Source organism: Euleptes europaea, chromosome 3 (assembly GCF_029931775.1).
Source record: "Euleptes europaea isolate rEulEur1 chromosome 3, rEulEur1.hap1, whole genome shotgun sequence".
Taxonomy (NCBI): Eukaryota; Metazoa; Chordata; class Lepidosauria; order Squamata; family Sphaerodactylidae; genus Euleptes; species Euleptes europaea.
In genome coordinates, this window is record NC_079314.1 from 35,475,972 (window position 1) to 35,544,486 (window position 68,515).

The window sequence follows — 68,515 nt, forward strand, 5'->3', positions numbered from 1 at the left end:
ACACTAAAATATGGAAGTAATTAAAAGAGAAGATGAACAATCCACACAACCAACGGTCATCCTGTAATCGCTCCTGACAACAGGAAGTCTTCAGATTGGTAGTGGAAAGTGTTGGCGAGTTGCAGCAGACTCATGGCGACCCCGTAGGGTTTTCAAGGAAGAAACAACAGAGGTGGTTTGCCATTGCCTCTGACAGCAATGCTGATTCTGTGAACGTAGGCAGATCATGAGAGGGAGGGCAGGAAGAGACGAGTCAGTGCTTGGCTCTTGTGGCCCTTGCTTACATGCCCAGGGAAATGCTGATCACACTTTGGGGTCAAAAAACAATTTTCCTCCAAGCCAGTTTGGCCAGGGATCCTGGAAGGTTTTTGGCTGATTGATTTTTTACCATCTTCTGGGCATGGAGCAGGGTAACTGGGGGTGTGGGGGGAAGGTAGTTGTAATTTTCCTGCATTGTGCAGGAGGTTGGACGATGACCCTGGAGGTCCCTTCCAACTCTATGATTCTGTGATTCTAGCAACCCTGGACTGCCCTGTTGGTCTCCCATCCAAGTACTGATCAAGGCCAACCCTTCTGGGATTTGATGAGATCAGGCTAGCCATTGCCTGCATCTGCGTAGCAACCCTGGACTTCCTTGGTGGCGTTCCCATCGAATTACTAACTGGGACCAATCCTTCTTAGCTTCCAAGATATGACAAGATCAGGCTAGCCTGGGTCATCCAGGTCAGGGGGGAAGCCTTCACATTAGCATTCCATAATGTGCCAGGCTACTGGGGCCCAAAGAGACATCCCAACCACTTCAGAAAGGCACACACTACATTTCATGCCTAGAAAATAAGGAGTGCTGCATTGATACCCACAATATCACCGTTAATTCCAGTCAGGGAAAACCTCACTACTATAACAATAATAATAATGAGAGCAAAAAGTCCAGTAGCACCTTAAAAACGCACAAAATTTTCCAAGGTATAAGCTTTCATGAGTCAAAGCTCACTTTGTAAGATACAACTGTGAATGAAGGCCCATCAGCCCTTACATCCAGGTCAGAAGGTAGGAGGAGTGTAGCCAGTAAGGGTCAGGTAGAGTCAGAATGCAGAGATACAATGCAAAATGCAACCAGCTTGATTAGAGCTAAAAGATATTCACAGAGGTATGAAGTCTAGAAAATTAACATCTGTAACAAGATAAGAATCCTGTGTCCCTTTTGAGCCCTAGAGGGTTCATTGTCCTGGCCTCGTTAATGAATTCTAGTTCAGCCATCTCACATTATGACCTCCCTTTGAAGCTTCACTGTTGCAGAACTGCCACTCTTAGGTCAGAAATGGAATGTCCTTGGAGATTAAAATGTTCTCTCACTGGTTCTCTCAGTACTGTGATTTTTAATCTCAGATTTATGTCCATTCCTTCTTTTGCATAGGGACTGACCTGTCTGGCTAATGTAATAATTTTAAGGAATTCAACTATTCTAAAAATATGGATTATACCTGTTTAAGATTTGATTGAGTTAGGGCAGAGATATTCACTCAGTGGCTCAGAAGCCTCGTTTGGCTCTTTGACATACTACCTGTGGTTGTCCTGGACACTGTTCTCCAAATGTGGCACCCAGAACAACTTCCATGAAAGTAAGCCAGGCCATTGCCCAGTAAGGCTTGAGGTTGGCAGATAGTTCTCACCTTGAAATAGCTGTCATCACAGGGACTGAAGGACAGGTAAGAGGCAAACCTCCTGCTGGAAGTAAAGGACTTGTACTCTCCATCAACCCCCACCCTTCTGTGCAGCCTCTCCAATCTCATCGCAACATCTGGGTGGCTGTTTGGAGGAGAGCAAGCTGGCCATAGTGGTGGTGGTTTTAACTGCTTCTTCTCCATGATCAGCTTTCTCTCTTCCAGGAGCTTTGACAAAGTCACTCTCCTGCACTAGCTGCTGTGCCTCAAGCTGGGAAGAGTGTGGGTAGGCAGAGAGGGAAGCCCTTCCCGTCACTCAAGATCAGGGGTCCCAACTTTTTAAGCCTGCGGGCACAACTAAAACCCTAGAGAGTTAGGAAATGCCAAGTGTCACTGATGCTGTGATGTCATTTCCGGGTACACAACTGGAAGTGACATGATACCATGCACCACTGGTTTCCACAATCTCCACCCTAGGAGGAGGGGCTGTGGCTCAGTGGTAGAGCCTCTGCTTGGCATGCAGAAGGTCCCAGGTTCAATCCCTGGCATCTCCAGTTAAAGGGACCAATCAAGTAGGTGATGTGAAAGACCTCTGCCTGAGACCCTGGAGAGCCGCTGCCGGTCAGAGTAGACAATACTGACTTTGATTCAGTATAAGGCAGCTTCATGTGTTCATGTGTAGGGTTCCCAGGAGCATGCTAATGATGGGCCATCTCCTGCCAATTCGTGCTGCTGCCTGCCAACACTCAGCTGTATGGCAGGCGGAAGCAGACCAACTGAAGATTGGGGACCAATCAGTGCGTAAGCAATGATGTCACTTCTGGTACAATGCCGGCGGTTTCGAATTGCACCGGAAGTGATATCACTGCAGGTGCGTGCCAATCACTGCCCCCCCTGTACCTGCCCCTCAAAACCTCCCGCCAGTTGCCAGGAGAGACCTGGCAACCATACTCCACCCCCCCACCCCACCCCGCATAGTTCTAGCTAGGACGAAACATCAGGGGAAGGCTTCTGTCTCTATGCCCTGTTGTTTGGCCATCCAGGTCAACTGGCTGTCCACTATGTGAAACCAGATGCTGGTCTAGATAAACCAGCAGGGTTGTTATGATCTAGCCCTACTGAATACCAGAGTTAGGAACCAATGCTATCAGTCTAACTTCTAGAATTTATAAGATTTTAATTTCTAATCCTAGTGTTAGCTTGACTGTTTTAGTATAATTATGGGAAATGACTTTAACATTAGAATTCATAACAATTTTATAATTGAACCCATTTTTTATAATTGAACCCTTATACTGATTCAGACCTTCGGTCCATCAAAGTCAGTATTGCCTACTCAGACCGGCAGCAGCTCTCCAGGGTCTCAGGCAGAGGCCTTTCACATCACCTACTTGCCTAGTCCCTTTAGCTGGAGATGCCGGGGATTTAAACTGGGACCTTCTGCATGCCAAATAAATGCTCCACCACTGAGCCACAGCCCCTCCCCAATTCTGTTTGGAATAAACTATAATATAAAACAATGGCTGCTAAACACAGTGAAAACTCCTTAAGAACAATACATAGCTTGTATATACTAGAAAAGGTATATTACATTTAGTTAACTCTTCCCCTTATTATTAGAGCGCTGCCAATTGCAGCGAACATATTATTATATTTGGTGGCCATGAATTATGCACAGTTTTTTTGGATCAGTATGAGGAGATCAGTAAGATAAGTAGACATAAGGTCATCTCAGATCCATGTCTATTATTATTAGGGATTAGGACAAAATAAAAACGTGTTGCATAAAAATTTGATACTTTCCTGTATCTCTGCTGCAAGATTAGAAATTGCTAGGAAATTGAAAACAACAACAAACTTTTGTGATTAATCCTGATAGAAGACAATGAGGGTGAGACGCTGTTAAAAAAAAACAAAAAACTTTTAATTGATAACATATGAAATGTTACTCACAGTCTTGATAAATTCATTGAAAAATGGTGAACGTTCTTGTTCAGTGTTAATGAAAGCCCTGATGCTTTTAAAGCTATTTCAAAGGTGAATTCCTTCGAGGCAAAGACTGCCACTAGTTAACGGGAAATGTTTAGCAGGACTCTGGAGTAGCGGCATAAAAATTTCCGAAATACAAATGAATAAGGGTTTTTTTTTGTCTTTGTTTAAATATAGGTTATGGCTATATGCTTAGAGGGGTTGTGTTATATTTTCTATTATCTATTTAGCAATGTCCAGGCTGGCCCGAACTCAGGAGCTCTCCAGGAGCAAAGCAGGGCCAGCCCTGGTTAGTACTTGGATGGGAATCTAGGACGGAAGTCCAGGGTTGCTACATAGAGGCAGGCAATAGCAAACCACCACTGAACGTCTCTTGACATTAGAGCAATACTTAAATATTTTTGTTTATTAGATTACGTGCATTTCTTGGTCAGAAACTCTTCCTTATTTATTGAACTGTTGGTTTATTTTTGTTGTTGATTTACGTGGGGAACTCCTAATTAAAACTACTTTATAAAGAAAGACCAAATTAAAGTGATTCTCAACCTCACATTGCTATGACCTTTCCAGATTGTGGATTACACATCCCTATTGCTGAGTCACTAATGTGCCCATCAGAGATGGTACACGCAGGCAGTATTTATTATATCCTCCATTTCTGCCCAATTTCTGTTTCAGGAATACTTTCAGCCCCCATTTTAAGAGCCCACTCGACGCAGCTCACTTACGCCAGTGGGATGCTGCTGTAGCATAAGGCAGCACTAGTCAGCATCCTATGAACATTGCACAGGGAGGAAAGAAATGACCATCGCCTCTCCCTAAGGTCCAGACTGCACAGTGAACATGCCGGAGTCCCTAGAATATCTGGTAAAATCCGCAGGTCAAAGAGAGGTAGGCTGCACATGTCCTGATGCAGTCACAATCCCCTGTTGTCACACGGAAACCAGAAAAAAATGCACATGGAAAAAAGCCCACACGAAAATTGCGCACAGAAAAAGCCCACTGTCATAAATGCACACAAGAAAATTGCCCACACAGAAAAATATGCATGTATAATAATTTCCATGTCAATATTATAATTGTAAATAACCAAAATTCTTCAAATACTTAACATTATGTATTTATTTCGTTATTTAAAAAATTAAAACCATAATATAACTTTTATAACCATGTCACAGAGATCAGTTCACCTGGAGAATATGGCCACTTTGGACTATATAGCATTATACCCCATTGAAGTTCCACCCCTCCCCAAACTCTGCCTTTCTCAGGCTCCACCCTCAAAATGTTTTGGTTTTTTGCCATCTTCTGGCCATGGAGTAGGGATCACTGGGGGTGTGGGGGGGAGGTAGTTGTGAATTTCCTGCATTGTGCAGGGGGTTGGACTAGATGACCCTGGTGGTCTCTTCCAACTCTGATTCTATTATTCTTTTGCAAAAACTTGCTCTCTTCACACAGACTGTGTTGCATGGAATGGGAAAGGTGTTCCCCTGAGGCACTGACTGAGCCCTTCTCCTGGGAGGCTTTTCATGCATGTTTTCTCCAAACAGAGCAATTGAACTGGCTGGGGAGTATTTATGGTAGGGTAGCAAACTCCGGGTTGAGAAATTCCTGGAGATTTGAACACATGAAGTTGCCTTATACTGAATCAGACCATCATCCATCAAAGTCAGTATTGTCTACTCAGACTGGCAGCGGCTCTCCTGGGTCTCAGGAAGAGGTCTTTCACATCACCTACTTGCCTAGTCCATTTAACTGGAGATGCCAAGGATTGAACCTGGGATGCTCTACAAACTAAGCCATAGCCCCTCCCTGGGGGTGGAGCCTCAGGAAGGTGGGGTTTGAGGAGGGGAGGGACCTTAGTGGGGTATAATGCCATAGATTCCGTCCTCCAAAGCACCCATTTTATCCAGGGGAATTGAACTCTGTAGTCTGGAGATCAGGCTTCACCTTTAGTTTGGCAATCCTATATTGTGGGAATATTGTTCTTTCTGGCCCTGTACATTTGCCTGTCAAAAGGGTGGGTGTCTGAATGCTGGATATGATTGTGTTTCAAGGAGATTCAAACCCCTGTCAGAAAGGTACACTGGAGTGTGTCCTTTTTTGTGTCTCACTGGAATGCGCTGGGAGGGCAGGGACAGTGTAGTATGTCTATATAGGCAGTGGCATTTGTTATAGGCCGTGGCGTTTGTTAAGGTGTCATCAGGGTTGAATATGGATCGGTTTCTTCAGTGCATGCCTGGCTTTGCACCTGGCTTCCTGATCTCAGCACTCGCCAATTCCTGTCATTCCGGCAAAGAAGGATGTTTGTTTGGTTTAAATAGCCTTTGGTGACTAGGATTTTTTATTTTATTTTTTGGTCGAAGGAGCTTTTATAAGATATTACAATCAATTCAATTACATTAAGGCGCCTGAACCTCTGGGTTCAACACAGTGGAAAACACAATACTCCTTCATTACATCAGCTGCCGGGATAAATCAGCTTCATCCATGGCAACTTCCCAAAAGAGTGCAAGCCCATATGCCCGGCACTTAGAGCAAAAAGGAATTATCTGACAGTACGAAAGAAAGCATTAGTGCTAAGGATGATAGTGTATTCAGAAGACAGAACCGTGAGATTAAGGAAACTGGCCAATACGAAGGAATAAATTTCTTATTCTATTACACCATTACTAATCTGACATTTTAACAAGAAATCTACCATTTGCTCTTCTTTCTATAGTTAGAGCTACCGGAAAAGACAATGTTCCTTCAGTATGCGTCAACGCATTACTGCATTTCTGTGAATGTCTGTTTCAGTACATTTTAATTTTGGAGTCTTGGAAGATAAGAACAACAACATTCTAGGCTATGACCACTGGAGAGACTCTGGCCAGAAAACAAATCCCTGGTCAGAAATAGCCCCTCATTCAAACAGCATAGTAACCCAGCAAAGGGACAATGTACAATTATGATACAAGATAAATTACAGCCATGCAGAGGGAGAAAGGAACTGAGGGGATTGCCAAGTGAACTGGAAAAGCTAGACGCTAGGCCCAAGCATATATGAAAAGCTGGGGGGCTTACCGCACTTTGTATTTCCAGCGATGTATTAAGAGTTTGGAAATGTTGTAAACAAATCTGTTCGCACTTTCAATGTTTTCCCACCGATTTATTAAGAGTTTGAAAGTGTTTTAAAAAATGGTTTTGAAAGTGTGTTTTTTTTTTAAAAAAAGCATTACTTTGGCCCCTTCAGCTGTGAAGACGTCTTCCAACAGTTTATTGGCCGTGGTATCCAAAAACCTTTTACAAGCGGTGTATTGGTTTGCTCCGTTTAAGTGACGTCACTAATAATGGGGTCTACTCCCACTTTTCCCATGTGCCCCGGGTAATGACCCAGGGTGCTTCTCAGCGAGGCAGCAGGACCCGCGAGTATGGCGAGAAGCCCTCACACACACACCCAGCCCAGCCAGCCGCCCTTCTTTGGGGCGCTTCTTGGCACGGCGGCAGTGGGCCCCGGGAGTCCAGCAAGAAGCCCTCCTGCCGCCCCCTTCTCCGGGGCGTCTGGGGGTGAGGTCGGGCAGTCTACCCCGGAGAGCATCTCCCCTTCGCCCGTTCCCCCCCCTCCCTGGGCTTCTCGGAGTGGCGGCGGGCCCCAGGAGTCCGGCGAGAAGCCCTCCCCCCCACATCCCAGCCAGCCGTGCTGGAGTAGAAGAGTGCAGTAGGGAACACATCGGAAACGATTTATTATATAACGTCGTCCAACTTTAAAAAATCCCCTAGAAGGCTGAGTGCGGTAAGGCTCAGAGTCAGACCAATGGTCCATCTAGTCCAGAATCTGGTTTCACTCAGTGGCCAACCAAATAACCTCCCAAAAGCAGAGCATAAAAACTTATGTTGTTACCCCAAACTGGGCACTGATATTCAGAGGGTTACTCGTCTCTGAACACTGAGGTTCCAGTTGTTGGAAGTGAAGGACTTGACACTGTCTCTTAATCTCAGACTTCAGAGGGGAACTAGAGAGTCAGAGAGATAGATGGGTCAAGACACTGGGCATCCTTTCCTCTGTTGCTCTGACACTATCCCTTTGATGTGTAGATTGATACTCTCAGGAAAACTTCCTTCCTTCCTGCTTTCACACCTTCTCTCCACACTAGGGTTGCCAACCTCCTGGTACTGCTGGAATTACTGAGATATAATGGACAACACGCAAGTGTGACAAAGTGTATCAAAGTATATCAAGTGTACAAATTATCATATAACAAACACACAATATAATACAAAACTCTTTCAAAGTCCAAGGTACAAAATACTAGTTTAAGAGCCAAGCATCAAGGAATTCTTCATATAGAAGTTGCTAGGAAGACGATCGTTTCTGTATTCTTCATCAGTTCCATTTCTATATAGGAAAAGATGCTTATATAATTTACATCATTTTTAAAATTTCTTACTATGATAATAACATAATGAGTGTTACTTACAGTTCAAGTTTCTCTTATATGCACATAAGGTTATCCAATTTAAATACAGTCTCTTTCTCAAACTGATAGATCAAGCTGTGTATGGTCTTTCAAATTAAGGTTCCAATACAGGATACCACATTGTCAATACACAGATTGTACAGACAAATTCAACATTTCAACTGTTCCCACCGGGATACTACAAGTCACTGCCTCAGCTGCAAAGTGTGTGGAGTTAAATTAGCCACAGGTGGCATATGCAGTCCCAGTGTCTTAAAGGTACAGGATTAAATAAAGCATGATAAATCATTGTCTAGATTCAAACCTTGTGGTTCCATAGATTGAAATAAATGAATAAAATAAGCTTCCTTTTGTCTTAGTAATCTTTCAGTGTTTCTTTTGTCAAATGGTTTCCTTTCAAGCACCAAAGAACAAAAAAAACCCGGAGCATTCTCATTATGACGTACTCTGAGAAAATGCTCCACAACAGGGGCTGAGCAAATGCCCGCCCTTATTCTAGATTTATGTTCAAGTATTCTAGTTTTAATGGGGCATATGGAGGATCCAATATAAATTTTTTGGCAAGGGCAAATTAAGCAGTAAACACAGAATTTAGTGTTACAGTTGGAAAAATCTCTGAGGTTGAAAACAAAATCACTATCTAGCTGTTTGAACTCCTTGACTTCAAGTGCCAAATTGCAGGCTAAGCATTTATGGCACCGGTAGTGCCCACTGATTTTACTATGTGTATCATTACCAATAAATGTATCAGTGTGTATTAATTTATCACGGATTGATGTGGTCCTACTGTAGCCTATTTTTGGAGTATGTTGGCACCCAGGAACGTTAGATAGCAGATGCCAGTGGCGTCGTATGATAGCCGTAATGTGGGAGGAAAGATGATTAAAGAGGAAGGCAAAGGTAAGTTGGCAATTAGCTGTACTATGTTCAGTGCTGTTATAATAAAGAAATTCGCTTCGATCTCTAGTATCTGTTCTATTTCTTGCCTTCTGAATGACAGTATTGGGATAGCCTCGGTCTCTTAATGATGACGTTAGAGTTTGTGCTCCCATTATATAGTCATTCATAGAGGAGTTATTCCTTTTTTGTCTTATGAATTGGCTATAGGGTAGATTGTCCCTAAGATGTTTAGGGTGGTATGAACTATAGTGTAGTAGAGCGTTGCGGTCTGACGGTTTTTTATAGGATCGAACGCTGAGGCTATTAGAACTACTACGTTACACCACAGTATCCAAAAAGGGCAGTTGTTGAGAGTCAAATTTCCCTGTAAAGCGTATGGAGGAGCGTGTATTAAGCCAATGGAGGAATGAGTCAAAATCAAAATCATAGGGAAAGAAATAAATCATAACATCAATATATCTCCTGTACCCCAGAATATGTTCAGAAAAGGGGTTATTGTTGTATATATCTAACCTTTCAAAATCAGCCATAAAAAAGTTTGCAACAGTGGGAGCAACAGCTGATCCCATAGCTATACCATATTTCTGCAAGTATAGGCAATCTTCAAAACAAAAAAAGTTATTATTAAACAGTAATTCAATAAGTTGAAGTAGAAATTCAGTGGGAGGCTTTTGTTCTATTCTGGAATCCAAAAGGGTATGAATAATGTTCAAAGTGTCATCTAACGGTACATTGGTATACAATGATGTTACATCAATGGTGGCAATAATGCAGTCCTGATTAATTTCTAAATTTTCAACAAATCTAATAAAGTCTCTAATATCTTGAAGATAGGATGGCGTATCAACGGCAAACTGATGTAAATGATGATCCAGGTATTTAGCTACTGGTTCTAACAATCCCTCAGAGGCAGAAACTATGGGGCAGCCAGGAGGAATACGTCCGGGCTTATGAACTTTAGGCAACATGTATAAAATGGGCATACGTGGGTGCCTATTGATAAGATACTCAGCAGTGGATGGATCAATAATATTCTTACTTTTAGCCTCACTAATGATGGTTTCAAGGGAGTGCATTACTTGACTAGTAGGATCACATAAGAGAGGTTGGTAATATCGCTCTTGATTTAATTGTCGCATGACTTCATTCACATATTGGTCCCGATCCTGGAGCACAATGGCCCCGCCCTTATCAGAGAGAGAGAGAGAGAGAGAGAGAGAGAGAGAGAGAGAGAGCAGGCGAGCGGGCGCACTGTCTCTCCCCCCGCCCCGCCCCCCGCCGTGGAGAATGGCCAGGTCCCCCTTTCCCTTGCCCTCAATGGTTGGGAGGCTAAAGCCTCCCCTCCCCTCTAGCCACGTGATTGCTGGGCGGGCGGCTTGGCGTTTCCTCCCCCCCCCGCGCCCGCCTATCAGCTGTTGGGTGGGGCTGGCTTCCTTTGGTAGACCTGGCCTCCGGCTGAGTCCCATTGGGAGGCCATGTCTACCCACTGGCTTTCTTGGCAGTAGACCTGGACTCCGAGGAGGGGAAAAAGTCCCCCTTCTGAGGCCAGGTCTACCCATTGGCTTCTATGGGCCTCCGGAGGCCAGGTCTACTGCCAAGAAAGCCAATGGGTAGACCTGGCCTCCCAATGGGTCTCAGCCGGAGGCCAGGTCTTCCAATAGGCTTTTATGGCGGTAGACCAGGCCTCCAGACGAGGACTCCGGACGTGATATCAAGTTTTATTCAGTGTACCTATAGTTTAATTAAGACTTAAAACTTTAATTAAAGTTTATTAAGTTAATAAACAGTGTACCTACCTATATAGTTTAAGTTTAAGAAATTTGGCTCTCAAAAGAAATCTCAATCGTTGTACTGTTGATATTTGGCTCTTTTGACTAATGAGTTTGCCGACCCCTGTCCTAGGGGGACTGATCTCTGTCACCTGGAGAAAATTTATAACCTCAGGAGATTTCCAGCCACTACCTGGAGGCTGGCAACCCTAGATTTCCCCTATGCCTATGTACAAAGACTGTTCAGTACCAGCACATTCAGGCAGGGAAACGTAGCCCAAAGATAAGATATTCCTCAGACCTTTAGTTTCCACTGCTGTTAGTCTAACCCTCAAAACCTGACTCTCAGCCTTCAAAAATTAACATATTCTGACTAACCACCTGTTACCTCCCTCTGTCAGATCTTCTCTTTCCCCAGTACAGCTCCCACTGACTGATGACTTAGAGCAGTTCTTCTCTGAATGGATCCTGAGTCTCTGGGATCCATTTCTGTTCTTTTCCAGTCCCAGTATCTTTCCTAATCTGCGGCATTTATTCTGTAGCAAATTGAATTACGGTGGATTTAAATAATTTCCAAGCATCCTAAGGAGATAAAAGCAGCTGAAAAGGCCAATTTATAAATTTGCTTTCAAGCTTGATTTTTAAACGCTGTTTAGACAATTTGCCATTATTTCTAGCACCTCCTTTTTTTTGCCTCTTCCAGCCTATTGCTTTTCGTGCTCGGATTCTGGCGCTTCCAGATTAATGCGGAGAGGCATGCTGATCTGTTTGAATCCAACAGTTCTAGCTGAAATCAGATTCTGGACTCTCTCTGGGCCAATTCACACAATACAAAGCCCCCGTGGCTGCCACAAGGACTTCGTATCACAAACAGTGCCATGCTTCCCAGTTGCTCGGAGGCCCGTTTCTGAACAGGACCATAGCATTAGGGTTGCCAGGTCCCTCTTTGCCAGCGGCGGGAGGTTATTGGGGTGGAGCCTGAGGAGGGCAGGGTTTGGAGAGGGGAGGGACTTCAATGCCATAGAGTCCAATTGCCAAAGCAGCCATTTTCTCCAGGGCAACTGATCTCTATCGGCTGGAGACCAGTTGTAATAGCAGGAGATTTCCAGCTAGTGCCTGGAGGTTGGAAACCCTACATAGCATGGATGGAAAAGTGCATTTAGCCTTCCTCCCCCTACCCCCCATCCTGTTCACCTGACCTGAAATTGCCCAGCTGTTTGCTCTGCTGGAAAATCTGCATGCAGTGGTGGTGACACAGTAGTTTCCCAACAAAGGAAATAGCAGTGCCCAGGCTAGGGTTGCCACGTCCCTCTTCGCCATCGGTGGGAGGTTTTTGGGGCAGAGCCTGAGGAGGGCGAGGTTTGGGGAGGGGAGGGACTTCAGTGCCATAGAGTTCAATTGCCAAAGCTGCCATTGTCTCCAGGTGAACTGATCTCTATCGGCTGGAGGTCAGTTGTAATAGCAGGAGATCTCCAGCTAGTAGCTGGAGGTTGGCAACCCTAGCCCAGGCAGTGTTCCAGGTAGGGAAAATGGCAACTGGGGGAGGGCTGCAAAGTAGGGTTGCCAGCCTCCAGGTGGGGCCTGGCGATCTCCCAGAATTACGACTGCACTCCAGAGTACAGAAATCAGCTCCCCTGCTTTGGAGGGTGGACTCTATGGCGTTATGCCCCACTGATGTCCTTCCCCTTCCCTCTTCATGTTTCACCCCTAAATCTCCAGGAATTTCCTGACCCAGAGTTGGCAACCCTACCTGCAAGCTAGGGTTTCATTCAAAATCAGGCCCCCAGGGGAAAAAAGATCTCCTGTCACATGTGTGATCTATAGGGTTGCCAGGTCCCTCTTTGCCACCGGTGGGAGGTTTTTGGGGTGGAGCCTGAGGAGGGCGGGGTTTGGGGAGGGGAGGTACTTCATGCCATAGAGTCCAATGTGGCCATTTTCTCCAGGTGAACTGATCTCTAATAGCTGGAGATCAGTTGTAATAGCAGGAGATCTCCAGCTAGTACCTGGAGGTTGGCAACCCTAGTGATCTACAGCGCATCTTTGTGGCCGCCATGAGGACTTTGTATCATGTGACTCTGAGTTGAGTAGGGCGTGCCTCTGAAGGTCTGTCATTGCGCCAGAGTTTAAGATGTACTTTTTAACCATTCCAATTTCATCATTTCACAGAAGAACAGATCGATATTTCTCAAGTTAACAGTTTTGTTTAAAGCCTTGCTGTGAAATGAAATAATGCGTCTTCTGTTGGCTTGGGACAGCTGTGATGTTAATGCCTCGGTTGTGTGTCAGTTGAGGGCAAATTACCCTTCCAGTTCTAGTCATGAGTCATCCTGTCATTACGTGTTAGGCACTTACTGTACCTCCACTACAATGCAATTTAGATCCAATAAAAGTTGTGACAGCGTTTTTATCCACTTCATTAAGCTACTAATTTCTTGTAAAAAATGTACATTAATCTTTTTATAGCTTCATGTGGAGTGACATATTTTGAGTCCATAACATTGATTAGGTTCTGCCTGAGAATAATTTTCATGGGGACCCTTAAAATGTAAAGTTACTATAATTTAATTTTCCAATATAGTTATGGCAGTATTGATCTTGGAAAGAAAACAGTGGCTCTGTTTAAAACGCCAGCATATTAATAATAATTGTAAGTGGTTAGGCACATAGCATGTTGGAAATGGCTTTCTTAGAAGTTCGTTATGAACATATGAAGCTGTCTTATACTGAATTAGGCTAATGGCCATCAAAATCAGTCCTGTCTGCTCTGACTGGCAGGATTTTAATGGCCATCAAAATCACTCCAGGATTTCAGACAGAGGTCTTTCACATCACCTCCTACCTGATGGTTTTAAATAGAAATGCCAGGTATTGAATCTGGGACCTTCTCCACATCAAGCAGATGTTCAACCACTGAACCACTGCCCTTCTCCCTACCAAGAAGCTGTCTTACTCTGAGGAAGCCCACTGGGTCCCTAAAGGCCAGTATCTCCTACACTGACCGGCAGCAGCTCTCCAAAGTCTTAGTTCAAGATCTTTCACATCACCTCCTACCCGATCCTTTTAACTGGAGATGCTGGGGATTGAACCTGGGACCTCTTCCATGCCAAGCAGATGCTCTGCCAGTGAGCCACAGCTCCCCTGCCCGTTATAAATATGGCTGAACATATCTACAGCAACTTACAACTTTGGCTGTGTTTGTTTCTTTAAACTCCAATATTACTCTGCTCTGTAAATCACACCCAGAAAGAAAATATAGATCTGCCTTTCGCACTGCATCACACAATCATTCCAGCTCTTCTTGCATTTACTTCCACTTCTTTTAGTGATTTCCCCCTCCACACACACATACTTCCTTTCTGTTGGTGGAAATGCTGTTGTGGTGGAGCAGTTTCAACAAACACCCACCCCCTAATGAAGACAAATGGATCCAAGCTGCGAGTTCAAGCACCAATTCCCCTAAGCTGCAGCCAGGGCTGCCAAGGGCCTCTATGAGCCCCCGGGCATAGATCCCATCTGCCCCCTCCCTGTACAACTCAGATGCAAACCAAACATCATAAGTAAACAAACTAAATGTGTTATCGGCACTGTATATTCAGCCCGATTTCAGAAATTACGGTAAGAGAGACAGAAAGAAACAAAGACATGTCATCTTGTGGCATTTAGCTAGCTTAAAATCCTATGAATACTAACTAAAATAGCAAGTACCAGTATTCTTTTTTAATAGCAACAATGGTGTATGTTGTTGTGGCTTTTATTAAGTGAAATTAGGGTTAGAACTCTACAAAAGAGACTTCAGGTGGCACTAGGGGAGTGACAGAAACTGGCTAGAGCTTTGAATATATGAGTCTCAACAATCTGCATCTGCCTCTGCCTCTTACCTAGTAATTAGAGGACATGCAGCCCTTCCCCCCAAAACAGGGGGGGTTACCAAACTTTGTATTCCCAGCAATGTATTAAGAGTTTGAAAATGTTATTAAAAACATTGCTTTAAAAGGGTTTTTGGATACCACGGCTTATAAATGGTTGGAAGACGTCTTCACAGCTAAAGGGGCCAAAGAAAGTGCGAACAGTATTTTTTATAATGTTTTCAAACTCTTAATACATCGCTGGGAATACAAGTGTGGTAACCCCTAGAGTCTCATCTGGAGATATAAGTAAAAGAGTGCATCTCTGCAAGGGAAGGGGCTAACGAGTTATTTTTTTAAAAATGGAAGCTGAGAATTCAGAGAAACTGCTACACTTATCAGTACAACAGTATATAGACCAGAGTATCTGTAGGACTGTCTTCTCCCATATATTCCTGCCCAGGAAATAAGATCACCCTGACCCAGATAGCCCTAGGCTAGCCTGATCTCATCAGATCTGGGAAGCTAAGCAGGATCGGCCCTGGTCAGTATTTGGATGGGAGATCACCAAGTAATATCATGGATGTGATGTGGAGGCAGGCAATGGCAAAACTACCTCTGAATATCTCTTGCCTTTAAAATCCTACAGGGTTGCTGTAAGTCTTGACAGTGAAAGAAAGATCTCAGAAAGGAGCCCTCTTGACTGTCTCATCAACCAAAGAAGATCATCTGGTGGGTACACAGGAGAGGGCTTTTTCAGAGGCAGCCCCACAATTATGGAACAACCTCCCAAGGGAGGTGCACCTGGCCCCCATTCTGTATCTTTAAGAGGCAGCTGAAGTAGGTTTTGTTCAGGACGGCATTCAATTAGTTTAGTTTTTCTGCCTACCGGTATCTGCCTTTCAAAACTGTGATTTGAATTCATGGCCTTTTATGTGCTGTATGTATTTTAATGTTTTATGTTCTTTCCTTCCCTTTTCATTGGATACATACATTCAGTTTTTCTAAGGGAAGGGGGAAACAAAGTCAATTTTAACCTTGGGCCTGTAGCAACATCCTGTACACCTTGCAAAATGGAAAAAGCTATTTGGCCCACAGAATAGAGAACCCAAAATAGGATCCAGAGCTTAAAAGCATCTGCTATGTTAAATCAGAGACTGGTCACCTAGATTTATCAGCTGATTGTTTAGAAGGAATGTCCAATTCAGAATCCATATGAGTGGAATGTTCACTTTCTTTCAGAGCTGACGTCTGTAAAGGGATCGTCAGCATTTCAGGATCCTTTGGTGGCGCAGAGTGGTAAGCTGCAGTACTGCAGTCCAAGCTCTGCTCACGAAATGAGTTCAATCCCAATAGAAGTTGGTTTCAGGTAGCCGGCTCAAGGTTGACTCAGCCTTCCATCCTTCCGAGGTTGGTAAAATGAGTACCCAGCTTGCTAGGGGTAAAGGGTATGACTAGGGAAGGCAATGGCAAACCACCCTGTAAACATAGTCTGCCTAGTAAATGTTGTGATGTGACATCACCCCATGGGTCAGTATTGCCGGTGTTTGCACAAGGGACTACCTTGACCTTTAAGGTAGTCAGGGTGATGTAATGGTTAGACTGTTAGGTTAAGACTGGGGAAAGTCAGGGTCAAATCCTTAGCTATGAAGCTCAATAGACCTGGGACAGTAATACTTTCTCAGTTTAGCCTCTCTCACAGGGTTTTTATGAGGGTAAGATTGGAGCCCCATGGCGCAGAGTGGTAAGCTGCAGTACTGCAGTCCAAGCTCTGCTTTTGACCCGAGTTCAATCCCAATGGAAGTTGGTTTCAGGTAGCCGGCTCAAGATTGACTCAGCCTTCCATCCTTCCGAGGTCGGTAAAATGAGTATCCAGCTTGCTGGGGGTAAAGGGAAGATGACTGGGGAAGGCACTGGCAAACCACCCCGTAAACAAAGTCTGCCTAGAAAACGTCGGGATGCGACATCACCCCATGGGTCAGGAATGACCCAGTGCTTGCACAGGGGACCTTTACCTTTTTGGTGGTCTCAGTTCCTTCAACGTTTCTAGAGGAGAAACTGCATCATGACTTCCATAACTTCCCTAACACTGTCCACATGATGATGAGGTATGGGGCATGGACACTTGCAACAAGATGTCTCTATGTAACCGACAACGGATTGACAGTCCTAATCTTACCTACAGACAGAAGAACAGGAAAGGCATCGAGAAGGCAGTTCCACGTTCCCAAGGATATGTCTGTGCATAACATGACAACATTCTGAATAAAATCTGCTGTCCAGGGAGGGGATGGTGCTCTTCTGCTCATTGCTACAATAGGGTTGGAAGTAAAGTGTGGTGCTACATCTATCTAAAGATGTCCCCTGGTTCAGTCCCTCCCTCTGAAATGGAGAAGGCAGCTACCTGACTGAGGAGAGGACATCTTCAGAACAGGAAGCAAGTCTCTGGGTTTTTTTTTTTTTTTTTTTTTTTTGTTTTCTAGCATTTATTGTACCAGGGATGAAGGTTTAACGTGAAGGTCAGAAGAGTGGCATAGCGATTTCCCCCTTAGATTTGTCGTAGGAAGACTTAACTCTGTGTCAGATTACATTTTCTCTTTCTTAGCTGCAGGTTCAGATTGGCTCCATTAAGTCTCTTTGCGACTGTGAACCTGCTGTGAGAAACCGGCCGCTGGAGAGTTGAGATTCATCCATCTAGCTTCCAGTCTTGGAACCAACAGGACTAAAGCAGAAGAGAAGGACCTGTAGGAGTTCCGTACCACACAAGACAAGAGCAGGGCAGGCCTTGTTTTGGCCACAAGGAGGTCTATATTCCACAGAAGTGCCGTGATTCAAAAATGAGACAGAAGAAAAACATGTCACTCTTGCAAGATTAAGTGGTAGAGAGCATCCCAATTTTCACTCGGGGTTGGAGCACTAGCAACTGAGCAAAGGATGCAAATTCGATTAAACCCAGCCACAACAAGTTCCTCTGAGAATTACACTGAACATCTTGGCTCAAGGCTTTCACAACTGATGCATTCTTAGAGCTGCACTGCCATCTTGTGGAATGAACACACAACACAAAAATTGGAGTCATTAGATTGGCGAACACCAACTGGGAGTGAAATATAAATATGGGAGTCTCAGAAAGTGAAAGGGGTGGCTATTTCAGACATGGCTGATTCCACCACTGCCGGAAAGACTCCTTCCGCCTGGCAGACAGGCTCTCCATGTCCTGGCAGAACTGGAATCCCCGGGGAAAGCAAGACAGCAACCATGCTGCCTAAAGGGGTAGGGGTTAAGAGCAGCAGACTGTAACCTGGAGAACTGAACATAAGAACATAAGAAAAGCCCTGCTAGATCAGACCAAGGCCCATCAAGTCCAGCAGTCTGTTCCCACAGTGGCCAATCAGGTGCCTCTAGGAAGCTCACAAACAAGACAGCTACAGCAGCACCATCCTGCCTGTGTTCCACAGCTCCTAATATAATAGGCCTGCTCCTCTGCTCCTGGAGAGAATAGGTATGCATCATGACTAGTATCCATTTTAACTAGTAGCCATGAATCGAACTGGGTTCGATTCCCCACTCCTCATGAAGCCTGCTGGGTGACCTTGGCCTAGTCACAGTTCTCTCAGAACTCTCTCAGCCCATGCAGAGGCAGGCAATAGCAAACCATTTCTGAACATCTCTAGCCTTGAAAACCCTACGGGGTCGCCATAATTCGGCTGCGAGTTGAGACCTGAGGGCACTTTCCACCACCAATGTTAGGACCTGCAACTTTATTCAGAAAGGGTGTGTGTTTGCCCTGTGCCGCCTTACCATTGCAGAGCCCTTCCTCTCTGGGGAACAGGCACCTTGTTCTGCAGTGAGGGTAAAGGAAATGGAGAACCCCCTTCAGTTTGTGTTGGGGGTGGAACCCCTTCCTACTCTTACCAGGGACAGGAGTCCCTGGTATACGAAGAAGTGAGCTGTGGCTCACGAAACCTCGCACCCTGCCAGAATTTAGTCTTTAAGGCGCTCCTGGACTCTTGCTCTTTTCTACTGCCAGGAACAGGAGTGAGGTCCTGTCAGGAGCAGGCCATGAAGACAGTTCATGGTTGTGCTCCCAGGTGTTGTTTTGCAGTTCTCTCCAAGGCCAATCCGTGCCCCGTGTTTAGACTTCATAGAGTCCTTTAGTGTGGGAATTGCCAAATACTCCTTCCTGCCTCCTGGAGGGGGGGTTGCCTGGGTTACTGGTTATCTCCTTTTGCTTTTCCATATATGCCACGTGCCTTGCCTTAGCCCCTTACTAGTGTCCTTCTGAATATGGCTTCTGTAACCTGTCGAGTCTAATCAATAAAACTGCTTTCGTGGACTTGCCGTCTGCTGGAATCGGTTTGTGGCAGGGATGGGAAACCTTTTTTCTGCCAAGGACCATTTGGACATTTATAACATCGTACGCGGGCCATAAAAAATTATCAACTTAAAAATTAGCCTGCTATATTTGGTCAAACATTTAGCCAAGAGGCAGGACCGGAGACGGCTCTGAGTGTCTGCTACCTAGAACGACTCGCTTTTGAGCTCTGCTGTCCCCAGCTGTGCCCAAGAGATTCAGGCAGGGCAGCATCCTTCTCAGCTAGAGATCTGCCCGGACCCATGAAGGGCCAGACCAAATGATTACACGGGCCTTATACGGCCTCCGGGCCTGACGTTCCCCACCCCTGGTTTATGGGTTTCCTTCAGGGCTAGAGCTCACAGGTCCAGAGGGATGTCCAGCCACGAAGCTGGGCATAGCTGAATTCTGGCTGAGGCGGGATTCATACAGGCAGGGACATACACGCTGCTTAGCTGGGTACCAACAGCAGAGACATCACTCGGGATGATTGACCAGACTATTCTGGCCTCCTCTGCGTCAGCCAGGAGAGCAGTTACAGGGTTAAAAGCGGGAAGGACGAGGGCAGGTGTATCGGCCAATCAGCGCTCTGATTGTTGAGGGAAAGGCCTGCCCTCCCACGAGGGCCAGGAAGCTGGGGGGGGGACCTGGCCCCTCCCTCGGACACCTGGAAGCGCGAGGAGGGTCATAGAGACCGGCTGGTCTTCGCTGCCGGCAGTGGAGGAACAGGCGGGGGGCGGGGCCGTGGGAGCTTCGAATCTCTTCCCTCCGCCTGGGTGGAGGCTTCGAGGGAGCGGGCAAGCGGATTGGTGGAGACGAGGCAGCGCCGCCAGAAATAAGACTTCCGGATAGCACGTGGCAGGCCCGTTATCTGGATCCGTCGTGGGGGGGGGGGTGAGCTCATGCTTCCCGCACAAACTCTTCCACGTGCTGATTGTTGCCTACCTCAAACCAGGTGGAAGTCGTGTAAGGCTGAGGTCCTGCAAACACATCCGCCGCAAACCTCCTTCGGCATCATGCTGGAGGCACCCAGGAGAGTCTCTAAGGTCAACCTCCAGGAGGGACCTGGCGCTCTCCCAGAGTTACAACTAATCTCCAAACCACAGAGATAGCGCCCCAGGAGAAAATGGCTACTTTGGCGATAAAACTGCGCCACTGGCATTCCCTACTGCTGAGGTCCCTTCCCAGGCTGTGCCCCCAAATTTCCAGGAATTTCCCAACTGACAGTAGGCAGCCCTAAAAATCCTTATTCTCAACCCGAGCTGCAACAGCTCCTTCTTTGTTTCCAACTGACCCACGAGATTCAGAAGTGCAAGAATCATCAAAGGGGGGGGGCACAAGTAGTGCATAAGCAGGACCTAGCACGTGAGCCTTTTCAGGGCTGCATTTGTTCTCCCCTCTTTCTCCCTGAATAATTTGCTTAACAGTAATAATTTGGACTGTAGTACTGTAGTACTCTTCCTCCCAAGGCAGTAGAAGAGAACACAAGTGAAGGGCTGACTCGAGAAATTGAGTTATTCACCTTCAGTTCAGAATAAGCAGGAAATAGTGTGGCCCCGTCTGTAAAGAGGACTTGATTGCACCAAGGGTCCATCCAGCCTTGCATCTGGTAGTCAAGATTCCCAGAGAAGGGTTACTGCGATAAGCATTCCCTGCCTGCCCTGAGAATCTACATTCCCTTTCACTTTCATGGCCAATGGCAACTACCCCAATCTTATAAAAATTTACACAGCAGCCATCAGGATCTTGGCACAGGCAAGAGTTTTGTTTTGTTTAAGAAAAAAGGCAACAGAAGGCTCACGTGACAGCAGACTACAAAATTATGCAGTGTGTGGAGAAAGTGGACAAACTTTTCTCTTGCTGGTCCTAGTGGAACTCAGGATAATTCTATCAAACTGCCTGGAAGTAGATTCAAGACAAAACATAAGGCCATGCTACTTCTTACAGCAGGTAATTGACTTGTCGAACTCACTGTCACACAAGGTGGAGATAGTGATTTGGATAGATTTAAGTGGAAGTTGGACACGTTGAACAGATTTATAGAAGACAGGTCTATTGGTATTAACTACAACCAAATGGGACTTCCAGGTGATAGCCCTTCTTATCGGCTTCCGTGTGCCACTGTATATGTCCCTTCTGAGGGAATGCAGACCAGTGGAAGCGAAGACCCTATGCCAAAGAAGCACAGTTAGCTGCATCTGCTTAAACATGAAAAGTAGAAGGAGAATCATTGCATGTTGAATATTTTTTCCCAACATTATAAAGTTTGGGGCCCAGACAGGCGTGTTTAACTTATTTATTTACAAAAATGTGAGCACTTGCGTACAGCTTTTGAGTGTTAGCATTACCCCCGCCCCAAGCTTTCTTCAGGCTTCTCTGTTCATATCTCCACTCTGTACACAATGTTCACTCCAGCGCTTTACCCCAGATTCCATAGTAATGTGCTCTTGATTCTCAGCAGAGTGGGCTTGCTTTAGACATAACAGAAAGATGGCACGCTAAACAATCAGCAAAGAGTGAAAACAACCTAGACATTCCTCACCAACCACACCATCTATCAATCATTGGTTTAGCTTGTATCCATGGCAATCTGATCGAGTGCTGGTTGAAACAGGATATTGAACTAGATGCAAAATTGGTCTGATGAAGCATGGTTAACTTTTATGTTCTCATGATACATTAGAGAAAGAAAAATATACAGGTGTCTTATGGCACCTTAATGACTAGCAAATTTTTATTCCTGTATAAGCTTTTTATGCATACAAGTATTCAGTTCTGGTTAAAAGCTTATGAAGGAAAAAACACATTAGTCTATAAGGTGCCATTAGATTCCTGTTCATCAAGGACAGTCAGAAACACTGGCAAGACAGGCATTAAGTGGCAGACAGTGGTCAACTGTGACAAAGGATGAGGATAGAGGACCTTTGCCTAGCTCCTGATGGCTACATACAAAGTATGCATGTTACGTCAACTCTGCAGTCACACCATTGGCTACCCATCAGTTAGTTACCAGGTTAAATTTCAGGTACTGGTTATTATTTACAAAGCCCTTCATGGCCTTGGACCCTCACATCTGCAGGATGGCCCCTCCTGCTTTGTTCCATCATGACAGTTTTGCTCCATCATGACGGCTTGGCTCATCTGAGCAAAACCGTCTGAAGGTTCCATCTTGCAAATGAGTAAGATCAACAGCCACCGTAGTGTAGTGGTTAACAGTGGTAGACTCTTAATCTAGGGAGAACCAGATTTGATTCCCCATTTCTCCATATGAGCAGCAGATTTTAATCTGGTGAACCGGGTTTGTTTCCCCACTCCTTCACATGAAGACTGCTGGGTGACCTTGGGTAGTCACAGTTCTCTCTGAACTCTCTCACCTTCACCTACCTCACAAGGTGTCCATTGGGGGAAAGGGAAGGTGATTGTAAGCAGCTTTGAGGCTCCTTAAAGGTGGAGAAAGGCGGGGTATAAAAACCAACTCTTCTTCTTCAACTACCCAGACACATGCTTTCTCTGCAATGGCAACCACTTTGTGGAATAGCCTGCACGAGGAAGCCAAGAAGGCCCCCATACTTCTGTCACTCCACAAACTGGATTCTGTCATTCCACAAATTGTGAAACAGAATTGTTTCACAGGTTATTTTACATGAAAGGAATAAGGCTGTGGTACAGTGACATTTCTACAAAGGAAATAAAGCTGTATAATGCAGTGGGGTCTATAAAGGGAATCGTCTATCCCACATTGTTTTCTACTTTTGTGATCCCATTTTTGTACTGCTTCTAATTTTTATAAAGCCTAGTCCTAGCACATTGTTGGAATGTCTCATACTATTTCTTCGAATTGTCTTACCCTGTCTAATCCCACTTTGAGTCTCAGTGAGAAAGGTGGACTATAAAGTAAATAAAAGTGGATAAGGGCAGTTTGTGTGGAGTGAAAAAGCACAAGCCAGATTGCGTGGGCTCATGAAGAAACAGAGGGAAAACTGTGACAGTAAGCAGCATATTCTAGGTATCTGGAGGGAAACTGAGCAGTATTTGGGCAGGGAGGATGGTCTGAGGGATGGCTTTGGGGAAACGGGGGGGACAGTGGTATGACTGAATGTTATAGGGCCGGATCAGGCAAAGCAGCTGGAGAATGGCAGAGGAAAGCGCTGTCAGAAGGACGTAGGATCACAAGGGCACGTGGGTGGGGGGTTGGATGAGGTCAACATCATGGCTGATTGAGTGAGATAGGGAAAGTGATTAGGAAGTAGAAAAGGTGCCAAAGGAGAAAGAGGGTGAGAAACGTAGAGATCAGAGCAGACCCTGTCCATTTTAATCACTGAAGGAGGCAAGCTTTTGTGTCGAGAGTGAAGAGGCAGGAGGTGGTGGAGTAGGCCTTAAAGATGGGAAATAGGCGCTGAGGATTCTTACCTAGATTTGAAGGGGATCAAGAAGCTGTAGCTCTGTTAGCTATGGAGATGGAGATGAGGAGGATGGATTTATAGTGTTCATTGGGCCGCCATGAGTCAAAAGTGACTTAACAGCACTTAACACACACAAACCAGTTTTTAGCTGATTGAGATCATGAACAAAAATAGGAAATGAGCCAGGTGGAAAAATGATTTGTTGGAGAACTGAGTCTAGCGTTAAAGGGCAGGGATGAGTTGCAGGCACAAACTAAAGAATCTAAAGAGTGAGCAGAGGTGATAGGGCTTCCATGAAGACCACTGAGGCAATGGAAGGAGCAGGAGGAGAGTATGGATAGAATGTGCAATGCTGAAGCAGATAAGAGTAGTGGTCAGGCAGAAGGTCTCCCATAGCAGAGAAGTCAGAAAGAGAAAGAATTTACTAAGAGCAGCTTGCGTCACGTTTATGCTATCTAGGAGGTAGAGGTCGATGAATGGAGATAAACAGCTGGGTCAGAGGGATTATCAAGACAGGGGTGTTTTTAGGTGGGAATGTGAACCAACCATCAAGGTCTGATATGAAGACAAAGCGGTGTGGGGAGAAGAGAGGACGCTAGCGCTGAGTTGTCGAGAACTGCACACAATGAAATGAACTTGAAAGGTTAAGGAACAGCGAGGGGGAGCAGGGACTGGCAAAAGGCAACAAATAGAACCTCTGCAGCCTTCAGGGCTAGGTAGGTTAGAGAAGACGAGGATACCAAGAGAAAGGGCAACAACAGTGTCAAGGACAGAGGAGAAAAGCCAGGTTTTGGTAAGGGTGGGTAGCTGTAGGCTCTGAGGAAGGAAAAGAACATGGAGGGTGACAGAGGAGCAATGCCACAAGGAGAAGCATACTGGGGAGCAACAACTGGAAGTGGTTACATTCAGAGACACAGTCTGTATGCTAGCAATAAGGCCGAGAACAAGGAAAAGAAAGAGAAATATGGGAAAGATTACTTGTTAACTAAATGGAACTTCCATATAGACCTTCAAATACCAGATGCCGGGAACAAATGACAAGGAATACTTCTCAGCTTCAGGCTTCCCAGAATGGTAGACTAAACCACAGATCTCCAATATTTCCATATCTGGGACAGAAATTTAATCCACAGGCAGCTGCGTGCCATCCACTGAGCATGCAGCAGCTAGTCACGTGACATCAAAGTCATGTGATGGAAATAAGAGCCAGAATGTCTGAATCTGCCCGTGCTGAAAAGGAATTCTACCATCATTGACTGACCTCACTCTCTACACATGAGCATTAGAGAAGCCTACCAAAAGTGGCAAAAAAGGCAGCTGTATATAAGCAGATCCATGGTTTGAACACCACTGGATTAGATGGCCCAGGGTCTAACACAGCAAGGCAATTCTTAAGTGGGCTTCATTGCTCAGGGAGCCAAGTAACCTCCCCTTTCTCTTGATCATATACTGCCCTATTTCCGCTGTTGCTTGAATAAAGACTCTACGTACATGCCATGCTGCAGATCTGAGGATTAGAACAATCAAAAGAAAGTCACACATTGTACTTCCAACAAAGAGCACAGTTTTTAAAATGTGTAGTTGGGCCAAAGACCAGTCCTGTTTTAGAAGAAGGCAGGCTCAATATGCTCTAAAAATAAATAAAAATGGCACACAGTACTGTTAAATTGAACATGACCAACTGTCACACGGTTTTGGCATTGAATGCCTGAATGACAGGAACAGCTGGAAGTCAGAAACAGCAGCTGTTGCAAGACAATTAGCAGCCTCTGCAACTTAAACCATCCCCGGGAATAACGAAGCTCAGAACCCCCAGCCCCTGGTCAGGAACAGAAACTGGTGAACATTCAGAAGGGACCAACTGGAAGAAATGCACTCTGTTGATGCATCCCAGTGGGAGGGTAAGTCACATGAAAGCCTTCTCTTCTGAATTAGGTCCTCAAACCCCAGACAGCACCATCTTCACCATTTTCACACAGACATCTGTCCTGAGACTTTGGAACAGAGAAACATTATGAACCACAGGAAAAAGGACCAACAACTTTTTACAAATCAAGGACACAAAGACAGATCATGTACTCAGATGCAAGTTTTCATCCTAGGAAAACTGGCACCAAGGAATCAAGGGAACGTTTTGGGACTTGCTAACCACGAAGGCAAAGAACCTTTCTTGTCTGGTGACCAACCGTGGCAAAGTCATGCACCAGAACCTAAGGCCAGGCCGGTCTATGCTTGGCCAGAACCATGTACCAGAACTTAACCCTTGAATTTGTACAATTTGTGCCTTCGAAAGCTAAAATGGAACAAGTACTGAAACTCCAGAGAAGTCAAATCATGACTGAGCAAAATGCAAGTTGTTTTAGTAAAGAAGCAGGAACAGGAACTGTTGCCAGCAACATTCACCAGCTCGTCACCAAGCTTGAGAATCCAAGACAAACATTCTAACCCCGTTCCAAGCAACAGAATTAAGATGACCAATTCTTGTCTTTATCATATTCTCAAAGAGCAAATTATAACAGGTCCAGGCTTCTCAGCACCATCGCTCTATGGGTTTTGCTGGACTTAAACCGAGGAGGGGGCTGGAGCAACTTGGGATGGCAATTTCAAGCTCACAGAATGAGGAATAATTTTTAAGATGTTACAGCAAAAATATGATTAAACAAAAAAGAACCACGTGGAATGTTTCAGACTGTGCTAAACACTAAGCCATGAGCTGTAATGTTTCAGCTTCTGAACTTCTGTAATAAAGTCCCAAACTTTTTTTGAAAGGGCAAATGATCTAACACTACTTAGGCTTAAACATATAAGAATCCTGAGCACGTGTCAATTCAGCTCAGCTCTGGAATATTCCATGCTTATCAAGGGAGATGGTCCAGGTGAAGGAGACTTTTTTACTCCCAAGAGCCACCACATGAAGACAGAAGCAGCCACTCTCGGTCCCAAGGGCTTAGCAGCCTTCTGCTTGTGCCACACCCAGCTCTGTAAGGCAAGTTTTCTCTTCTCTTCCAGAACGCACACAGGAATGTACGCAGCCAGTCCCTCTTTGCCACTCACCCCCTATAGACACACTCCAGGGGTAGGCAAGCACTTGGCCGTCCAAGGTTTGGTATCCCCTAGACTGCGTTTCTAGGGGTGCCGTTATGAGTCACTGCTTTTAGACTGGGCATGTTTGCTTGATGGTTGCAGAAGCGATGGGAGGAAACGCCCACTTCGAAGACCTCGTGGATGGCCTTGCGGAAGCAGTGGAAATTGTAGTCTATTAAACCTACGGGGAAGAAAAGGAACAACCACAGATTTCAGTGAAGAGAAGAAGAGCACAATTCTTTTGAATCCTGACTCAGCTCTTGATTTACTAGGCAATTCCCTATAATTATATCTGGATGATCAAAGGGACAGAAAGTAATTTTGGACAGCAGCAGTTACAAGCCCCAGAACTGAATGACTTGTCAGAGATTCCAAAGACAGCTAAGCTTCTTGTAACATGTACAGTTAACCTCATCAGGCTCAGGGATGCCTTGGAAATACCACACAGTAACAAAACAACCTCATTTTTCCTGCAGCTCAGGCTGACAATCTGAGGCAGCCACAAATAGTTTACAGCAGCAAAAGTCAAACCTTAACAGGACAGCCAAAGGATGAAAAGGAATACATTAAATTCCACCACATGCTGCAATTCAACATTCCTGTGAAATTCTCAAGATACAACTGGGCTTACATTTGAAATGGGGCTGCTTTAATAAAGCCAACGCAGATAGGATCTGTAGAGCAGCAAGGGCCTGTTTTGTATGTAGGCAAGCTAACCAGAATGGTTTGGAAGTGCTGAGACAGGACTGTGAATTCTTTGCCACGTTTAGATCATGAGAGTCCTTAAAAACTTCCAAAACACACTGAGCCAAGCCAAGAGTGAATCAGAAGGCATTTTGGAGTGTTCACACCACTGCTCATCATCAGCTTTCTTGAAATGTTATACTTCTGATGAAGAATGAAAAGGTACTTGAAATGTGCTGGGTATAACATTTTCTGGAGCACCTTGATAAAGAATTTCTTCTTAAGAACTGCCTTACTTTGACTTGCTGCAGTTCATTCATCTGCCCTGTTTTTTTTTCTTCTTCTCACTCTGAAAACTGTGTTGTAGAAATATGAGCCTGCTCAGGCTTATACTATGACTCAGAAACACTGGTTTCCAGTACAATTAACAGAGACACTGGTTAAAAAATGAAGAGTATAGTTCGATCCATTCTTCATAAAGAGATGGAGGAAGCAGTGACCTGAGGAAACCCCACACACACACAACCTGCAAGTGCAACTGAACCAAGTAACACAGAAATCTCTTTCCTCACCTTTGCGTTCAAAGCTTTCTTCTCTGAGGATGCACACCAAGGCCAGAAACTTTGTTACTTCTTTCAAATACAGAACGGTCGTGTTATTTAGTTTGATAATTGCCATAGACTCCTTGTCGTAAGCACTTCCACTCCCGTCCTCCTTTAGCCTAAAGCGGTTGGGGGGGGGGGAGAAGAAGCTATTCACATATGTTCAACTCTAGGATTTGGTCGCAACATTTTTTGTAGATTGATCAGTCTGACCACAATAAAGAGTGAAAGTCACTTCATGGGTCAAGGGATTGCCAGTTAACTGAGCAAAGTCTGAAGAAGCAATTCAATTCAAATTACTATAACAACGTATGAGTTACATTTTGATAGGAAAGATAATTTTATGACTATAAAGTCAAATGAAGACTTCTGGGGAATGCGAAAGCTTGCGCACTGTCGTGTGTCATTGGATTAGTCCTAATAAAAGTATTACGTGGATAGTGTCTTTGGCATCTACTTTTAGACAAACATGGCAGTAAACAGCAGGACCATAAAGGCCTTATCAAAGGAATATAAACAAAAGATTATGGACAAGCCACACTATCTAATGTGCAGAACAGAATCCCACCGCCACCCCAAGCCATAAAATATTTTAAACAGAAAAAAAAATTGCTGACTGCAAATTGTTACAACAGAAACACACACACGAAAAAGACATGAAATTACCATCATCCTTAAGGTGAACCTATTTTCCATCCAATTGCAAGACAACACCCCAAAGACGGTTTCAGGTGGGTAGCCTTGTTGGTCTGCAGTAGAAGAGCAAGATCCGAGTCCAGAAGCACCTTAAAGGCCAACAAGATTTCCAGGGTATAAGTTTTTGAGCGGCAAAGCTCCTGACAGATATCTGATGAAGGGAACTCTGACTCCCAAAAGCTTATACCTTAGAAATCTTGTTGGTTTTTAAGGTGCTACTGGAATCTTGATATTCCAGCACCCAACCCAGTCATCAGTTTTCAGTGACTAAAATATGCACTGCCCACCTTGAGGATGCTCTGAAAAAGACAGCAATGCGAACAGGCAAGATGTAGTTTGCATTAAGCTCCTCTCTTGCCATCAAGGCTGGTCAGTGACTTCCCCACAGGTGAAGCCTGAGTGGTTCTGCTGCAGCCAAGTTTTCTGTGGTTCTCACTCATTTATGAGCTATCTGAACCCAGTCCCTTATGCTACAGTAAGAGAAGCTGAGTTTTCATTACAACAGCTCACCTAGGAAATCCAACTTGTCAGCATCTGGACCAGAGGCCCAGGATTCATTAAACCAAGCAAAAAAGTTCACATCACCTGTTATCCCAACCCCTGAAGTGATGATGGAGCTACAATTTCTGGCAGTGCAGGAGAGCAAAGACTCTTCCATAAGTGTTTCTGGACTACCCTTAAGTGGTTTTGAAAATGTGGTGTCGTCACTTACCCATATATACAAGAGACATCAATGACCACATCAATCATGTCGCAGCAGAGCTCATACGACTGCATGTCAACGGGGGAACTGTCAGTTGCTATATAAATCTTGCTGACGACATCAAAGAGGAAAGCTTTCTCAATCCCTGAATTCTTCAAAGAAAGGACACCCAGATTCAGTACTGTGAACATTCAGATCTCAAACATAAAACAGCTTGACAGTAACATTCAAAGTAGCAAAGATGATAGAAATGGGGTTATAGTTTCACTCACTGAAAGAACAAGGTAGGTGCAGAGAGTGTCTTTCCGCCACTGCCCTAAAGAGGGCAGATTCACATCCTCCTTGCACTGGGCATGTATAGATGAGATGAGAGCCCAGGAAAAAACATGAATGGGGAGGGTCCTCCCCCCCCCAACTATTTTTCAATGTTTTTCCAATGGAAAAATTAGACATTTGAATAATATGCAGAAGATTCCTATTAAATATTTTCTCTTTTTGAATTAGTGGGTTATATTTATATATTTAGCATATATTTATAGTCTTGGATCCCCAAGAGCATTTCTATGACTTTGTCACCTCCACGCTCCCACTACAGGCCAAAATGCCCGCAGATATGCTGCTCTTGGAGGGCATTTTGAACTGCACTGGGGGGACGGGGAGGACAAGGTCTCTGAAGGCAGAAATACTTCGGCCACGGAAACATTGCCATAGATCCAAGCCATTGTTTATATGTGATTAATTCTGTCCACAATAAGCTGTAATATGTATGGTAATACTATTCACTGTTTTCAACATTATAAAGTTTAACCTGATATCCAAACAAGCTGCTTAGCTGTATTATGACTGTATGAGACTGTTTATGTCCAAGTAATGCAATCTTTTCCTTACTTCACCAGACTTATACTTTTTATTTTCAACATTATATTTCTCTCTCTCTCAAATTGTAAAAGTTAAAGTATATGCTAAAGTAGCATGGAGTGTGGCAATTTAAAGCTCTTTCCTTTTCTCTATTACTCGATGCTTTTGCAATTCTGCTTGAAGAAAACAATGGTATTTATAGTTTTAAATTTAATTATAATGCCCTAAAGTACAATTTTATACACTAACTATAAGTGATACATTTTGTGTTACAGTTGTACAACATATTTAGGCTTGGTAAGTATTGCATATATTTCAATTTCCCCCCACTTTTCCATTCTTTCCATATCTGGTTTCCCCACACACACACACGTTTTCCTTTCTCCTGGCAATTGCTTTTATGGATTATTGCTTAGTTCACTTGTCCAATCACACACTTGGACTGCCATATCTCATATTAACATATGAAACTGCCTTACACCAAATTACAACTTCTGCCCATCTCAATACAATATGGATTATTCTGGTGGGCAGAAATACCAGGGTCTCAGACAGAGAATGTTCTCTCTCCAATCAAGCTAACTGTGATCTCTGAACCGAAGATACCAGGGACCTTCTGTATCCAAAATATGTACTCTACCACTGGGCAACAGCCTGCACCCTACCGGGATGTTGTGAGGTTAAAGGGAGTGGGGCACAGAGCATGTCACCCAAAGAATCCTGAAGGAAGGGTGGGACAAAAAATCTCCATTTGAAGTAGCAATGGTGTCTGACCTCTTGTGAGAAGGACTCTCATAAGAGTTCAGGAAATGGTAGCTGCCACTTGCCACTCTATTTTTAAAGAGTCCTGAAGTGAGGAGATAAAGAGAACTATTTCCTCCGCATCTGGCTGTTACATTTTTCAGACTTTGTAGCTAGTCAAAAATAAGTGTAAAACCCTCTGAAGCAGACACTTGAGATTCTAACCAAAAATATATCAGCTATTTAGTTTTCGTCATCAGGATGTTGACTGATTAATCATATGTCATCGATGGCAATTGTTGCCATCTTCACTGAATGCTTGTGTTCCTATTTGCAGTACAATTTCAGTTTTATAGCAACATTTAATAAACCACTGCTTACCGATATAAAGATATTTAGCAGGTTTTCCAGAGTTGGCAACTGGGGTATAAGCTTCTGCACCACCTTACTGAAGGCTTCAAATATTGAATGGTCGTAGATGCTAGTCAAATAGAAGCTACAAAAGAGAATACTGCAATTAACTGTTCAAATAGTTCCAACTTGTACTTGCTGCTTTGGTCAAAACCGAAAGCAGAGCTGCAGGAATTACTAAAGAAAAAAGGATGCACTGACCAATTAGAAACTTTAGTGAAGTATTTAAAGCGAAAAATCCACACAGTTACTCTAAAACTGTGAAAATGGTTCCAGAGTCCATGAGAAGGATTAAAGCGGTCACTTCCTTATTGTCGTGGCTAAGGAAACAAGATGGGATCTGGGAGCTCCTCCATTCAAATTTCACCTCTGCCACTGACACACTGACTGGCCTTAGGCAAGTCCTGTCTCAGCCTCCCTGCCTTCCCAGCTGTGATATGGAAATAACTCATATTTTTAATCTTATTCTTCTATATGTGTGTTACCATGTGACCCACACTTCTTTAGTGTATGCAGTATTAAACAATTAAAACAAATAAAACTTCTGATCTGTTCTTGAACACCGAAAGAAATATTACAATGGGTCAAGGGCTGAATAGACCAAACAATGTTTTCTAATAAACTGGGATGAAGATTGGGGTTGGTCACTCTCCGGGAGGACCTCGGGGACTTTTGTTATACTGGAGGGCTGCAAAGGCCACTAGCAAGTCAATCTGAACCTAGAACTGTAGGCAGCAGTGTGGGAAGCCAGCGCTGTTTCCCCACTTGAACCCAGCCTGTGGCACTGCAGAGGGAGTTGTCCAGCACCCCTTCTCAGTGTGCTTACTGGAGCTCAGCTGAACAAGCCTCCCAACCATCTCCAAAGGGGCTACTTGGCTCTGGCCAAAAGCAGTGCAAATAAAATGCTATTCTACTAATTACCAGCAGCTTTAAACATTTGGTAATTGTATTGACACAGGCAATTAATCAACTATAATCTATATAAAAGTATATTAGAACAGAAGAGACAGCTGATCAATCCAATGAGTACCATGTTATGTTTAGTATATTCAATTCAGTCAAAAGTCTATCTAGCACATTACTTTTTAGCCAATATAGGAAAGGTTAGGTTAAAATTCACAAGAACAAGAGACCCAGTGTTTACAAATAGAAGGAAAAACACAACATTTTTTTTAAGAAACATGAAAATCCATAAAGACTCCAAAGCCAGTCATCAGGCTTATTTTTCAGCGCTACCGAGATATATTTAGCAACAGTTAGAGTAGTTTTCATTTCCAGACAGAGGATTAAGCATACGGTCATCATCCAGACAGCTGGGAAATATTGAAAGAAAAGGGATCAAAGAAGCTCTTAAACTGACAGAGTTTGCATGAAAACAGAGCTTGTACCATGGGCTCAGGCACCTGAGACCCACGCTTGTCTGTGTGGAAAACCAAACATATAAACCTGTGATTAGCAGTGCATTAAAACAGGCCAAAAAGATGAAGATTCGAAGGGGTATGAGGGAATATAAATACTTATTAACAACAAAAAGTACTAAACATATAAAACTCAAATACAACCAGGAACAGATTTATTGGGCATTTGATATGCTATCCTTCCAATCAATTAATTCAAGCTGTTTTCTAACCAAGTTAGACACTCTGTTAGGCTCTAGCTCAATCAACCTTGGGACTGAGAAGCCTAATTAGACAACCTTAGAGTCCACAAGCTGGCTCCAAGCATCACTGAAGCAGTCACCAAATCAAGAGAGGAGTGAGAGTGGGAAAGGTGCAAAAATAATAGAAATTTTACTAAGCAAATATCACTAGCTGATTAATACCAGCTTCTAGGCACAGAACTGATGCAGATGAACAGTTTTACACAGCGGCCAATCAGCTGTCCAGAAGGGCCAACAAACAGGGCATTGAAGCCAAGGTCTCCATCTGATATTGCCTCCTGGCACTGGTGTTGAGATTCAACACTTCTGGATGTGGAGGTTCCCTTCAGTCATCATGTCTAGCAGCCATTCACTGACTACCACCATAGTTTTATTAATTTATAGATTGAATGACACTCTTGTTAGAATGGTTCACGAAAGGCGCTTTTATAAAGCGAAAGGGCCTGTGGACTATGCCACTAGGTATAGGATTTATTATTTGTTCACTGTATGTATTACCCTGCAGTCGCTGCATTATTTTCTACTGACGTAATACAATTTTCTGCTTTTTAATCCACATTCTGTATCATGCCTCATAGTCTATGCTTGTTCAGATTTCTGTAATCCTGTTCCTAGTACATTGCTTATTAGATGTCTCAAAATATTGACTGCATCGACTTACGCTGTGTAATCCACTAAGTCTCAGTGAGAAAGGCAAACTACAAATACAATTAACAAAGGGCTGTGTAACCGTGGTCTTGGAATTTTCTTTCCTGACGTTTCGCCAGCAACTGTGGCAGGCATCTTCAGAGTAGTAACACTGAAGGACAGTGTCTCTCAGTGTCAAGGGTGTAGGAAGAGTAATATATAGTCAGAAAGGGGTTGGGTTTGAGCTGAGTATTGTCCTGCAAAAGTATTGTCCTGTAAGTATCAAGATAATGTGCTAATGAGGGTATGGTATGTTAATATGGAACCATTGTATCCTGAAGTGATCTGTTAATTTGTGTAATCCAAAACTAATCTGTATGGCTATTGTTGAATGTTGTCTTTGTCTGGAGGTTTTTCAGGGCAGGAAGCCAAGCCTTATTCATTCTTAAACTCTCCTCTTTTCTGTTAAAGTTGTGCTGATGTTTATGAATTTCAATGGCTTCTCTGTGCAATCTGACAAAATAGTTGGTAGAATTGTCCAGTCTTTCAGTGTCTTGGAATAAGACCCTGTGTCCTGTTTGTGTCAGTCCATGTTCAGCCACTGCTGATTTCTCAGGTTGGCCAAGTCTGCAGTATCTTTCATGTTCTTTTATCCTTGTTTGTATGCTGCGTTTTGTGGTCCCGATGTAAACTTCTCCACAGCTGCAAGGTATACGATATACTCCTGCAGAGGTGAGGGGGTCTCTTTTGTCTTTTGCTGATCGTAGCATTTGTTGTATTTTCTTGGTGGGTTTAAACACTGTTTGTAGGTTATGTTTTTTCAAAAGTTTCTCCATCCTATCAGTGACTCCTTTAATAAATGGCAAGAATACCTTTCCTATGGGAGACTGTTTTTCTTGAGTTTTCTGATTTTTGTTTGGTTCAATGGCCCTTCTGATTTCATTCTTGGAGTAGCCGTTTGCTAGCAGAGCGTGATTTAGATGGTTAGTTTCTTCCTTGAGAAACTGTGGTTCACAGATCCGTCTTGCACGGTCCATTAATGTTTTGATTATTCCTCTTTTCTGTCGGGGGTGGTGGTTGGAGTTTTTGTGTAAGTAGCGATCTGTGTGAGTTGGTTTCCGGTAGACCTTGTGACCTAACTGAAGGTTTGATTTACGGATGACAAGGGTATCAAGAAATGGGAGTTTACCCTCAATTTCCTTATTAAAGGAGTCACTGATAGGATGGAGAAACTTTTGAAAAAACATAACCTACAAACAGTGTTTAAACCCACCAAGAAAATACAACAAATGCTACGATCAGCAAAAGACAAAAGAGACCCCCTCACCTCTGCAGGAGTATATCGTATACCTTGCAGCTGTGGAGAAGTTTACATCGGGACCACAAAACGCAGCATACAAACAAGGATAAAAGAACATGAAAGATACTGCAGACTTGGCCAACCTGAGAAATCAGCAGTGGCTGAACATGGACTGACACAAACAGGACACAGGGTCTTATTCCAAGACACTGAAAGACTGGACAATTCTACCAACTATTTTGTCAGATTGCACAGAGAAGCCATTGAAATTCATAAACATCAGCACAACTTTAACAGAAAAGAGGAGAGTTTAAGAATGAATAAGGCTTGGCTTCCTGCCCTGAAAAACCTCCAGACAAAGACAACATTCAACAATAGCCATACAGATTAGTTTTGGATTACACAAATTAACAGATCACTTCAGGATACAATGGTTCCATATTAACATACCATACCCTCATTAGCACATTATCTTGATACTTACAGGACAATACTTTTGCAGGACAATACTCAGCTCAAACCCAACCCCTTTCTGACTATATATTACTCTTCCTACACCCTTGACACTGAGAGACACTGTCCTTCAGTGTTACTACTCTGAAGATGCCTGCCACAGTTGCTGGCGAAACGTCAGGAAAGAAAATTCCAAGACCACGGTTACACAGCCCGGATAACCTACAAGAACCAATGAACTCTGACCGTGAAAGCCTTCGACAATATTTACAATTAACAAACCTTAGAAAACGTAGCTTCCTCAGCTTCTGGTCTCAAACCAAGCAGAAGCAGCAAGTCAGAAAGAAGCCACATGCAATGTATTGCAATAAACAAAATAGCACCACTTACCTAAGATGAAGCTTTTCTAACCCAGCATCACCAAGGTCATCATTAGCTCTCTGGTGAATATCTCTTTGCGTTTCTATTTTATGGTCGTCTGACAAGCCATCTACTTTATGAATAAAAACCTCAAAGTTCATGTCTGGATTGATTTTGTAGGCTTTTGAGACAGTAATGTGGAGCCTAGTTAAAGCTTCCATATAGTCATCCTGTTAACAAGATTTAATATGAAACTTACTGCCTTTGCATGACTAAAAATGCATATACCATTATGCGGAAAATATCATTATGACCTATAATTAGCATGACAGGAATAAACAGCAGAGATCATACAAATAAAGGAACCCCATAAACAATTTAGAGCCAAATATTTTTCTCCCAGACCTCACTTAAATGCCTATTAAAAGTTACACAAAGGCTAGGTTCAGACATCTCACAAAAAGTGACATATTGTTAAGTATGGTTAGTGTGATAGTACAAACATGGGGTTCCCTACAAATTATGGTTACAGTCCATCAAATTAGGATCTAAAACCTTGGTTATGAGTTGGTTTAGTTTTAGTTATGGTTACACATAATGTACAATACCCTGGTCTTGCTGTCCCTACCAAATGAATTTCTATGGGATTTGATATGGCAGCTCCAACAAATCCAACATTTTTCCAATCACTAGCTGTACTATAATATTTAAAGTAGCTGTAATCCACATTGAGCATAAGGGTAATGGTTTGCTTTTCTAAAAAAAAGATGCCTACAAATATTTGTGCTCAACTTTAACATCTGTAGATTGCCATGAAAAAGCCCAGTATAAAGACTGCTGAATTAGTGCTACCCACAGCCCACCCTAATCTTTGCAAAACCCAACAGATTCTTGATATAAACTCTGTCGTTCATAATGACCTGAGCGTCGATAACATAGATAAGGGCTCCAGTTCCTCTGAAGATCATCTCATAATCAAATGTCGGGTCAAAAAAATCCATTTGCCCAGGAAAATCCCATATTTGGAAGTTCACAAAGGAGCTGTTCGAAATGTCATCTTTATAGATCTTGTTAGTACTCTCCAAAAACAAGGTTTCATTAGGAGACATTTTGTGAAATACCACCTGTGGGCAAAATAGAGCACAGCAAACACAATTAGCTTGCTATCCAGGGGCAGGTTGGCTATTTTGTTTCCTGAGCAAAGTCCAGCTGCCTTGGAGGCTCACCTGTCCCAGAGAGCCCTCCCCCCCTCAGGAGGGCAGGCAAGGAACTGAATGGGCACAAAGGCCAACTGGAGCCAGCTTTGCCCTGCTGACCTGAGCATAACGCAGCCAGCAAAGAGGACAGCACCAGACTTCCCCTTACTGCCCCAGCTTCAGCTTGGCTGGGGGTGGAAGACCAAAGGCAGGGTAATGCCCGCCGTCACCCCATGTCTAAGGCAAGAAAGGAAACAGTGGCGTTTGGCTTTGCCCTGCTGGCATGAGCATGGGGGTAAGAAGAAACAAGGTGGCGCCTGACTCTATCCTGTGCACACTGGGGGGGACTACAGCTGACGATGGTGCGCCAACCAGCCAAGCGCTTCCACGCTTCAGCTCACCAGACCGATAAAGAGGAAGAAGGGCCCGCTGCCACTCTGGGCTCTGGGCACAGGGCAGCCCTCCCCCTCCCCGGCTCTTGGCCTACCTTCTGGATGGACGACTTCCCACTGCGCCGCAGCCCCATGAGCAAGATGCGAGGCTGCTTGGAAGCGTCCCCGCCCGGGCCCAGCCCGCAGCCGCCGCCCCCGCCGGGCCCGCCGGCGCCGCCCAGCTCGGCCGCCTCGTCGTCATCCTCGTCGTCGTCGTCCTCGGCGCCGTAGCCGAAATCCTTGGGGAACGAGTCCGCCGCGCCGAAGCTGCCGCCGGGCAAGACCGGCTCCTCAGCCCCGCTCGCCGCCCCGAACTGCAGCGCCGCCATGCCCAGCCCAGCCCGACCCAGCCCCGGCGCCCACCTGCCTAGACCGCGCGCGCTGATTGGGCCGGCGTCTCGTGACCGGAAGAGGAAGAACAGCCTCGCGGAAGAGGCTGGCGGCGCCCTAGCAACGGAGCCTGCCGTCGTCAAGGAGCCCTTAGCCCCCCGGAGTGGGTCCGCTTTTTCTCTCTGCCACCCCCACCCCCGTTTTTTGTAATGAGCCCGAGGAACAATCGAAAGTTTGTGTGTTGATAACCATTAGTAAAAATGGACACTAGTTATGATGCATCCCTATTCTCTCCAATGTCAGGGGAGCATGCCTATTATATTAGGTGCTGTGGAAAACAGGCAGGATGGTGCTGCAGTTGTCTTGCTTGTGGGCTTCCTAGAGGCCCCTGGTTGGCTACTGTGTGAACAGACTGCTGGACTCGATGGACCTTTGTCTGATCCAGCAGGGCCTTTCTTATGTTGGTCCTGAAGGAAACTGAGTTACTCCAGAAGTTAGATTTTTTAAAAATTGTTCTGCGGACCAACGCTTGCTACTGACCATGGTTGCCAATTGTCTTCCTTCTTGACCGTCCCCACCCCCCTCCGTGCACGCACTGTATGAAGTGCTTACTTTTGCTTCACTCCCCCGACAGCCTTTTACTGCCTGCTGGAAGCTGCGGGACACCATTGTTTCATTGGCAAATTTCAGAGGGCTGGCCAGGCCCTGCTGTAGCTAAGGAGAGGTGCTTGTGAGAGTTGGTTTCGGCAGCATCCCACATGCAGCGCTCATTGCTGTTTTCAAATGTGCTTCCTTGGAGAAAGAGTTGAAATAGATCTTGGTGTTACAAATGTGAGGCTTGACTATTGGAAGTGCCTATGGTTTGTTCTTCTGTATGAAGAACCATGGCATAAAGGGCATGCCCCCAAAACAATAGTGTCAATATCTCGACACCGTTTTCTGCACCCTTTTCTACCACCCAGCTAGCGCAGCTTTCCTTTCATGCTTGAAGAACTGTTAGTACTATTATTTTGTTGTCTAGTCCAAAACTCACTGGCAGAACACCTGCTTTTCATGCAGACAATCCTAGGTTCAGTCCAAGACACCTCCAATGAAATTAACTCTGGCACTTTTGCTTGGAAAGACCTACCTGTGGCTAATATCAGCTGATCTAGGTCAAGTTTGTTTCTCTCACCCTCACCCCCATCCCCCACACCCGCCACCCCCCCTCACACCCTCACACACACCCCTGCATTGTGCTTAGAGTTAGTAAACACTGAAGTAGGAACTCCAACAATTTGCTCAATTTTTTTGGATTGGTAGTGCTGTAAATTGCAGCTTGAACACCAGTGTCCATGTGCTTTTAGTAGTTGGTTGTGCCTTTTAAAATCTGTGCAGTTTAGATCTCTGGTTATAGTTTGCTTTTAAACATCCAAGCTTCCTGAACATGTCTGTCCCTTGCATATCAGTTTACTCATATATCTTCTTTTGGACCCTAACACTGAAATTCTAAACAGAGTTACACCCTTCTAAGTCCACTGATTATAATAGCCTTAAAAGGATGTCACTGTTTAGGATTGCACTACAAACTGGATTTTTTAAGCCCCTACCTTCCCCTGCCCCATCCAACTGCCTCTGCATAAGGAGGGAAATGAGCAAGCTCAGTCCTCACCAGGCTTTTCACAGAAGGCAGTTGATCAGGGACTCTTGCACAAATATAGAAATTCCTTCCTTGTCCTTGACACTCAGCCATGAACTTCAGTAACTAAAGGAACAAGCTGGGGAAGAAAGCAGGGAAATAAGTCAAAGGGAAAGTTCTGTACCCTGCTGGTTTCTGTAAGCTGTTATGAGTTCAAACAGACCAATTATCCTTACCCTCTTTTTTTCCTTTAAGGATGCTAAGCTATCCTCTCTATTTCATGGCTCCAATAGCATGCTTAGTACCTTTAGTTTACAAAGTAATTTTCTACTATCTGAGGGATGCCCCCAATATGCATCAGCCTCTACTCTGCTTTTCATGACCTGGGTTCATTACCCTACTGGTAGTAAACTTGATGGTTCTGTCTATCAGGAATGATTATTACTTCTCAACTTACTTACATTGTCAACTCTTCAAGTGTTATATTTACTACCATTAACAACTAAGGCAGCAATTTGCTATTTATGCAAAAAGTTAATATTCAGACGTATTATTGCATGCTAAAATCTCCCCCTCCCCATTACATGCAACCAGTGGCCCAAATGGAGATTTGCCAATGTACTGTTTGCTTCACATAGTAACTGCTCTTCAGAGGCTTTTGTTTGCTACACTTAAAGGCACAGACACTGTGAAAGGATTTCATTCCAGGGAGTTTATTGCCATATAGAAAAAGCTTCCTGGACACTAGGAAAGGTATCTCACCAAGAAGCACAGAATCAATGAGTTGGAAAGGATCTGCAGGGTCATCCTAAACTATGGGTCGCGACCCCATATGTGGGGGTCATGGGAAAAATAATTTTAAAATAAACTTCTTTATGATTTATTATCAGTAAATGTTTGATTTGTATACCTATGTTATATACCTATATTCCGGGGGTTACGTAGAAATTTCTTGGGCGAAAAGGGGTTGCGGGTAGAAAAAGTTTAAGCCCCCCTAATTTAGTCCAGCCCTCTGCACAATGCAGGAAATTCACAACTATCTCCCTCCACAACCCCAGTGACCCCTACTACATGCCCAGAAGATGGCCAAAAAAATCCTTCAGGAACCCTGGCCAATCTGGTCTAGAAGAAAATTGCTTCCTGACCCCAAAGTAGTGATCAGCACTATCCTAGGCATGTAAGAAGAAGAGTTGGTTTTTATATGCTGACTTTCTCTACCACTTAAGGGAGACTCAAACTGGCTTACAATCACCTTCCCCTCCCCACAACAGACACCCTGTGAGGTAGGTGGGGCTGAGAGCTCTAAGACAGGGGTGGGGAACCTCAGGCCCGGGGGCCGTATGCGGCCCCCGAGGACATTTTTTGTGGCCCTCGGGAGCTCCCTGCCGCGGGAACCCTGCCGTGGAGCTCGGGGGGGGGAGTGCACGGAGACTGGGGCCCGGTTGCTTGGTGCTCCGTGCGCCGCCGTGTGTGTGTGTGTGGGGGCGGGGGAGGTGGGGAGGCTGGGGCCCGGTCGCGCAGGCCGGCATGCGCGGGTGTGTGTGTGTGGGGGGGGGTGGAGGCTTTTCTCTCTTCCTCTTTTTCTGTCACTCTTTCTCCTTTCTCTCCCTCTCTTCCTCCCTCTTTTTCTGTCTCTTTCTTTGTCTCCCTCCGTCCTTTTTTTTCTTTCCCTCCGTCCTTTTCTTTCTTTCTCCCCCTCTCTCCATTTCTTTCTCCCTTTCCCTCTCTTTCTCCCTCCCTCCTCCTCTTTCTCTGTTTTCCTTCCTCCCTTGCCAACCAACTGTGGGCTGCGCCCCCCTGGCGCCTCGTTTTCTGGGGCCCACCACTGGCTGCCCTCCCACCTGGGAGGGGGGAGGGGGAGCGCCCTGCAGGCCTTCTCTGGGTGGCCTCCCCTGAGGTTGCCAACCTCCAGGTGGTGGCTGGAGACCTGGCAACCCTAGCCTCTCCTCCCCCATGGGAGATCTAAACCTGGTATGGCCCCCGAAAGATGTTATAAATGTGCGAATGGCCCTTGGCAGGAAAAAGGTTCCCCACCCCTGCTCTAAGAGAGCTGTGACTAGCCCAAGGTCACCCAGCTGGCTTCGTGTGTAGGAGTGGGGAAACAAATCCAGTTCACCAGATTAGCCTCCGCTGCTCATGTGGAGTGGGGAATCAAACCCGGTTCTCCAGATCAGACTCCACCATTCCAAACCACCGCTCTTAACCACTACAAACACTGACACAACCCTTCCTGTCCTCCCTCTCACAATCTGCCTAAGTTCACAGAATCAGCATCACTGACAGATGGCCATCTAACCTCTGCATAAAAACCTCCACAGGACAGCCCACCACTTCCTGAGGAAGCCTGTTCCACTGAGGAATCGCTGTCAGAAAGTTCTTCCTAATGCTTAGTTGAAAACTCTTGTGATTTAATTTCAACCCGTTGGTTCTGGTCCAACCTTCTAGGGCAACCGAAATGGTGGAGTCTGATCTGGAGAACCGGGTTTGATTCCCCACTCCTCCACATCAGTGATGGAGGCTAATCTGGTGAACTGGATTTGTTTCCCCACTCCTACACACGAAGCCAGCTGGGTGACCTTGGGCAAGTCACAGCTCTATTACAGCTCTCAGCCTCACCTACTCACAGGGTGTCTGTTGAGGGGAAGGGAAGGGAATTGTAAGCTGGTTTGATTCTGCCTTAAGTGGTAGAGAAAGTCGGCATATAAAAACCAACTCTTCTTCTTCCCTGTTGGTGAGAATCAAGTTCAAGCACTACAATCCTTGAAAAATTTCCCTACTGTGAAATGTTGAAACCAGGCTTCTTTTTGCATGTGAGAAATGCAGACTAAAAATGAATGAATAATGCTGCACCAGCAAGGATTGTGAATTGTAACGAAAGCACTCACACTTTTTTGTATTTGTGTGTGCTGCTCTGGGAGCCAATTTGAGCTAAAAATGGAATGGAAATATAATAAATAAGACAATGCTGAAGTTATTTTAGTCATGTGGGAGATAGAGGATGATCGTAGTATTATCTGACAACTAACAGTCCGGGTTTTCCTAAATGCTCCTCAGTAGGAGACTCGTTCATTAATTAAGTGCTTTATCATATTCTCCTTCTCCAGCTTTACACATTGGTTCACCACTGAATAGAATGGTTAAAACTACAACAGCAATACTAGATGTGTGTGCTTCTAAGAGTTTTATTGAAGTAGCATGCAAAGAACCTTATTCTCCCCGCTTCTCTTCCTGAGGTGGTTCATACTGCATTAGCTGCGAAGAGGAAAGAAAAGAAGTCACCTTACAAAAGTGAGCAACACCCCTTCCCCCTGCTCAAAATACTTTTCTTCAGAATCATAGAGTTGGAAGGGACCACCAGGGTCATCTAGTCCAACCCCCTGCACAATGCAGGAATTTTACAACTACCTCCCCACCACACACACACAAACACCCTGCTCCATGCCCAGAAGATGGCCAAGATGCCCTCCCTCTCATGATCTGCCCAAGGTCATAGAATCAGCATTGCTGACAGATGGCCATCTAGCCTCTGCTTAAAAACCTCCAAGGAAAGCTTTTTTGGGGGGGGGCAGGGTACCTTCGCCTTAAGCCGCTTGTTCTCTTCCAGCACCGCTTCGTACTTCTCTTTCGCCTCGGCCACTTCCAGCCGCAGGGCCTCCACTTCGGGGTTCTCCGGCGCAGCAGCCGCCCCCAAGTGGTGCTTCAGGAAGCTGGCGGTAAAAGTTAAGGGGGCTCGCCGACCGCGAGAAGGCGGGGCGCGCTCACGGCGGCGCCGCTCGCTCCCGTGCGGAGGGAAAGGGGGCGAGGAGGGGGGGGAGACGCAGGAAGGCAAGCAAAGGATACTCGAGGGCGCAGTTGGGCTTCTCGGGCTCTTCGTACAGGGCGACCAAGACTAGGAAGCAAGGGGCGGGGGGTGAGTCGGCGGGCGGGCAGGCCGGGCCGCTTTTGCTCCGCCCCCCGTCCCACCCGGGCAGCGCCCGCCTCGCCTACCTTTGGTGAGCGAGTCCATCACCCCGGACTTTTCCAAGTAGCGCCGGAACTGCTCCCGCTTGGAGTCGGCGGCCTGCGGGGAGAGAAGAGGGGTGAAGGGGCCCGGCCGGCGCGCGCTTTCCCCGTCCCAGCCCAGGACGGGCCCGGATTCGGGCAGCGCACCTTGCTGTTCGCCATCGCCGCTTCCTTCTCGGCGGCCTCGACTGCGCCTGCGCCGGAAAGAACCCCGCGCCCCCTGGGGCTTTCTTGAAGGCGACGCGGCGTTCCCCCGTCGCCACGGAGACCGGGGGGCGGGGCTGGCGCGCGCGCTTCGCACCTGCGCAGAGGGAGATTGGCAGGGCGGTTCCCGTCAGCCCTCGCGCGGCCGCCCCTCAGACGCAGAGGTCCGGGGCGGCGCGCCTGCCGCTGGCCGCCGTTGCGGCGTGGCTCGCCTTGCCCTGCACTGCAGGGAGGGCGGCCGGGCTCGGCAGGCCGCCGCCCTTCGGCACGAGAAGGGGCGTGTCAGGGACGGAGGCCTTGGCGCCCTGCAGGGCCGCCTCGTTGTTGTTGGAGCTGCTGCTGTTGTGGGGCGGCAGCCCCCCTTGGGGCGATCCAGGCCCTTGGCGGGCCTCTGCATGGCAAAGCGCCGCCGGCCCGGTTTGGTTGTCCAGGAGCCAGCTGAACCCGCTGGGGGCGGAAGGCAGGGGTGGCGCCGCGGCACATGGCTGCATCTCGAGGCCGTCTCTCCTTCGGTGCTGCCCGCAGCTGCCCTTGCGAGCTCTCTTGAGAACCAGGTGGACGAGCTCCAGGAGGTTCAGACACAAGGAAACGGTGGCTATGGATTGCATAAAAACAAGGAAGACGGTCTTTTCCGTCGGCCTGGAGACGAAGCAGTCGACGGCGTTTGGGCAAGGGGCTCTGTGACACTTGTAGAGAGGATCGAGTTGAAATCCGTACAAAAGATACTGGCCAATCATAAATCCAGTTTCAAGGACAGATCGAATAAAAATGTGGATCACATAAGTGTAGAGCAGTGAGCCCCGGAGGGGTGCCCTGTTGAGCTTTCGTTGCTCCAGTTGCCGAATTTCCCTCTCAAGTTTTTTACGGTCTTCGGTCATTTCAAATTCGGCTGCCTCAAGTTCAGCCCTCATCTGTGCTTTTTTCTTTTGCCGTTCTTTCTCTAACATTCTTAGACTGTATAAGGCGTGGCCCATGTAGGCCAAGGAAGGCGAGGACACAAAGATGATTTGCAAAACCCAGTATCTTATCAGAGAGATGGGGAAGGCATGGTCATAACACACATTTCTGCATCCGGGTTGCTGCGTGTTGCAGATGAATTCGGTCTGCTCGTCATTCCAGACATCTTCAGCTGCCACGCCAAGAACGAGCATCCGGAATATGAAGAGGATGGTTAGCCAGACCTTGCCAATGGTAGTGGAGTGCATGTGGACTTCTTCTAAAATTCCTCCCAGAAAACTCCAGTCTCCCATGGCTACTTTGCCATTCTAGCCAGGTTGGGGTGGGGGGAGAGAACAGAAAAAATGGTTATGTGGCTAAGTAGACTTATACATGGCACAGGAAGGAGAAAATGTGACTAGCTCAGAATAACTTTGCTGACTAGCAGCCTGATACACTATTTATCACATTTATAATCCGCCCTCCCCAGCCAAGACTGGGCTCAAGGCAACTCGCATAATTTAAGTTATAAGATAAAACCAAGTTAAAACCAGAATTAAAAACCAACCTGTACAAATACTAACCTAACATCCAAGACCACAGCAAAAACCTGCTGCATTCCACATCTTCCACAAATATGATTCCGGGGTAGGGGGATGAGCAGGGTAGGGAGGCCAGCATTGATGGGAACCAACTGTATCTGGCCTCAACCATAGGCCTGGTGGAATAGCTCTGTCTTGCAGGCCCTGCAGAAATCCCTAAAGTCCCGCAGGGCCCCGGTCTCACTTGAGGCTATTCCACCAGATGGGCCAGGGCAGAGAAAGCCCTGGCTCTGGTAGAGGCCAGCCGGACACTCTTTGGGCCAGGGACCACCAGCAAATTTGTATTCGAAGATCTTAATGCTCTTTGGGGAACATACCAGGAGAGGTGGTCCTGCAGATATGAATGCCCCAGACTGGATAAGGCTTTAAAGGTCAGCACCAGCACCTTGAACCTGATCCAATACTCCAGCTGGAGCCAATGCAGATTATATAGCACTGGTATAATATGCACCCACAGCAGGGTCCCGGTAATGAGCCTCGCCGGGACATTTTGCACTAGCTGGAGCTTCCAGATCAGTCTCAAGGGCAGCCCCACGTAGAGTGAGTTGCAGTAATGTAGCCTAGAGGTGACCATCGCATGGATCACCATAGCCAATCTGGGTGAGAGAGGTAAGGCACCAACTGCCAGGCCCGGCGGAGATGGGCCACAGCTGTGACCTGAGTCTCCATTGATAAGGAGGCATCAAGGGTCACACCCAGGCTCCTGACTGTGGGCATAGGTGTTAACTACATGCTGTCAAGAGCTGGGAGTTGGCACTTCTAGCAGTCAAACAAAGTTTTAAAAGTATTTTCCAAGTCTGGTCTCAGGCTAGGCCGGGTTCTCCAACCTTTTTGAGCCTGCAGGAATTCTGACATGGCATGGTGGGCACAGCAACAAAATGGCTTCTGTTCTCCAATTTCACTTCCCTCTCCTCAGGGGCAGCATGAAGTCACTGCTAAGGAAAGGCTTCTTATGTACAATGCTAATTTGCTGGGTGCATTCCTTAACTCCATCTATAACTTTCTGCCATAAATAATGCTATTCCCCAGCTGTACCAGAAGCTGAGATTAGCACTGTTAGGAGGAAATATTTGTCCCACCTGAAAGGTCCTTGTGAAATCAATGGTTTACTTTTTCCCATTTCTGTATGAGTGGAAATAAAGCTCCTCTTGGGTCTACACTAAGATATACTGCATCCTTTGACACTGTGGCCTCTAGTTCACAGTTCATCTCTTGGCCACCATGTTAGAACATAAAAACTTAAGAAAGGTCATTCTAGATCAGACCAAGGCCCATCAAGTCCAGCAGCCTGTTCACACAGTGGCCAACCAGGTGCCTCTAGGAGGCCCACAAACAAGACGACCGCAGCAGCATTGTCCTGCTGCCTGTGTTCCAAAGCACCTAATATAATAGCATGCTCCTCTGATCCTGGAGAGAGTAAGTATGCATCATGACTAGTATTCATTTTTACGAATAGCCCTCTCCTCCATGAACATGCCCACTCCCCTCTTAAAGCCTTTTAAGTTGGCAATGTTACATTGGCTGCTCCCTGTCTCTCCTCAGGATGCAGTAAAAATGCTTTTGTTAAAAAAAAAAAAACAGCCTTTCCCTGTAGCTGACCTTTCATTTAATAATGTCTAGAACAGGAGTATCACACATGTGGCCCGGGGTCCGGATTCGGCCCCTTGAGAACTCTTATCAGGCCTGTGAGCTAGCCAAGGCACACACACCCACACACACCCAATCTGGGCTCGCCAGCCCACTGCGGGCTCGCCAGCTGAGGCAGCCGCCACCCCCCCCGGCCCTTGGTGTCAATGATCCAAGACTGTTAAATAGAAGTAAATACTGTAAGAGTGTTATTGTTTTAAGCGTGTTTGTATTTTAAGTAAAAAATAATATAATTAATTGGCTTTGCCCGGGTCTTCTGTAAAGTTTGTATCTCTGGTACCTGGCATTAAATTTTATGGTATATATGGCCTGGCCCAACCAAGTGACATTTATGTCATATCTGGCCCTTGTAACAAATGAGTTCAACACCCCTGCTCTAGAATCTGGAAAAAAAGCATATCTGTGCATACAAAAAGCCTGTAGCAGGTCTGTAAGAGTAGCCCTGCTGGACCAGATTAATGGCCCATCTAGTCCAACATTCAGTTTCCAGTAATGGCCAGCAGGTCAGATGGCACAGAGAAGCCTGTAGGGCAGGGACTGCCAATAGCCCTCACCTGCTAACTGTTCTCCAGCATCTGATAATTCTGTCTCAACTGACTGTCTTAGCTAATACCCAGTAACAGACCAGTCTTCCATCAATCTGTCCAACCCTTTTGAAAGTTCATCCAGACCAGTGACCATCACCATGTCTCATGGCAGTGAGTTCTTCAAGTCAACTACCCATTGCATGAAGTAGTATTTTCTTTTGTGTGTCCTGAATCTACTGCCAGTCAGTTTCATAGGGTAAATCTACAAAATTATACATCGCAGCAGCCTAACAGGCCAGCCTAGCCCAATCTCATCAAAGCTTGGAAGCTAAGCAGGGTCAGCCCTAGTTAATACTTGGATGGCAGACCACCAAGGAAGACCAGGGTTGTTGTGCAGAGGAAGGCAATGGCAAATCACCTCTTTTATCTGTTGCCTTGAAAGCCCCATGGTCCTGAGGTCACCATGAGTCGGCTGCGACTTGACAATACAAAAATATTATTAATTATGCATGGTATAGAGAAAATGGTCAAACTTTGCTTTCTCTTTCATAATATGGTCACGTCACCTTTTTTTTTTTACTCAAAAGCCTGATATGCTTTAATCTTGCCTCACGAAGACAAGTAATCTAACCCCATCCCAGATTTTGTTGCCTTCTACTGCTGAGGCATTAGACGGTCATCAGTATAACTAATTTGCAAAGAAAACTCAGTTCCTACACTGAACCCACTGAGTCGCTTCTCACAGAGAAAGAAAACTTTAATTACATACATTCTGACTATACTGTTTTATTTGTAATTAACGCAAGATCCACATAACAATGACCACATACCTTCTTGCGTGAAAACAAATCCTACAAGAGCTCCATGGGAACCTGCAGCCGGCTCTTCTCCTGCCTATCCAGCAGGCTTCACAGAACAGCAAGGAAAAAACTTCTCTCGCCGCTGGAGCGTTCAATGGGAGGCAAGCGCAACGATCAATATGCCATTCTATTTGTAGCTGCAGCTTGTTTTCAGAATTTTATTATGAGCCAAACCACAAGAACAACAAAACTGAAGAGGCCAGACAACACTTACTGTCCTTACTCAGCTTGTTAAATCTTTTTGTAACATTCCAGCCTTTCCTTCAGTTCATTATTTCCATACAAATATTGTTGACATTTCTCCAAATGTTCATTGGGATCAGAGGTGTGGAGAATTTCCTCAAAGCCAGGTTTAGACCAGCTATCTGAAACAGCGATATCGTTTCTCAAATCTTGGTTTGGACTAGGAGACGTCAAACTGCAACTCTCCCGTGCCATCCCTGACGAAGCCTCCTTGCCCATTCATCTCACTCATGGCGTTTGTTCTTGTCCTACTCCAGAGACAAATGTGGTGAAATCCCCCTTCTTAGCCTCACAGTATGGTCTGTAATATGACGGAGAGACTTGGAAAAGGACTAACAAATGAAAAATTGTGATTGGGACCCCGGTGGGAGGACAGTCCAGCAGAACTACGGTAATAGTTGGATTCGAGTGATGGCCCTCAGTACCGTTCAATATTCTCTTTCCAGTTGAGCAAGATGGTCAGAAACCATCCAGTGGGGAGGGGAGGGGTGAGCATGTTACCTCTTGAACTAATCAAGAACTGACACTTCCTTAAAAACAGCCCATGTATTCCCATTCAGGACTCCCTGGCTCTCTCACACATTGGGTAGCTCAGCAACACTGCCAAGCTGTGGATCACATTAAACGTTCTCAACTAAGCATTTGTACTAGACTATGGACATAACAGAGGATGTGGGTTTTCTTGTACTGCTCAACAAGTAGGCCTGCCAACTCAAGGTTGAGAAATTCCTGGAGTTTTTTTGGGGAGGTGCCTGGGGAGGGCAGGGTTTACAGAAGGGAGGGATTTCAGCAGGGTATAATGCCAGAGTCCACCCTTCCCGCCAAAGCAGCCATTTGATGGGACAAAATACTCCTGAAAAGAGACTTGCAGGGCCGTCACATAAAAGGCTAGAACGTGTTTGGGCAGGCTCTGCGAAAGTGTGGACAAAAGCCAAACGAGAAGAAACGTTTGCTTCCTTTTAGCTCTCTATTGCAGTCATTGAACTGTGCTATTCAGTCTCAAGAGGAGGCTGAAAGAGGAACTATTACTAAAAGCATTGCCAGTTGAAAGCCAATTAGGAATTTTGCTTGTTTTTATTAAGTTTAAAAATCCAGGAAAATCTCGAGTTAGATGGGCATAGTCTTGATATGTAAAGGTAATTTTAGTCTTACCGATAACTAGCAAACCACAGCCTGAAGCACCATGACTGGAGCATTTTTGTTTGCCCCCACCACCAACATGAACAGTATAAAGAAATGCAACTTACACAAGCATCAGGATTGTGAACTTTCCCAGTAGCTGGTCAATAGCCCATGCTCTGACAGTGAGTTGCAAATCAATCGGTCATGTCCCATTTCATAGTTAAATGAAACCTGAGGCCAGCGTAATTAACGAGCAGCCCTGCCTGCTTTCCCATAGGCATGTCAGCAAATGATTTGTCTGTTTCAATGGGATTTTACTACTGCCTTAAAGCACTCAATGGCCAGTTAAAGCATTTCCCTTCTCCCCCCCCACCCCATCAGTATTTGAAGGAATTGGATTTAGTTTATCAATACATACATCCTTTGCCAAAACATTTTAATGTATCTTGATATCATTACAGGAAACTCACAGTCGGTATCAGAAACCATCAATTTTTAAAAAAGGATTCACAAGCCCTTTAAAGATAATAGTTATAACGACATCAGGTTGAGGCAGCAGACACCAGGACAGGGAACCATGTGAGCTTTCTGGATACCTACAGGGCCACTACCCCTAAGGTTCACTATTTGGTCACTTCTAGTCTCCCCAGCCACACAAACCTAACAGCGCAGTGGAAAAAGGAATATAGGACTGATAAGATTAGGAAGGATTAGGTTTAGCATTGTGAATGTTGTAAATTGTCCATTGACTTATTTATATTTTTACAGTATTGGGCTGGAGGTTGAGAAAAGAGATTGAATATTCTGTACTCTATATGAATTATTAAAATAAAGTTAGTTGTTATTCATTTTATAATGTAGTGTCCTCAATAGTTCTCCTGAGATTAATAGTTTCAGGGGAACACGCTAATCAGTCATTAGTTACCAAAAGGAAGGGGGGGGTAAATGTTTGAGAATCCAGAGTGATCCTCATGGCAAGACAGTTTATTGGTATTGAGGAAGGCAGGAAAACAGAATGCATCTCAAGTTTAAGAGACCCAAGAAGCCCTATGTGGGAATTAGAGATCTGAAGTGATACAAAGAAATGGCATACGAAAATAAGGAAGAGTGAGGAAAGAACCACATTTAGCTACACAACCTGAGCTTCCAGCATTCAGTGGAATACCACAGTTAGCTACTATTGTCTGTTGATGCAAATCCTTTGCATAAGAATCCTTTGCAAAAGAAAAGTGAGTAAAAACCAGTTCAGCTCCCTACTGAAAGTAATCAAGACATCTGCAGTTGGGGTTGTCTCACCAGCTGATTGCTTTGCTCCCCTGCCTGGGTTTGGGGGACAGAGAAGTCAGTGTGGCAGGACCAATGGCTGACCCAGTAGCATCTGGAGCAGCCTCCCAAAAAGTTGAAGTCTGGCGCCAGGTGCCAGAGCTTCACCTCTGCAGTGCTCATGAATGATTGACTCAAATGACAAATAGCTGCAAATAATTCCTAAGACCCACAAAAGTGAGAAATCCTTGCTGTTTAATATGGGAAAAGTACAAAAGTTTTTTTTCAAAGAAATGCAATTGGTTAAGAAAAATAATATTGTAAAAAAGAAAACATCACATTACAATTATTCAATACATTTTAAAATACTGTATTATCTTCAGAAGGTTTGTGTGTTGTTCTGTTAGGTGATACAGTCTACCAGTTTGCGGGTGAGAAAAACACATTGAAAAATATTGCAAACCCCACAAATACCAAGTAAGCAACAATGGAGACCCAGAATCTTGGATCTTTAATGAAATTGTGATCAAAAGAGCTGAATATGACATAACCTACTGACATCCCGGCAAGGCCACCGGCAATGTGGGCCACAAAGGAAACCTTAAGAGGGAAAAACAACAACAGAGGGAAATTCAGAAAGCGTAGGAAACATATCCCAAAGTCATTTTACGAGCATTGCTACTGAAGTGTTAATGAACCTGCCTTCCAGAAAATATGCCTCAAAGATAAGAGGTCAGCTCCCATCCAAAGGAGCCACAGACTGGAGTCCATGCAACCATGAATATTTGTGCAAAGAGAAGGAAGAGGAACTCCCGAGAAAGACTTCAAAGCCAAAAAGGAAACTGATGCTAGAAAAGATAAGGAAGTCAAACAAAGGTGTGTCCCCTCCCACTTCTCCAATTCCCCCTTTCCCAAGTCAGTAAATGCCATCAACTATCAGGACAAGGTCCACACCCATCAGCATGATAATTTCTTCTGGGCTATACCTTTAAACTCTGTTGTCTGCCTCATCTAAAATATGGCCATTTTGTACAAATCAAGAACATGCAGAACATGTTCTGCATGTTCCAGCTCGTGACACCAAATGAATGCACAGATTTCCTGTCCACACATTTACAACTAGAGGAGGAAAACACTGAATAGGTTAGCTCTGCCCTGCCCACACCTTATCATTTGTAACCAAAAAGCAGGTGTCCAGAAAACCCATTTGTACATCTTATTTTTCCCCTACAGCTTGAACCCTGAGAAACTGCCCTTTGGTTCTCAGTGCAGGTTTCACACAGTTAGTTTTCAGCACCAAACTGACCTCTCACTCCGACTTAACGTGCCAAAGAGGAAAAGTGTGCTGTAGGAAGGAAAACTGCAGGGTGCATAGAAATAATCCCAAGCATGAGAAAACATGCAGCGCTTCAGTATCGTAGTAATGAGAATACTGCAACAGTCTGGGTGAAAGGAAAGCAGAACGTCTGGTTATTTATCAGCACCAAGAGCAGAATGATCCAAGAGAATAAAGCTGACATTCTGTCACAGGAAATAGTTACTTACTAAATGCGGATCTGCTGGAGAAAATCTTCTGTACAAAGCAAATCCTACATCGGTCCCAACTAGGAAATCAATACCAATTGTTAGCAGCCAATTGTTCAATCCTCAAACGTTTCAGATCCCACCACAGGCTGTTACCAGCTGAGCAGGACGGGAACTCCAAGTGAGGTGCAGAAAGTTATTTGGAGATAATACAAGAAGAGAAAGGTGCAACTAAGCAGAGTAACACCCATTCAACATGGAATTAAGAGTCTTAAATCTTCAAATGCTGCATGTAAAATGATCTGTAGAACTGCGAGTTAAACCAAGGCCACTTTCCGGGGTGAAATGAACAAAATGCACTTCCTCCAGCAGAGTCATTATTACTGTGAAAGACTAGCAGTGCATTCCTAAGGAGAGTTACTCCAGTCTAAGCCCATTAAAACGAATGGGCTTAGACTGGAGTCACTCTCCTTAGGAATGCATTGTAAGTGTCTTTTCACAAAAATGGAGTCCATATTTATTACGTTTGGGGAGGGGGGAGAACATGATGTGCCATTTCCCCTAGATGAGGCTAAAGATGCCTAATTTCCAGAAATCTGAAAGCCACAGGGAAGAAAACTGACACCTGAGGGGAAACTGAAATATAGGCAATACTTATTTTCTTATCAGATCTAAGCCTAGTAACAACATAAGACACCTAATTTATATGTTAACTAGTATATAAAATTGGTTCAATTCACATATTTGTGGAATTTAACAGTATTAATGTCTTAGAAAACAATTCTATGCGGAATCCTACTTAGAATCCTACTTAGGACAATTCAGGGGTGCATACTCCCAGGAAAGTGTTCTTAAGATGGCACTGTTAATTTCCTACATGCAAGCTTGCAAACATTAAATATTGCAAATATCAAAGCGAGAGAGTACTAAAACCTTTTGCACCCTGCACTGTCTTCACACATTTCAGTCATTCCAAAAGTAAATACTGTGTTTTAGTGCTCCCCCAAAATATCCTAATTTTTCCAATGAAAAAGTAATCCTCAGAGTTTTCCAATGAAAAAGTAATGCATGCTATACATTTTGAGTAAATACAACCTTATTTTAAAAAGAATTTCGTTAATTTCAAGTTCTTTTTCAAGGAGGTTTTGTCCAGTACTGCCCCAATATTGCAATTTCCCAAATTCACCTAGTTTTTTTCAAAGTAAAATTTGAATGTATTTTTCAGTGTTCCCCAAAGTTTCCCACTTTTTCTATTTGGAAAAAATTGATAAAAGTTCTCAAAAAATGGAAAAATCCCTCCCCCCGCAATTTTTTTACCTTCTTTTCCCCCATGCCTTTACATCTTGAGATAAGAATGAAGAACATTAATATGATGCTTGTGGGACTCCATATGGGTGTGGAACAGAACATGGCGCTATTTATTTATTTATTGCATCTTCATAAGATGTTTCTCCCAAGAGCCAAACAAACAGTCTTCCAATGGCTAATTTAACACATGCAGAAAGGAGACTTGTCAGTTTTTCTGAGAATGACACAGTTGAGGAACAGAGGCAAGCATTTCCTCTTAATTTAGTAAGTGGCCTTTATATGTGAGCAGGGCCATGCAAGAAAGAAGCTTACCTATTAGGAAGATGAATAATAATCTGGCAACTCCGAACAGTGGAATCATTTCCTGGAAGTTCTGTGAAGAACAGAGGCATAAAGAAACTCTCAAATAATTCCACATCTATGAACTTCTCAGGACTGCTCCAAATGCTATACCCCCCAACACCCAAATGTATCTTATGTAAGGAAGGGAAATAAATCTTTGTAATGTCATCTTATGGACCAATACTTGGGTTTGTGGGGTGTGTGTGCAAAATTCACTACATTTTTTTCATATAGTAAAGAGAGCTACCACAGGGGGTTTTAATCTAGGTTTGTGACGATCTGGGATAATTTTCTCAACACCACCACTTTGCAAATAAATTACCAGAAGAGAAAATCTGAAGCACCTCTAAATCTCCTGCGGACTAAGCCCTTTTGGAAGCCTGAATAGCCCTGACAAGCCCATTTTTGTCAGAAACTAAGCAGGGTCCGTCACAGTTAGTAATTGGATGGGAAACCACCAAGGACGACTGAAGTTCTGGAGTTGCTATGAGAGGAAGGCAATGGCAAACCACCTGTGCTCATCTCATGCCTTGAAACCCTCATGGTCTGGGGTCACCATAAGTCTGTTGCAACTTAACAGCACACAATTATTATTATTATTATTATTATTATTATGCTCCTTTTCCTTACCACTAGAACATTCATGAAGTATCCTCCAATAAGAGCATAAACTCCTCCAGATGCTCCTACTAGGCTGTGGAGTGGATCACAGACTGAGCTGGCTAAGGAACCTGGAATGGAAGGGGGGAGGGTTGTAGAACATTAACGGGGAAATGCTGCCCCCTAGCACTTGGCATAAGTCAAGATTTTCTGTGATTAACAGAGTAATGACATCACTGGGTTTAGGCTGAGGTATCATTGCATAGGACTGCATTGTCAGTAGCAACAACAAACAAGTATGGATAACAATATGGAACTGCAAGAAGACGTTCCAGAAATAGAGAAATGGCAACAGAAAATGAGAGAATATGCGGTGATGGCCAAATAACCCAGCATGTTGAAAGAGAAAACGATAGAAGAATTTCAATAGAAATGGAAATGCTATCTTGATTATGCTAACTTGAAAGTATAGAACAAGAGTTTTTTTCTGAGGGATAAAAAGCAAATAGAAGATTAAAACAGAAGCAATAGACATGGTTTATAATGTTAGAAATCAGAGCTTTGGAATTTGGAATAATTAGAAGACTAATAGTCTGACTGGTAAAGAATAGAAAGCTAATATATACATAAAGTAATGTGTGATGTATACTATTATTTTAAAAAATTAATTAGTTCCCCTGCAAAAAGCCCAATCTGTATGTGAATGGGTATGTGTATGTTTATGTTAAATTTGAAAATCCTAATAAAAAGTATTTTTAAAAAATATGGAACTGAAAATTATCCTGCAAGTATCCAGTCCACCCCTTATAGTCCTAACAACCAATATAATATGCCTCAATCCAAGCATGAACACTCAGGCTTGGCATTTTAACTGGCCTTGACAGACATTCCATTTTCTATCACTTCTCTCAATTCCTCATTGTACACTTACCTGCAATCACTCCAGCTATGTACACCAACCCAACTTTGTGTCCTTTGTGTACCAATTCAAGGGGGATTCCCAAAAGAAGCTGAAGAAAAAGATTTCCTAAGATATGCTCAATGCTGCCAAGAGAACGAAAAACAAACTTTACAAGGATGATCTAGCAAGTGATTTCTCCAGAGTAATTATGTCTACCTCCATTGGATCCAGAACCATAATCAGCACTCAGAATACCCGTTTTCTACCATTACGCTGCACGTTTCAGTGGTCTCAGCATATTTAATATTAAAGTATAGTTATTACACGCTAACCTGGAGGGTCCAGGCTATCCCGATCTCATCAGAACTCAAAACGAAGCAGGGTTGGCCCTAGTTAGTATTTGGATGGGAGACTGCCAAGGAAGTCCAGGAGTGTGATGCAGAGGTAAGCAATGGCAAACCACTTCTGTTTGTTTCTTGTCTTGAAAATTCTATGGGGGTCACCATAAGTCGGCTGCAACTGGACGGCACGTTCCACCACTATAGCTATTACTCCCCTTCCTGCTGTCTGAGCTCAGGAACAGATGGAAGCTAAACCAAGTTCTCCAGCAGAGCAGAAGATGTGAAGAACCTGCCACTCTTTCAACTTCACCTTAAAAAGTAACGGATGAGTCAGAGCTCACTTCTGATGCACATTGGAAGGCAATGCATGACCCATCCTAGTCTCAGGGACAGGAAAAGGACCATCTATGGATCCCAGCTGCACACCTTAAAAGAGAGTATCACAAATCAAAGCCACAGATACTCGCTTTCAAAACAGAAATAGTTTCTTCAGCGCATGATCCTCTATGGCAGGGGGTCCCCAACCTTTTTGAGCCTGCAGGCGCCTTCGGAATTCTGACACGGAGTGGTGGGTTCAGCAACAATATGGCTGCTGAAAGAGGCAAAGCCCGCCACAAAATGATTGCTGCAGCTTAATTTCAGTCACACAGTGAAGATCCTTGTGTGGCGGTGGCAGCTACTGCCCCAGCAACATTTAAAAAAATATGCACAACCAGTCAAATCTCCAACAGCTAATCTGAAACCTTGCAGGGCAAAAGCCCTATCTGGCCCACCCACTTCCCAAAAACACTTGGCAGGCAACAGAAAAGGTGTCAGTGGGTTTCACGGCAACCATGGGCTCCACACTGGGGACCTCTTCCCTATGGTTTTGTCTGCAGTAGATTGTTCAATTGGATTCCATTGCATTTACGTTTTTGAGTAAATATGAATCAGGATTTATTTGAAAAGAGGCACTCAAAACAATTGCCAGCAACTTCAATACAAGCGCAATTTGTTGCTTACCCAGCATGCACAAGCATGTAAGACAGGAATCTCCAGGCTTCTTTCCTCTTGTCAGGCCTGTATGTAAAAGGACTGTTCAAGATGCCAGAACCCAGAGTGAGCCATTGTTCCTGGGGCTTCGAAACAGCATAATAAATGAAGGTAGTCAGCTAGACACAAAGAAGTCACAAGGAAGTCAGATACATAGTTGTGTTTTTTTAACTCCATAGGATAGAGCATCACAATCATTTGGAAGGAGCAAATGCATCTCCTAACCCTAAAGCTAATGTCAATAACTTCATCAATGGTACAAGAAATGGTATTCACTGAACACATTGCTATCAGATGTTATAAGTTGATTCAGCAAATAAATATGTCCCATAAGCAACATATTTATCTTGATCTGGTAACATGAAAATCTGAAAGATAGAAAAAGGATTCTAATATATAAACCTAACTATTCTTTTGTCATTGAAAACAGTAGTTTCCAACCTTTTGGGTACGGTGACCCACAAGTCAAATTTATTTGGTATAGTGATGCAATGATTTATTGTCACATGAATTTGGGACCATAGGTCTTTGGTAGCTGTAAGTTTAGTGTATTTTAACGGCACATTTGCCTATTATGTTGGCAGAGATTTGGAAACAGGGCGGGGAGAACAGCAAAAGGATCTTGGTGAGCCTTGAATACCTATTCATTCTTTAGCTGTTTAGAATTCAATTAATTTTAAAAAATTAACACCAAGAACTGATGCGTAAGCAAAGATTGTGAAAGTACATATAGTAAGGGGCCTAGAGACCAAGCCCTACAAGTAAAGGCTGAGGGACTTGGGAATGTTTAGTCTGGAGAAGAAGAGGTTGAGGGGGGACGTGATTTCTCTCTTTAAGTATTTGAAGGGAATCAGCTTTCTAGGGAGGTGGTGAGCTCCCCCTCACTGACAGTATTTAAGCAGAGGCTGGACAAACATTTGTCAGGGATGCTCTAGGCTGATCCTGCATTAAGCAGGGGGTTGGACTAGACGGCCCCTTCCAACTGTATGATTCTATTAGTCTTTTATCTTTAAATGTTAATATGCTGGGTATTTTACCTTGTACAAGTAGACCACAGTAACCAGCTAAATATAAACATGAACAAAGAGTTCATGGAGGACTGATCCAGCATTAACCACAATGATGAAGTAGAACATCTGGGCCAGGCTAGCCTCATTTTGTTGGATCTTGGAAGCTAAGCAGGGTTGGTCCTGGTCAGTACTTTGTTGGGACCACGGATGTCCAGGGTTGCAGAGTCAGGCAATGACAATACTCCTCTGTTCATCTCTTGCCTTGAAAATCCTATGAGGTCGCTATAAGTCAGCTACATCTTAACAGCATTTTCCACCACCTACATACAGAGGCAATAATAGCCCTCTGGTGTTGGAGAGGGCCAAGCTTCCAGGCCCTGTGCCCTCAGGGATTATCTGGGTAGCCCCTGGGCAAAGGGATGCTGGACTGACAGCGCATTCCTGACCTTTAAGGGCGAAAGCCCTTAGGAGGCAAGGAAGGCTCTGCAACGGCATCTGGGCCCCCTGCACCGGCATCCAGGAAACTTATGACGGAGTTAATGGCCCGAATGCCGGAGGGAAGGCCCAGATGCCGATCGCTGGGCCGTCAGAGCGCCACCCTGGGATGCCAACGGGGCCTTCCGCTGGCATCCCAATGCTGTCAAAGCCCATGCCGGCGTCCCGGGAGGCGTTCCCGGGGCGTTCCGGCACTGGGCTAGGGGAGGACCCGCCTTTAGGCAGCCTCCAAAGCCCTTTCGGGCCAGGAGCACCCCTTTTTTATTTTCTCGAGATACACCAACTTTCTAGGTGGGCCGAAACCTCCCACGACCAGCGCAGGGATTCCTCTCATGAATGCACTGTAAATGGATTGCTGGACTGATCCAGCAGAGCTGCTCTTATCTAACTGTTCCTGCATGTAGAAAAGGAAACAAGAAACCCTGCACTCTGAAATGAGAACAAGGAGAATGTCTTTTTTCCTTAATGTGACCGATTTCCATGGCTGGTAGCCTGACATGATACAGCCTTCATTCCTATAATCAGCAACAGGGATTCCAAAGTGATGCAACCCCCATAACATAGCTGTACCACGCCTTTTTCTAAAGCTATATATTGGCCCTACATAGCTGAAAAGAGTCAGGTCTATCCTCAACAACTAAGTCTTCAAGTTATAATTGTTACATGTACTGGATATTATTTTCATATTTTTTTCATTTAACAAAATTTTATATCTTGCTTTTTTGCCTTCACAAGGGCTCCCAAGGTGGCTAACACATTAAAACAGACCTCATGAAATCACATTTTAAATCCAACCCCCAAACCCCCACACATCACTAAAAGAAATAAACACAGAGCTAAAATACACCCCACAGACAGAAAAACAATTAATTTTTTGTAAGTACCCGGTACCCAGCGCGCTGAATCCCAGTACATTCCATCACATTCAGAGAGCTTTCAACATTAGAGATGTAGGTAGGCAGAAATGAGAAAATAGTTTCAAGCATTTCCCTACCTCAGCAACACTGATTGCAAGGATGAAAATGGGGGGTGGGATGCAATTCGCTCTTTCAAGGTAGGTCACTCGGTTATCTTCCGGAAGCATCCATTTGGAAACCGTTTCATGGAAGCTGTCGCAGTTGGTACAAGCCCAACAGCTTCTCCCCTCGTCGCTCTTTTCTTCTTCTGGTGCTTCAGGGCCCCCCTCAGGGTTCATCCTCTCAAGCTCCATGTTTGAGGGAAGTTAGAAGACATCCAGCCTGCTCCTGACACACAAGGTACCGCACATTTGTCCTGGACCCGAAACAACTGCCTTTTCCTCTCGCCCACACACTGTCCCAATACGTAAGGCACTCAGTATAGTGAGAAGATCCTACCCTTGTGGAGGGCGTAAGGCCTCTCACTTGATGCTTAAACTGGATGAGAACTTGTTCAGATATGATAAGAACTTGTTCAGTGGTTTCTGACTTTTGGCAGCTCTTTAGGGAAGGGGTGGGGAACCTTTTTTCCGCCAAGGGCCATTTGGATATTTATAACATCATTCGCGGGCCATACAAAATTATCAACTTAAAAATTAGCCGACCAAGCCCCAAGCAGGCAGCTACCCCAGATGACACCCCCCCCCCGCGCGCGGGCGGCCAAGCAAGCAGGCATCCAACCAGTGGAGCATTTGTCCACCTGGTGGCACAGGATGGTCTGTTGCACCAGCCGGGCGTAGCCGTCCAGCCGCACGCCGGAGTTGCTCATGCTTCGCAGGGTCGGGGCCGGATTCTACAGCCGGCTCCTGCTACCTCTGCCTGCAGGGATGAAATGAGGACACACTGGCTAAGAACCTCCCCCCCCCCCCGTGGGCATTCTGGCCCTGCTTCCTTTAACCCCTCCATTATCACCACTTTCGCCCCCAGCCCTCTTGTAGTACAGAGGGAATACGTTTCTCCATGGCCCAGATGGGAAAGGAGTAACACCGTTTCTTGGGCAGTCCTAGCAGTTCTATAGCTAACGACTCTTCTGCAAGGGGGAAAAAAGGTTCCTTTTCGCCAAAACAAACTCACATCTGCCTTGAATAGAGGCTATTCCTGTCCGAGGGAGAGGGCGGATCGCCAGTCTTAGATCCTTCTGAGATAGAGATCTGCCAGGAGCCACGAAGGGCCAGACCAAATGATTTTGCGGGCCTTAAACGGCCCCCGGGCCGGACATTCCCAACCCCTGCTTTGGGGAGTTACCAATCCTCTGCCTGAACTACTATGAATGTCAACACCGTGTGGCATTTGAATGAGATCCTACAGGACCTTGTGTTTTCACCCACTGGCCAATTTTAATTCCAGATAGGTAGCCATGTTAATCTGTGGCAGCCAAAGAACACAGGGGTCCGGCAGCATTTTAGAGCCCCGCAGAATTTATTCTGAGTGCAAAAGCTTTCATAAGTCAGAGCTAACACTTCATTCAGCTAGCTCATGCAAGCTGATGATGATATTAAATTCTACTAGGCCTTGAAGTGCCACTGGACTCCTGGATTATTCTGATCCATTTTAGCACTTCAGTGACTGACTCCTTCCCGCTCCTAGCAGCATGAAGAGAATGGCTGTTTCACTCCTGTCCCAGCCCTCAATGTGGCCAGGAGAATCCACCCCACACCCACAAGATGAGACTTTGCGGCACAACCAGGAAGTGAAGCCCAGTAAAAATAGAATTTGGAGCGGCTCCCAATGAAATGTTCTCCCAAGGCCGATCACTTTGACTGCTGTTCCACACCCAGGGGCCTGTCATTCCTATGGTTGCCAACCTCCTGGAGGGGCCTGGAGATCTCTCAGAACTACAATTTACCTCCAAGCTACATACATCAATTCCCCTGGAGGAAATGGCTGCTTTGGAGGGTGGCCTCAATGGCATTATACCCCACTGAGGCCCATCCCCTCCACAGACTTCACGCCCAAATTTTCAGGAACTTCCCCGACATGGAGTTGGCATTGGCAACTGTAGTTCCCCTGGAGGGTGTCTGGCATTATACTCAGCTGAGATCCTTATCAACCCCATCCTCTCCAAGCTCCACCCCTCAATCTCCTGGAATTTCCCCAAACCGGAGTTGACAATCCTAATAGTCTCAGAGCCTCCAGTTCTCCTATCAAGTGCCATCACATGACTCCATAACTAACAACCCCAACCCAGTTTGTCCTTTTGTGCTTGCCAACTCTCAAGCGGAGAGAGCCGAGGGTCGCCCACTCCCGACGCAGTCTGTCTGAGGGGGTCAATGCAAGGATTAGCCTTGACAACCCTAACAGAGTCAGAGCCTCCATTTCTCCTATCAAGGGCTATCACATCACATCACATCACCGCACTCCCAACAACCCCAACCCAGTCTCTCTCCTATGTGCTTGCGAAGGCCATTGATGCACGGGAGGTTTTGCCACTCGCTAGTCTAGATGCGCATTTCCCCCATCCGATTTCTCAAAACTCAACAACAAGCCCCCAGGCAGAGTTCTGAGAATTCGGGTGGGGGGAAATGGGCATCTAGACTAGAGAGTCTGTCAAAGAGTGGACATTTTGGAGGACTTTCATTCATAGGGTCGCCATGAGTCGGAAGCGACTTGACGGCACTTAACACACACACAGACTAGAGCAGGGGTGGGGAACGTCAGACCCGGGGGCCGTTTAAGGCCCGCAAAAATCATTAGGTCTGGCCCTTCGTGAGTCCTGGCAGATCTCTAGCTCAGAAGGATCTAAGACTGGTGATCCGCACCCTCCCACGGACAGGAGTAGCCTCTACTCAAGGCAGACGTGTACTTGTTTTGCTGAGAAAAGGAACCTTCCCCCACCCCCCTTGCAGAAGAGTCATTAGCTATGGAGCTGCTAGGACCGCCCAAGAAACTGTGTTAACCCTTTCCCACCCGGGCCATGGAGAAACGTACGGTCGGCTAATTTTTAAGTTGATAATTTTGTATAGCCCGCAAATGATGTTATAAATATCCAAATGGCCCTTGGCGGAAAAAAGGCTCCCCACCCCTGGACCAGAGAGCGGCCAATCCAAGGCACAACCTCCCGTGCATCAATGGCCGCACTCTCAAGCGCAGCCAGCCGAGGGTCGCCCACTCCCGACGGCGCCTGGAAGGCAGCCACCGCTCTGGCAACGCAAGGAAAAAGCCCCCTGCCTCCAAGCGCGGCCGAAGGAGACCCTCGCGCCTACACTGCAAGGCGCTCGCGGTTTTGCGCCGCCGCCCCGTCCAATCGGAAGACCCTCGCCCGACGGCGGCCCGACGCCCTTCCCGGCCCCTCTGCCCTCGAGGACGGGCGGCGGGAAGCCCTCCCGCCCCGTCGGCGAAGGGAGGCGCGTCTCCGGCGCGGCGGAGGCAACGTGGCGCCGCGACCCACCTGCGCTCGGGGCTCGGCGTGGCACAGCCAGCGGACCGGCGGGGCCCAGAGAGCGCGACGCCCGGCCCCGCCTCCGCCTCCGCCTCGACGGCCCCTGCCCAGCAAACGCCGCCCAGCAGGAAGCGGGGGCGGCCGCCGCGCCTTCCAAACGCCGCTCCCCCCCCCCAGGCCGCCCCTGCCCGGGACCCGCCTGCGCCTGGGGGCGCTTCGAGGTGCATCACTTGGACCCAGACAGTCTCTAATAAGGCCATTGATTCATGGCAGGTTTGGCCTTGGGTTTGCCACTCTTTGGATGCACTTTCCCCCCCATCCGTATTCTCAAAGCTCAACAAGAAGCCGCCGCGCAGAGTTTTGAGAATTCAGATGGGGGAAATGGGCATCTGGTTCCCAACCTTTTTTTGACCAGGGACCACTAGGACTTTTTTGTTCGGTGCAGGGACCCCAAGGTTCAAAATAAAAATTCCGAGAATTTGAAAATAAACTTTCATCATAACTGTTAAACATTAAACTTAGAATAATATTTGAACATATTTTATAACAGATAACCTTTAATTGAAAATATTAATTTATTATAGGTTTATAACTTTGTTTCGGGGACCTTAATTTCGTTCTCGCGGACCCCTGGGGGTCCACGGACCCCCGGTTGGGAACCAGTAATAGTGACAAATCCAATGCAAAGCCTGCCATGAATACATGGCCATACAGTCATAATACAGCTCAGCAGCTTGTTTGGGTATCAAGTTAAACTTTACAACGTTGAAAACAGTGAATAGTATGACCATCCATATTACAGCTTCTTGCGGACAGAATTAATCGCACAGGAACAATGGCTTGGATCTATGGCCGAAGTATTTCTGCCGCCTGGGCTTACGTAGCCGTCGGCTGCAGGGCGATTGGCCCGAAGGGGGCCCCCGTGGAGCCTTTCCCCCCCCCCCCGGGGTTTCACGCGTCAAAGTAGGCGCGTGGGAAGGTTGCGGCCCCTCGACGTGGACGCCCAGCCGGGAAGAAGCCGGTCTTTGCTGCAGGCGGCTGCTGCCCAGCTCGACGAGGCTTCACTTGGATAAACGGGCAAAAATGGATTGTACTATTTTAATTAGTGAGTTACAGAAACTAGTTTTAATGCTTGTATATTTTACTGTTAATAGATCTTTTTAAAACGGTTTAGACACTTCTTCGGAAGTCGGGTGATGGGTCACTTTTTAAGGTGGGCGGAGGGTCGAAGGGGTATCTTGGGTTTTTTTTTTGAACTTTATAATTTTGTAACCATGAATGTATTAATAAGTATATATAGATACTCTTTTGTATTTCCTTTTTTAAATTTTATTATTATTATTGTATTCGTTTTTGTTTTATGTTATCAAAATTTAAAAAAATTATTAAAAAAGAAGCAGCGTAGATGCTCAGGATTCGAGGTAACACCTGCGGAAACCAGGGGGCAAGCCGAAGCAGTAGGGGTTCCAGAACCGACAGAAATTAACCCCGTGCGGATAAGCCCAACTATCTCCTCCAGTTTAGCCTCACAACCCTGTTAGGCTGAGTGGGTGACTGGCAATGGCACAGTTTGGGGTTGAACTAGTTAATTTGTGTTTCGTGCTATGGGGGAGGTACCCAGACCTACTATTGGAACTACATCTTTGTGCGTTCAAGGATTCATAAGGCCTAAACTTAGGGTTGCCAACCTCCAGGTACTAGCTGGCGATCTCCTGCTATTACAACTGATCTCCAGCCAATAGAGATCAGCTCACCTGGAGAAAATGGCTGCTTTGACAATGGGGCTCTATGGCACTAAAGTCCCTCCCCTACCCAAACCTCACCCTCAGGCTCCGCCCCAAAAACCTCCCACCAATGGTGAAGAGGGACCTGGCAACCCTACCTAAACTGGGTGTTTTGCTGGTTTTGAAATAAAGCGATGAGGGCTGGGACGGATTAAAACGTAACGCATAGGGTTATAGTTTTTCCCCTCTTGCCTCACATAGCAAAATCCAGCATTCCTGGGAACAGAATTTTTCATTGGCTGTTTGTTTAATGGTGGGGGGGGGGGAGAGTTGATCTGAACCCAGGTCATCCCAGTCCTACTCTGCGATGTCTCCTTGATCCAGTCCCCAAAATGGTCTCCCCTCCCAGAGGTTCACTGTCCATAACCTGAGTTTCTGGTACACCTCGTGCCAGCTTTAAAAACGTGTCGATCAAAAATTCCATCAGGTCAACACAGAGCCTGTGTAGCTCTTTCCCACACAGTAGCCCTTTATTTCCAACGTGTTTGGAAGAGCCTTGTTTTTCAAGCAGCGCAAATCTGCCAAATTAAATCCAACAGCTGCATCCAAGTAAGAGTCTGTTGCGAGCCGAGACAGCTGAATTTGTGCACTGGAAAGCTGAGAGTCAATACATTTTGTGACAATTGCTTAGATCTGAAAGTACACCACTGCCTCCCCTACCCCACCCCGCCCATATCAGCCTGTATTCAACAACACAGCAATCTCAATAGCCCAGACTAGCCCAATCTTGCCAGTGTCGAGGCTAATCAGGGCTGGCCATGGTAAATATGTGGATGGGATACCACCAAGGAAGAGCAGAGCTGCTATGCAGAGAAGGCAATAGTAAACCATCTCTGGCTCATCTCTTACCTTGGAAACCCCAGGAGAGGTTGCTGTAAATCAGTTCCAACTTAAGGACACTAAATACCCAACAGTGCCATTCGTCTAATGGAAAAGACATTTGTTTGCAGAAAAGGGCAGCAACCTCCACCTACCATTGCATACATCTACTTTGTGACCACTGCTGTTCCTAAGGATCCTTCCCCGCCCCCCCAAAAAAAGTTTTGGAGAACTGTATTTTGCTTTGGGTCCCTCTTGAGGAGGGAAAAGGTAAAAGTGCCCTGTGCAAGCGCCGGGTCATTCCTGACCCATGGGGTGATGTCACATCCCGACGTTTACTAGGCAGACTTTGTTTACGGGGTGGTTTGCCAGTGCCTTCCCCAGTCATCTTCCCTTTACCCCCAGCAAGCTGGGCACTCATTTCACCAACCTTGGAAGGATGGAAGGCTGAGTCAACCTTGAGCCGGCTACCTGAAACCAACTTCCGTTGGGATCGAACTCAGGTCGTGAGAAGAGTTTGGACTGCAGTACTGCAGCTCACCACTCTGTGCCACGGGGCTCTTTGAGGAGGGAAGAGGGGTGTATATTACTGTTTGGTCTTATGTCTTGCCTCAGTAAAGTTGGTGCTAATCCATTCGCTGCAGCCTTCCATCTTTGTTGTGCAGCATATTCATCCCCACCCTGAACTGGATGGCCCAGGCTAGCCTGGTCTTATCGGATCTTGAAAGCTAAGCAGAGTTGGCCCTGGGTAATACTTGGATGGGAGGCCACCAAGGCAGTCCAGGGTTGCTATGCAGAGGCAGGAAATGGCAAACCACTGCTGGTAGTCTCATGCCTTGAAAACCCTACGGGAACACCGTAAGTCATCTGCGACTTGACAGCACTTTCCCACCACTGTACTCATCCCCTATCCCAAAGAATTTGGCTTTAAAAGACATCGCCCTGCCAGGAAACACACAGCGCTATAAAAACAATTTATTCCAAACGTTAGAATCGTACAGATCTGCTTCTCTTCCACAAACCCTGCCAAAATATTTTCAGATTTTCTTTGATTCTACCCCCCAAAATATTGCTGAAACTCCGTATTAAAAAAAATAGTCCTTTGCAGAACTGCTGCTCATCTCTGAGATCTTTCAAATGTGCCTACCAGAAGAAGATGGCTAAAGAAAATGGAAATGCTCAGTAATTTCTGTGACCCAGTCCCATTGCTGCACACAAATTGCACTGAGCCATGAGTCCTCACCTTCTTCCCTTTCTAAAGGCAGCCCTGGGCCAAATTAGAGTCAAGATCAGTCTTAAAAATCTGTAGTCCTCACAGGAAAGGCCAACAACCCAGAAACAAGGCTGCTAGGTTTAGTTCTGATCCACACCAAATTAAAGGAAGCCAGTCGATGGTTTAAAAACATACCAGCTGCTCTCTGAAAACACCAGGCAGATGGTAAAAAGCATCTGGCTTGAGATAGGTTTGTAGTATTCTAATAAAAGTACAACCACCTCTGTTGTTTTTTTAAAGGGAGCAAATTGGAGTCAAGGACAGCCCAACGTATCCTGACATTGGAACGCGAAAAAAAGTGAATGTGTAATTTTCACAGTCCAGGAATCCATGCAGTAGTTAGGTGATAGCACAAGAGTAGGCATCACATTTGAGGATTCTGGCTGCAATTTTAAAAGATCCATCCAGAAAACATATGGAAAATGAACGTGACTTTGGCCCACCCACCCACCTCTTTAAAAACTTTGAAGATGGGACAGCTCCCCACACCCCACCTCTGAAAAAGCTGCCCCAGAGGATCGGAGCATGGGCTACGCTTTCAAAAGAATGGAAGAACTGTTCTTTGCGACTCCCCACACCAGCTGTTGAAGCCCAACTCCGGCCAACTAAATGGAGGAACGTGATGCTGATTCGTGCCCCAGTTATGCCTTCTCAAGCTATGTTTGAGAAGCAACAGAACCTTATTTTTTTTCTTCACGGCTTTCTTCTTCTCCAAATGTGTGTGTTCTCCTGTCTCCCTTGAACACTAACATCCTGGTTTTGTCCAGCATGACCCCGACACACTCTCCTCAATTTTTAATTTGGCTGTAGCTCAGACTGTTGGTAGCTTCCACCTGCTCTGCCATCTTTACTAAAACACGAAACAGAGGGAGGTGCAAGAAACATCCAAATTTGAAAAGAAGGAGTGCGGCCGGTCACCCAGTACAATCTAGGGTGTCAGTGTCAAAGAGAGATAGGAGAACTCCTTGAGTTTTGAGAAGCAGAAAGGCCTGAAGAAAAAAAAAACATATAAGTCTAGCAGCCAAAGGCAGGCAGGCACAGGTCTGATGGCAAGATCTGGATATTTCAGCTGACCTGCTTGACTGACGTCAGAAGCAGGGAAAGGAGCCCCCAAGGAGGTGAAGGGTGCTAGGGGAAAAAAGCCTCATCCCAGCCACTGAGGGAACCCGATTTTTTAGATTTAAACAAATTCCAGCCTTCGAGAGAACACTTTATATAATTCTCCAGGGAAAAAATATCAGAAGGTATGACAGGATGCCGTCAAGAGCTAGTCTTCTGAGCCCCAAAGCCTTGGCGCAGCGGTACCGTCCCCCAACCCCGAGTTCTTTCTGGGATCACCAATGCCAGTTTGTCAACTCTGCTGATCCTTGACTAGCAAAACCGTGTGCTGACCGCCGCCCGTCACAGAGAGGATGGTGCGGTTCTCCAGCTGCTGGCCCGACATCTGAACAGGGCTCCAGGCGTCCTCTTCATCCCCTGTGGCCAGCTGCAGGTTCGATCCCATGCCCCAGGCAAATGCTCGCCCTGCAAAGAAAGAGGTGGGCATGGGTCACCTTCCCAGTTGAAAAAGCTCCATGATACATCCCAATAGGCGGGCAGTAAAATGTTAAGATAATGTTCAGTGTCTTTTCCATGGTATACATCATACTGTTACAGCCTCCCTAATGGTCCAGGAGGGCCTTTTTGTAAAGGGAACAATCATGAGCTGTGTGAAAGCTTAGATCAGTGCTTCCCAAACTTTTCGGGCCAAATGTCCCCTTGGTTCCACAAACTCAACCCCAGCAACCCCTACCCTATCCTATAAAAAGCATTATTCAAAAATGGGGTTCTCATGACTCACTAAAGAAGATAATAACAATAAAATTTCAGAACAGTAACAATTAATTGCACATCTATTCAAAATCAAATTTATTTATTTAACAAAACTGATGAACTTGATCCAGTGGTACCAGCTCTTCAAAGCCTGGGGGGAAATTCTGATAGTTTCCACCAAGTTTGCCAGCATGGTGCCATAGCTTGATCTAATGTAAATAAGTGAACAACACAGTCGAAGGGGCCCGCCGCCCTGCTGCCCCCTTGCCTCTTAGTGCCCCCCTAGGTAATCCCCCCAGGGGGTAGTACTGCCCACTTTGGGAACCACTGGTTTAGATGGTTTTCACTGCCAAGATGCACCTTGAGTGGGGCTATACCTGCTCTTGTAAAATCCC

The 68,515-nt window shown here is 45.5% G+C and overlaps 5 protein-coding genes across 5 annotated transcripts in view; all 5 read right to left on the bottom strand.

The window, feature by feature from the left end:
* Positions 1 to 26,143: 26,143 nt before the first annotated feature.
* Positions 26,144 to 37,562, bottom strand: RRAGC (Ras related GTP binding C). The gene is made up of 7 exons (XM_056846288.1): positions 37,247 to 37,562; positions 36,484 to 36,687; positions 35,594 to 35,793; positions 31,134 to 31,248; positions 29,163 to 29,305; positions 27,725 to 27,873; positions 26,144 to 26,649 (listed from the first exon to the last, which is right to left on the bottom strand). Exons 1-7 carry the CDS (start codon positions 37,517 to 37,519, stop codon positions 26,498 to 26,500), a joined length of 1,236 nt encoding a protein of 411 aa, XP_056702266.1. The 5' UTR covers positions 37,520 to 37,562; the 3' UTR covers positions 26,144 to 26,497.
* A 4,766-nt stretch (positions 37,563 to 42,328) lies between these two features.
* Positions 42,329 to 43,382, bottom strand: MYCBP (MYC binding protein). Its single transcript, XM_056847273.1, has 5 exons — positions 43,288 to 43,382; positions 43,126 to 43,198; positions 42,979 to 43,027; positions 42,713 to 42,845; positions 42,329 to 42,390 (listed from the first exon to the last, which is right to left on the bottom strand). The coding sequence occupies exons 1-5, from the start codon at positions 43,300 to 43,302 to the stop codon at positions 42,346 to 42,348; spliced, it is 315 nt and encodes a 104-aa protein (XP_056703251.1). The 5' UTR covers positions 43,303 to 43,382; the 3' UTR covers positions 42,329 to 42,345.
* Positions 43,383 to 43,496: 114 nt separating this feature from the next.
* GJA9 (gap junction protein alpha 9) lies at positions 43,497 to 44,619 on the bottom strand. The gene has a single exon (XM_056846443.1). The coding sequence runs from the start codon at positions 44,592 to 44,594 to the stop codon at positions 43,497 to 43,499; it is 1,098 nt and encodes a 365-aa protein (XP_056702421.1). The 5' UTR covers positions 44,595 to 44,619.
* A 6,323-nt stretch (positions 44,620 to 50,942) lies between these two features.
* Positions 50,943 to 59,338, bottom strand: RHBDL2 (rhomboid like 2). The gene is made up of 7 exons (XM_056847268.1): positions 59,092 to 59,338; positions 56,563 to 56,711; positions 55,250 to 55,362; positions 54,349 to 54,449; positions 53,689 to 53,749; positions 52,090 to 52,148; positions 50,943 to 51,144 (listed from the first exon to the last, which is right to left on the bottom strand). The coding sequence occupies exons 1-7, from the start codon at positions 59,305 to 59,307 to the stop codon at positions 50,962 to 50,964; spliced, it is 882 nt and encodes a 293-aa protein (XP_056703246.1). The 5' UTR covers positions 59,308 to 59,338; the 3' UTR covers positions 50,943 to 50,961.
* An 8,292-nt stretch (positions 59,339 to 67,630) lies between these two features.
* The window catches only part of RCC1 (regulator of chromosome condensation 1), an 11,722-nt gene continuing 10,837 nt past the window's right edge, over positions 67,631 to 68,515 (bottom strand). Inside the window, exon 9 of the mRNA XM_056846444.1 lies at positions 67,631 to 67,832. Within this exon, the coding sequence (XP_056702422.1) occupies positions 67,660 to 67,832 (173 nt within the window). The 3' untranslated portion in view covers positions 67,631 to 67,659. The remainder of the gene's footprint in view (positions 67,833 to 68,515) is intronic.

What these genes read in the sequence shown, in the direction of transcription:
- RRAGC (XM_056846288.1), bottom strand. Translation starts at nt 37,519, where the DNA reads ATGGCGGCGCTGCAGTTCGGGGCGGCGAGCGGGGCTGAGGAGCCGGTC. An exon ending in GGAAGTCGTCCATCCAGAAG is followed by an intron (nt 36,688 to 37,246) that starts GTAGGCCAAGAG and finishes TTTTGCCCACAG; the next exon opens with GTGGTATTTCACAAAATGTC. An exon ending in TCTATGTTATCGACGCTCAG is followed by an intron (nt 35,794 to 36,483) that starts GTCATTATGAAC and finishes TCTTGTTAACAG; the next exon opens with GATGACTATATGGAAGCTTT.
- MYCBP (XM_056847273.1), bottom strand. An exon ending in GATGGACTCGCTCACCAAAG is followed by an intron (nt 43,028 to 43,125) that starts GTAGGCGAGGCG and finishes CTTGCTTCCTAG; the next exon opens with TCTTGGTCGCCCTGTACGAA. An exon ending in AAGCCCAACTGCGCCCTCGA is followed by an intron (nt 42,846 to 42,978) that starts GTATCCTTTGCT and finishes TTTTACCGCCAG; the next exon opens with CTTCCTGAAGCACCACTTGG.
- GJA9 (XM_056846443.1), bottom strand. Translation starts at nt 44,594, where the DNA reads ATGGGAGACTGGAGTTTTCTGGGAGGAATTTTAGAAGAAGTCCACATG.
- RHBDL2 (XM_056847268.1), bottom strand. Translation starts at nt 59,307, where the DNA reads ATGGAGCTTGAGAGGATGAACCCTGAGGGGGGCCCTGAAGCACCAGAA. An exon ending in TTGCAATCAGTGTTGCTGAG is followed by an intron (nt 56,712 to 59,091) that starts GTAGGGAAATGC and finishes CTTTGTGTCTAG; the next exon opens with CTGACTACCTTCATTTATTA. An exon ending in CATAGCTGGAGTGATTGCAG is followed by an intron (nt 54,450 to 55,249) that starts GTAAGTGTACAA and finishes CTTCCATTCCAG; the next exon opens with GTTCCTTAGCCAGCTCAGTC.